This window comes from Pituophis catenifer, unplaced genomic scaffold, assembly GCF_029215685.1.
Source record: "Pituophis catenifer annectens isolate HBS135680 unplaced genomic scaffold, rPitCat1.0.hap2 SCAF_13, whole genome shotgun sequence".
Classification (NCBI taxonomy): domain Eukaryota; kingdom Metazoa; phylum Chordata; class Lepidosauria; order Squamata; family Colubridae; genus Pituophis; species Pituophis catenifer.
In genome coordinates, this window is record NW_027256893.1 from 1,652,354 (window position 1) to 1,703,253 (window position 50,900).

Consider the following 50,900-nt stretch of genomic DNA (forward strand, 5'->3'; position numbering starts at 1 on the left):
GGCCATTAGAACTATGTCACTGTCATATAAAAGAATATAAATAAATTTATCATGGATCTTTGGCATATGAGTGTCTGTAGCATACAGGAATCCTGGTAAATAATTGATATAGAAATTAAAAAGCATGGGGGCTAAAATACAACCCTGTCTGACACTGTTATGAGTGGGGATACTCTTCCTTAGAGAGCCATTTACACCTGTGCAGACTTTCAAACAGGTGTTTGGGCAGAGGGTCTTGACCAAAAATAAGAGTCCAGGTCCCATATTTAAATTGGCCAATTTCATCCACAGAATGTTTCTATTTATAGAATCAAAAGCCGCCCTGAGATCTAAAAATGCGGTAATGGAAAGAAATCTCTTAGTGGAGGAACATGCCGGATTCAGAGCAGAGCCACAATAGGAAATTGTCTCATTTTATACCACCTCATAACAACACAATTAACAAATGGCAAGAACCGGCTTCCTTCCGGGTTCATGTTCACAAGGATGTAACAGAGCACAGGGGATAATTTCCCTCCCTCTTCTGTGCCTCTCAGATACTTGAAGTCTGTCATTATATGCTCACTTGACCATCTCCTCTCCTCTGTCTGCCCCCAGCCTCCCTTCAGGCTGAAGAGATTTACTGTAACTCTCCTGGTTGACCTTCTGGGCCCTCTTTCCACTCCCTCAGAAGCCGCCTTCTACTGTGGCAACCAAAACTGCACTCTGTGTGTGTGTGTGTACAAATTGCAAAAATACTTTGCTGTCTCTGAGTGATCAAAGAGCAAGAACAAGAGTTACGGACCAAACTGGTGACCTCCATGTCAGAAACCAAATTGGGAGCCACGTGGGTACCACCCTCTCTCCAAGTTGGTTGAGAGCTGCATTTGTGCATCTGGTCAGCTTGGCCAAGGCCATTTGCAGCAGCAGCTCACGAGAGGCTAAAAGCACCCAAGCCTTCCAACCACCAAATGGGAAACTGAGGCTGGCTGCCCAAGACTAAGAGGCAGTGAGAAATTCCCTCGGCTCTTGGGCAGGCGAGAGGGAGCCCCCAGGCCTCGGGTTGGCACATCTGGCCACCAATCACAGAGCCTGCCCATTCCTGGCAGGAGGGAGAAAAAGCCGCCGCCCTGACAGGGTCTGTTGTACAAGAGACCAGGCCCAAATCCCCTAAACTGTGTGTGTGGGGGGGTTCTGCCTGTCCCGGGGGGGGTCTGGAAAAAGGCCGCCAGGATTGATGGGGCCACAACTCCCCATCACTTTTGGACTTCCCTAGGCAGCTGAGGAAAGCAAGGGACCCGAGTCAGGCTGGGATTGAGTGGAGTGGCCTGCCCCAGCTCTCCAGGTGGCCCCTGAAGGACTGCCAGACTGACCCCTCAGCTGGCTGGCCTAAGCTGTCCTCACCAGCCCCTTCGTGCCCAGGCTGGCTCAAAAGGCCTCCGACTGGTCCTCGGCTCACCTTCTGAGGAGAAGGAGCTTCATCTTGGGAAATGCAGCCAGCTCGAGGACATGCAGAAGAAAAGGTAGCTTACACAAAGCGTCAGCACAAATGACTTTTATTGACAGCCTGTGAATGATGACCATTTGCATGTTTATGTGTGTTACATGAATCAGTTCTTCCAGTCTCCCCAATCGGCAGACAAGCTGCCAGATTCAGTGCAGAGAAAATGCTTCTCCTCAACCTGGCTACTCTCCCTAATGCACCAAATACCAACTGCAGCAGATCGATTGGCAGCCCCCAGGAGAGGGAGGCAGGAAGCGGCTGTAGGAGGCAGCCGTTCTCCATAGGCCCTCAGCCTTTAACAGGAGGCTCCCAGTGGATGTTTGGCGGTACAAGGAAGGGAGAGAGGGAGTGGGGAAACAGCCGGGCCTGGCTTGTCAAGGTCACTGCAACCTGGCCTCCTCCCTAAAGGCCAGCTGTAGCCAGGCACGGAAGGAAGGCAAGGTGATGGTTTGTGTGCAGATGGACAGATGGGCAGAGGAATGCAACACAGCCCGAGCACGTCTGGGTGGGGAAAGCTGCAGCCCAGGTGGTGGCTCAGAAATTCTTTTGGCAGCTGCAGCCTCGCTGACCTCCTCCCACAAAGGTCTCATCTTTGGCAGGAAGCCTGTCAGGGGTCCCCCCCCCACGTAGAATCTGCTGGGTGGGCGGTTCCTTCCATCTGCCACTGCTCAGGGACCTTCTCCCCTCCCCCAAAGAGGGGTGGTCAGAGTTTCATTGCTTCAAGTGAATTTGGTGGCCATTCAAGTCCCTGAACACGGGTCGATGGCTAACAGATCCAGGAAAAGGATCCTTTTTCTCTCATCACCCTGTTCCTGGTTTGCTGGCTGCCCTCAGGATGAACCTAAAGACCCCTCCTCGTGGAGAGCTACATCCAGCACCTCCCAAGGGTACAAGTCAGACTTAAGGAGCCCGCAGTGGGCCTGGCCTGGGGGCAAATCAAGGAGCGACTCCAGAGAACCAAGGAGCAGGAAGACGGGGGGAAGGCTGGAAGGGGCGGTCACCCAACCAGACCTTGGCTGAAGCCTCTGTTCAGCCTGAGCCCCGTCTCTAGGGGGTTCAAGCAGAAGTAAATATCAGTAGGAATAGAAATATTATTACAGTAGAAAGAAATACTCCATGCTTAGCTTTGTAACCAAAGAGGCTCTGGAAAAAAAATGTACAAAAATAGATCAAGGTTTTCAGGATGTCAGCCCCTCCCTCCACCTTTGGCCGATCGGCCACTGATGACGGCCACTGCTGGCCAAGACCAGCTGCTGCAAATGGCACGAGGGGGTCTCCCTGCCTCCAGCAGATCCAAACATGTCTCTGGAACACATGCAGATCTACAGATCCCAAACAGTGAAGCCTGCCCCTGGATCCCCGTGGATGGAGGATCTCAGAGCAAGAGCTACAGGATTTATCTCCAACAGCAACTTAGGAAAAAACTACGCCTTGCCGGCCGCCTCTCTTCTCCTTACTTAACCAGGCCAACAATCCCTCCAGCCAGAAGCGGCTCAGCCTTCAGCATCGGCACTGGGCTGCAGCCCCACAGGTGGGCCCCTGAACCTTCCCTGCCACGGGTCAGAGTCTGTGCAAGCCCCAGGGTGCCCCCCAGCCAGACGGCCTGGTTCCCAGGAGGGTGCAGAAGGAGAGGAGCCTTTTCCTGGCCCTGCCCCACAGCAGCCCTCTGGCTTCAGACCCACTCCTGCAGGGACCGCTTGCAGTAGAGCAGCATGTGGGGCCGGCCCTTCCGCTGCAGCTGCACAATGACATAGACCAGGCCCAGGACGCAGAGCAGCAGAAACAGCAGCACCACCGCCATGACGACGCTCACCGTCAGCGGGTAATCATTGATGTGCACCACAATGTCCACGTCCCCACCCCCCTCTCCCCCCCTCTCCTTCTCCACCACAGATTCCTCCTCTTCCTCTGGGCCTGGGTGGGGGACTGCAGCGCCTTCCTCCGTTTCCTTGTCCTGCCGGGGCTGGAAGGGGGGTCTTCCCATGTCAGGCCAGCGATGGCCGGGATCTGGCTCCACAGCCACCTCCTCCTGGCAGCCCATGAAGTCCTGCAGGATGGACTTGGGGTAGCCAGGCTCCGTTTTCAGCCGCTCGTTGTCAAACTTCCAGTACAACCTGCCCTTATAGAAATATGTGTAGGCTGGAAGACAGCAGGAGGGCAATTGGTCAGGAAGGCCCCCAAGCCCCCACCCCCACTGCAGCTGCAAGGCTCTTGGGGCTCTGTGGGGTGCACTACTCTGCACAAACAATCCCCTGGACTGAATGTATTTCGCAAAGCATGGCTGTTCAGGTCCACCCCGCCTTCTGGAAAGGCTGTTCTACCAGCGGCTTCATCAGCGCCTTTGCCCTTGAGAGGAAAGGCAGCAGGAGGAGGGGGAGGGGGCAGAGGGACAAGGCAGGGAGGCAAGCAGTGGTGCCGGGTCTGGAGGCCTCCATTGGCTGTGTTCACCAAGGTGCAGCCAAGACAGAAGGACCACCGCTTGCATTGGGCCAACATGTGACACCTGACTGCTATCAAACCGAGTTACTTTTCTCTGGCTTAAGGGTTCTGGACATGGAGATGAGTGCAATTCGCTCACAGACCCTGGAACTGCAGGAGATCTGAAGGAGGTCAGGTGGCACAAACCAGCCCAAATGGATGATAGTTCTAATAAAGCTGAGCCTAATTTATGTAGGGCGGGCATGAAGCAAATGCTCGTTTTTTCAAGAACGAATTGATGTTGCACCAATTACCTCCAATTCTTTGGTAATGCCCCTCCCTTGCCCAGCCTCCCACTCTGGACAAGCTGCTCCCCCCGGCCCCGGTCTGGCCCAGGGTGACCTTCCCATCTGCAGTCATTTGCCTCCCCCTCCCCCTGCCATTTTCCAGGCCGGCTTGTTCTACTTACCAGCATCGGGGCTGAGGAAGGCACCCCGGGGGGCAGCAGGGACCCCCGCCCAAACGCTGACCTTCCTTGGGTAGCCATGGCCCACGGAGCTCCCATCCTCGTTAAAGCGCCAGTACCTGCAGAGGAAAGGGGCCACCATGAAGGGAAGCCCACTGAGGAAGAGGAGGCCACTGTGCCACCCATGACCCACCTGTCTCCTCGGAAGAAGAACGTGTGTCCCGTGGGCTCCCACCACACGGCAGCATCCACTCTGTCGTGAGGAAGGCCCAGCCCGTAGCTGCTCAGGGGCTGCGGGTAGCCAGGTTCTAGGTTTGCCTCTCGGAAGAGCCAGTACTGACCGCCTGAAGGAAGGACAGGCAGGGAAATCAGGCCAGCCCAAGAGAGGGCATCTGCCCACCCCCACCCCCAGGGAGGTTTCTGTGGGGGGGGGGGAGCCCCCGCAGCCTCTGCAATGCGAAAGAGAACCCCAACCTCTCTGATGGACGGGGTGATGGTGGCGGCTGAAATGCCTCCTGTGGCCCCGGCCACTTTGTGCTGATAAAGAGACAGTTTACATGCCTTGCTCTTCCTCCTTTTTTCCATGGCGTCCTTTCTTTCTTAATCAGTTCTATCCTACGTAAGTGCTTTACTTTAAGAATACGTGTCATCCACCAAGTCCCAGCAGCAGTTAGCAAAGGGAGTCTGTTGCCTTGTATTAGGATTTCAGGTTCATTCCAGCTGTCTGTCTGTCACGGAGGCTACGACTGGGAGAAGTTCCCAGGTTCTCTCTGGCCTGCCAGCTCCCAGGCACCACCTAGACATTGGGACTTTCACCTTGGTCAGGTGTGGCCTGGCAAGCTTTGCCTCCTCCAAAAGAGTTTAGCATGGACAGCCAGAAGGGCCACGATTGAGGACACAGCCAAAGCCACCTCCAGCTTGTGCTACTGAAGGCAGGAGGCCGTCTAGTGCCCATGAACAAGGCGGGGCCCCTGCGCTATCTGGCCCCCGAGGGACCGTCTGATCAACGGCCCAGAAAGGCGGCTCTGAAGCTGGAATTGGGAGAAGAAGCCTCTGCCCATTTTTCTGACCAGGCCCGGCCAAACCTCTGCTTTCCCCTCCTGCCCCCGGCTGCAGCTCCTCACCTTTAAAGAAGGCAAATCGTCCGTCCTGCCTCTCGTAGGCAGCATCGATGTTCCCAGGAAGCCCCCTCCAAAAGTACCCGATGGGCATGGGGTAGTTGTCCAGCACCCGATTATGCCGGACCCTCCAGAACCAGCGGCCCTGAAAAGAAGCAAGCAACCACTGACTTGAGAAGGACACAATTGTGCATCCGTTGGGCTTTCTCCAGAGGAGAAAGACGTCTTGAGATGGCATTAAGAGACAAGAATTCTTAAAATAAAAAACAACGGAGAATGTAACCCTGGAAGCAGCAAAGCCCAGCCCTCCTTCCACCTCCTGCTCAGCCCAAACACCGGCGAGGGGGCCACTTTCCCCCTACAGCAGTGCAATCCGAGCAGGGCTGCCCCTCCTCCAGAACCAACGGCTCCATCCACCCCCATCCTGGTGAGCAGACAAAGGGCCAAAGACTCCAGTCACTCAAAACGCAAAGCAGAAAACCTGCACTCTGCAAAAGGGCCACAGAAATCCCAGCGGAGCAATTTGTTTTCCTAATGTGGCAGAAATCCTTTCCAACCTTGCCAGAGAGGCAAAAAAAGTACGGGGGGCCCAGAGCTATGGTGACAAACCCCTCCCCAAGAGACACCGGACCAGGGATCCTCCTGACCAGTGGCTCTCGGCCAACGGGGTCCTCTGGATCGGGGCCTTTCTGCAGGGAAGAGAAGGGCCCCCACACAGCCTGTCTTCATCCCAGCGATCTCAAATCTTTTCCAGCTGAAGCAGTTCCAGAGAATTCATTACTAGCAGATGTGATGATGGCCACAGATTTGATTGGCCTTCAAAAAGAGCTGGGCAGGTTTTTGATTGGTCAAGAATTGATGGACTTGAATCTCAATGTCACTGCTGAATGAATGTCCACCAGAAGAGGCGAGAGGGGTTACGTCTTTTCCTTGCAGGTACCCAAGGAAACTGGTTGGTGACTGTGAGGGACAAAGGCTGGGCCTCAGGCCTGACCAGCCTTCTTCAGCTGGCATTTGAGATGGCATCATTTGGGGCCAGGAACCAGGCAAGCAAATACCGGCTCCTGTGTGAGCCTGTCTGTGCTCTTGAGAAAGGGCCAGAACTTGGCTCTGCAGTGCCGAGGGGGCAATCTGTTCGCTGAAGCCCAGGCAAGCCCTCCATTTCAGGACAAACTGCCCAGTTGGCAGAACTGCCAGGATTCCCCACCACAGAAGTCACACACCCCCCGAAACCTTCATGAGAAGCAAAGCAAAGAGGAGCACCTTGAAGACAAACATCTCTCCACGCAGAACAGTCACTGTGTCAAAGTCGCCATCGCAGATGTTGGGCTCAAGCTGGTCAGGGGGGCCGGGCTGGGGGGGGCGGTTTGGCTTGTCTGGGGGCTTCTGGTCTGGCTTTCGGGGTACCACAGTCGGCAGGGATTTGGTGGGCTGCTGCCCTGGCATCCCTGGGGGGGGAAGGAAAGACCAGCACACAGATCACCGGGGGTGGGAGAGGGAGGCTTCCTCTGGGCTTTTGCTTTTAAATGTTGGCCTCTTTACGGTTAAATGTTGGCCTCTTTACGGTTTATGCTATGCTGAGAATGGCTCTCAGTATTCATATATTACTTGGAGGTTAACAAGGACTGGTAGTTTTTAAAATGATTTACATTTATTTACACTCATAATTAATGAAACATTGAGAAATTTAACCAACCTCTATGATGTACTGTATATGAAGTGTATATACATGTTTGCCTGCTTTGTTTTCTTTTTTCCTTTCTTTCTCCTTTTCTTAGAAATGCTTAATAAAAAGTGCAACATAACAAACTTTGCCCTCCGAAGGCCACAGGCAGCCTGGCCACTGAATGCCTAAGCCAAGCTTGCAAAGTTTCCTTTAAAGATTGCTAATAATAGAAAAAAAAAAAATTCTAGGATTTGAATGTTTTTGAAAACCTGAGGCTGAAACGGGTAGTTGAGCCCAGCTGCTTAGGGTGTTCTGGAGGCTTAGAAGGAATGCCAGGAAGGCCTAATGTAGCCCAAGAGGCAAAGGTTGCCCACAAAGAGAAATAAACTTTTGTTTACAGTCAACTCACTCTTCTTCCAGCAGGAACGTACCCAAATTATGCCCAGGGAGGAGCGCTGCCAGTGGAACAAACCAGTGGCTGCCATGGGATGCCCTTTGGCTGTTTTCAAATATAGACCAAATCTCAAATGGAGCACTTATCCACCACCAAAAGTAAATGTTGTCGCCCTCTGACCTCTCATTTCCCCCTCCAACGGAAGAGAGTCTCTGTAGCTCATGGTTGAACTGTGGAGCCCTTGGTGCTCTCGGAGCTTGGCAGTTGCCTTGCAGGCGTTTTTATTTATTTATTTATTTTATTAGTTCGATTTATATGCCGCCCTTCTCCGGAGACTCAGGGCGGCTTACAATGCGTTAAGCAATAGCCTTCATCCTTTTGTATATACCTGCTTAGTAGGGCTTTTGCCCCCCCCCCCCCAGCGGTGTTCTTTTTTTATACAAAGTCAGCTTATTGCCCCCACAATCCGGGTCCTCATTTTACCTACCTCGAAAGGATGGAAGGCTGAGTCAACCTTGAGCCTGGTGAGATTTGAACTTGCAGTAATTGCAGGCAGCTGGTGCTACTTAACAGCACTTTAGTCTGCTGCGCCACCAAGGCTCTTATTTTACCCCTCACCAGGCCAGATGCCAGGCAGTTCTCGAGATAGAATGGTAAATATCATGAAGACGGTTGCAAAGATCATCATCTCCACTTGGTCACTGCTGATCAGGAGATGAAGAAGGAAATAGCGTCCCACTCATGTAGCATCTTTAGATACCTGCCATGCAGCTTTTAATATTTATCCTGCATCCCTCTTTTTTTTAAGCCTGAACCCACAGATACACCCAGAATATCACTCGGTTGCCACTTACCATACAGCTGCTGGATGCCCCGAAGGTCATCTTCTGGCAACCTGAAGTTGTCTGTGTCCATCCACTGGTAGAAGGGAGCCATGATGGCACTGGGGTTGCTGGAGTGCTCCAGGCCTAAGGAATGGCCCAGCTCATGGAGGGCCACCAGGAAGAGATTGTTCCCTGTAGGTAACAGCAAAGCCTGAAGGCCTCCAAATTCTGCACCCCACTGACCCACACCTGCCCAGTTACAGGGGGCCCTTTGCACTTGAAGAGGAACATCCAGGGCGAACAAAGAACACCTGGGCCTCCAGTCAGAGGCCACCTGGGCCAGCAGCTGGCTTCAGGGAAGGAAGAGGAGCCCGCTGGTATAGATGGAAGAGATACGTTGTCAAGCAAAGAAGAAAATAGAAACCCAGGACGCTTCACCAGCTGAATCTAGACAGGTGTTCTCTTAAGACTGAATAAGTGGGAATCACTTGGGAAGTGCCATCTGGTTGGGCAGGCTGAGGCCCACACAGGTTTCCTATTCCCCTTTCTTCCTCCCGTCAGCCCTTCCAAGGTAGTCCAGAGTAAGAAAGCAAGGCCATCCAGGATTCTTTTACTGTAAAGCCATAGAAATAGAATTCTGCATGTCTGCATGGGCTTCTCCCTTCCCTCACGGAAACTAAGGAGGGAGTTGTCTGACTACTCAACCTAGTTTCTTGGAATGGGCTCAACCCCCACCTATCCCCGTTGCCTTAGTGGTGGCTCCTCCTGTCCTTCAAGGGAGGCCCCCCTCTCTCCCTTCTAACTTTCTCCTTACCCAACATGTCCCTGTTGTCCAGTGTCCAGGGCTCATCCAAGTCAAAATGAGCATCTCCTCCCATTCCAGGACCAGGGAAATAGGCATGTGCCAGAAAGCCCCCCGTGCCGTCAAAGGGGGAACTGTCCCCGTGGAACCCAGAGGCAAAGAGCACCATGATGTCTGCCTCTGCTCTCCTCTTCTGTCTGATTTCATTGTAGGGGACCTCCTGGAAGATCAGCGGGGTCACTTGGTCCCACACATGGATAGCCTGGCGAATGGCATTGTAGGAATGGAAGAACCCCAGTTTCTCCGTATAGTTCTGGATGCTGCCAAAAAAGAACAGGGGGGTGGGTGGGAAACCCAGAGAAATCTTACTGCCTTTGGTTAGGAAGTCCTCCAGCGAGCCTCCCCTCCTGAAAATGCCCCTCCAACTCTCAGTTCCCCATGCTTCAGTAGCTGGGCTGCAAGCCCCCCCCCGCTCCCCAAGCTTTCTGAAAGGGAGATGCAAGAGAACAGCAGTCACAACTGCAGCTTCCAGCAAAGGTGAAGAGTAGTCCTGTGGCAGAAGAGCGGCTGAGGACAGTGCTGAGCTCCAGAGAAGGCAGAGAGCGGAGAGTGCCTTGAATCACCACTTTTTATCCACAGGCCTCACCTTTGCTGCTTGGTTTTTCCGCCACTGAACCTCAGTACAGGTCTAATACATCACAGCTGCCACCTCTCTGACCAGGGTATGGGGGCATCTGATGAGGTGGGCCATTTCCCACGAAGGCCACAAAATCTGCTCAGCATTTAGAGTCTTAAGAGAATCTATAGGAAGAATGTTTCTTCCAGGGACTCCAGACACCGCTGCTATTCCAAGCATCTGGAAAATCAGCAGGGACCAAACCTGTGACTGTACAATCAACATAATTCAGGTGCACCTCGGACAATTCAAATTCAAAAGGCAAGAATAAATCTGTAGGTGAAGGTAAGATTCCTAATCTTCAAAGACCTTCCTTTGTTCTCCTGGCAACAAAGAAATGTCCCTGCTGGTCTTGGAAATTTTCAAGCAATGACCCCAACCAAGAATTGGCCTTCTGAAGTGCATGTTTGGCTCCTCTCCTCATCTCTGCCTCCAGCCCTTCCCCTCCGTCTTTGTAACCCTCTTTGACAAAATCATCTGAGCCTTGCAACCATCAGATCCTGGCATGGAGCAAATGTATGTGAACCTCTTCTCACTCAGCATTTAAAGAGCTGCAACTGAGCGGTGGTCTACAGCAGCCCCTGCCTCCCAGTAGCTCCGCTTCAGGCCTCAACAGCTGGACATACCTGAAAGTCAGGTGCATCTGGTTCCACCTCCGTCCAGTCAGTGCGTATCGCTTCCGTCGCATGTTAGCTTTGACCTGAGCCCCAATTTTGTCAGGGACTCCACACCGGGGACGCTTCATCCACCTACAAGTTACAATAATCAGGGAAGAGAAGACAAGCAGCAAAAAGGCAAATCCGAAGATCTTCCTCGCTGGACTTTTAAGCCTGCTGACATTTCTAGAAAGTAACAGGAGAACTGAAAGAACACAGAACAAAACCATCCTGAGGTTCACCTTTGACCTCAGGCCTCCCTCATTACTCTGGGCCTGCCCTTGGTCGTAATGGTCATTATACAGCAGGTGGCAGCCCAGCCATTCCCCACTTCTGCACTCTCCTGGGATTTGCCAGAGAAGTTTGGGGGAGCCAGGATCTCACTAGTGCAAATACACTGACGATATCTCTTCGAATGGTGACGAAACGTTTGCAACCAAATTGCCAAGCTTGGAGCTCAAACCAACAGCCTAATCTTGTAATCTCTGCATGCCCAAAGTGCCCAGGAGGGGTTGCTCTCTCTGGGAAACGCCTTCCTTGCCAGAAAACTGCCTCGATTGCAAGCAGCCCTTGAAGGGAAATGTCCTCGTTCCATTCAGCTGGGAGAAGTCGAGGGAATAGAGCCCTGCTTGGCCTTCCATAGAATCATAGGACTGAAAGGGGCCTTGGGGTCTTCTAGTCCAACGAGAAAGAGAAGAAGGCCTCACACTCGGTGGTTGCCTCACAGAGGGACAAGGGCAGCCTGGCTGTCTGAACAGGGACAGGAAAAGAGTTTCAAATCCTGTAATCCTGCTTGTTCTTGGCTGGACCATCTTAACTTATGTCCTCTCTTCAGAAACTTTGATAGAGATGTCGCACATTTTATAATAATTTGCAAAGTTCAGAAAACACTGGACATCTGTCCTATTTCTAGATGGCTGCCATGAGAACACGGACTATACTTTTATAGCCCTTCTGTAGAGATCTGGTAACCCACAGTCCAACTCAGGAAAATCAACAGCAGTTTTCCCATCATAAAAAGTTCGTGTCTGCAAGGTTTCTCAAAGACGTTTGAGGCTTGTACAAAGATCAGATATCTGAAAAAAATGAGCATGTGCTCCAATTGTACCATTACACATTTGTCCAAAACATCAGAAAATATTTTGATAAATCTGCAACAAAACTGGAGACGTTAACCAAACCATACAGCATTACGAGCCCTGGTGGCACAGTGGTGAGAATGCAGTAGTGCAGCCTACTTCTGCTGACTGCCGGCTGACTGCAATTTGGCAGTTCGAGTCTCACCAGGCTCAAGGTTGATTCAGCCTTCTGTCCTTCTGAAGTTAGTAAAAGGAGGAGCCAGATTGTTGGGGGCAAGAGGCTGACTCTGTAAACCGCTTAGAGAGGACTATAAAGCACTGTGAAGCGGTATATAAGTCTAAGGGCTATTGCTATTGCTGTATATATTTGATAAATCTGATAGGCAATTGAATATTTGTGTTCCTCCTTTCATTTTGATCAAATTGTTAGCCCCCTTGAAGTCCAAATTTCTGACTATGCATGTCCTTTAAAGATGGTCTATTGGGTCTAAGATAACAGGTGATGGTCCCTAACAATCATGAGTTCAAAACCTTAAAATTATGAACAAGCCTCAAAAAAGAGTTACCTTAAAAAAATGCTGGTGAGGATAAAGGACGAATGACTCTTGTTTACAAATTGTCCCCTGGAATGTTATCTGAAGTGACTAGCATGAGCTTTTTAGCCAGAATCCAGGCTGCAGGCTTCAAGATGACGATGGTCCCATTGTATGTCAGATGAAGAGGCAACTCGTTGCTTCACATCCTCTAAAGCTTCTGCCAACTGTGTAATTTTCAAATAAGGAAGGGGACCAAGAGAGCTGAGTAATGGTGGGAGAAGGGTGAGCCCGTGAAGCTTACAAATGGTGCAGTGACATTTTTGGGACAGAAAAGCCACCTTCCTTCTCTTCCAACCAGCCATCTAGGCTGGTGCAGCTCTTCCCAATGTCTCACCAACTTGGCTGGCCAGGAAACTTCATCAGAGCCAAATCCTTCTGGCCACAACTGGGGCAAGGAAGTGAACATCTGCTAGGAATTCAAGAGTTGTCTGCCTACCTCGACTCAAGCTGCCAGGCAAGATCTGCTGGTGTGCCCCTGCCCGCTTTGATATCCCAGGAAGGAGCCTGGCTTCAGGGAGGGGCAAAGCTCTTTCTTCCTTTGACCTTTTACCGCAGGTACTTCTTTCCACCGGCATCTCCACCCCCCCCACTCCCCCCCCCACTCCCGGGAGATCCGGGCTCTCTGGCAAATCCCAGGAAAGGGCAGAAGCGGGGGCGGCCGGGCGGGGCTGGGAGAGCTGCTCTTGCTGCTGCGGGGCCACAAAGCAACCAGTGGGCAGCAGGTGCCCGGAGGGCCCCCCAGGGTCAAGGGGAGCGGGGGGGGGCGGCAGCGGAGCCCACGGGCTCTTCGGGGGAAACTCCGCGGGGAAGCGCAGAGCCCAGAAGCCGCCCTGCCTGCCGGCCTCCTTCCGCCTCTTGGACCCGCGCAAGCAGCCCGAGGCTCCGACGGCCGGACGGCCCTCCGCTTTTCGGCCGCTCCGACGGGAAGGCAGGAGCGCAGCGCCCCCTCCCCTCCCCTCCCCCGGCTGAGCCCGACTTCCAGCCGCCCTGAGGGCGCGGGGGGCTTCCGAGCGGGGCCTTCGGGCCACCTGTCGCTCCATCCCGGGAGGCTTTACGGATCGAGGGACGCGGCTTCCCCGTTTCCCCCCGCCGGGCCTTTCCGCGCTTCCGAAGCCCCCCCACCCCCACCCCCAGCCGGGGAAGGCGGCGCGGGGCCGGCACTCACGCTCGCGTCTCCTGGTCCAGCAGGCCGGTGACGGGGATGCCGTAGAAGGCCTGCATCTCGGCCAGGGCGGCCGCCAGGCTCCGGGCGGCGCGGAGGGTGGAGGGCTGCCGGGGGGCGGCGGGCAGGTAGCCGTAGGAGCGCAGCCAGGCCTGCAAGGCAGCGAGAGTTGCGCCCGGGGCCGCCCACGGCAGCGGCAGGTGCGGCGGGCACGAAAGCCGCTGGAACCGCCGCCCCCGCCCGCCCCGACCCGCACCCACCTCGGCCTCCGCCTCGCTCTGCACCGGCGCCGCCGAGCCCCGCGGGACCAGCAGCGGCGGCAGCAGCAGCAGCAGGAGCGGCAGCAACCGGGCCCCGCCGCCCATGCTGGTGCTGGCTGGCTGGCTGGCTGGCCCGTCCCCGCCGCGGCCTTCCCGCGGCCGCCCCCCCCCCGCCCCCTGAGCCGCAGCCGCCAAGCACCGCCCGCTGCGCCCCTGGCCGGGCCGGGCTCTCGGCGGGCGCGGACGGGGCTGCCGCCTACCGGCCAGCCGGGGCGCAGCGGGCCGGAGCACCGGAGGCCCGCATTGATCGAGGTCCGCCGATGAAGCGCCTCTGGGAGGGACCCGCGTCCGAGGGGGTCGGCCCTCCTTTTGCCCCGCCAGCGCCGCAGCCGGTCAAACTGCAACTTGAACCCCAACCCTCAGCTCTCCTGCGAACCGGTGGCGGCTTTGGCAGCCCAAATACGGGACCGGGAGGCACTTCAAGAGGTCCTACTTAATTCAGCCTCAATGCAAAAACAAAACCTCAAAATACAGCTGAAGAGGACGGGACCACAACCCTTCTAAGCGCATTTGACACCAATGTTTGCCTTTCCTCATCTCAGCCTCCTAGTTTGCCCCTCATCTTGGGAAAGCCACCAGGATTTGACCAGCCTGTGCAATATGGACAACACTGAACCAGCCACGGATGAGCTGCAGATGCCCTGTGTAAGTGAGGCAAAATGCCATCCACCGAATTGTGACTGCGGGCCGAAAAACCAACTATCCAAGATATAGTGACAGAGTACCAAAATAAAGCCTATAATGGAGACAAATGAAGCAAAAATTGCATTTGTAATAAAAACGTACGTTTCATTTTTTATATTTCATATTTTGTATTTGTGTCTCTTGTATTTTTATTAAACATGTGATGTGAATGTTCCATATGACAGACAGACAGACAGACAGACAATCTAGTCTTTATTCATTAGTTACAAGAGAAATAATGTATTGGGCATTGAAAAAATTCTGCCTTAACATTCACATTTTGTCCTGGCTTAGTACACTTTCTCTAACAAAATATATTACTTATTTCAATTTATTATAGCCGTCCACCCCACAGAATATAGGAAGCTTACAAACAGAAAATAAAGTCAAAAACATAACATTCCCTGGGCAGGCCCGACTAAACCAATCAAATAATCAACCCAACGGGGGTCCCACCAACACATCGGAGCTCTTGAGGGCATTTGGGAACCACAGGGAAGGCGGTCCCAGGGGGATGGGGTGAGCAGAAAAGGCACACTTCCCATAAAATGACATTTAATAGAAGGGGCCCAAAGCCCACCAGGACATTGGCAATAACTGCTGTATCCCCAAAAGGCAGGAGCTCACAGGAGCTGAAGTTGGCGCTACTGGAGGGATCCCAATTAGGGAGGGCCAATAGAAACTAAGCCAAAAGCTTGCAACATTTCAGTTCTGTGATCTGCCCCATCACATTTCTCAGCCAGTATTTTGATTTACTGCATTCACAAGTTTCTTTCTTGGATCATGAGAATGCGGGAAACGAATCTCAAAATTACCTAGATCACGCTCTTCAGGGGAACAAGGTGAGTCTTTTTCCACAGTCCTGCCCGGTTCCTCTCCAGAAAGCAGGGAAATAAGCATGGATCGCATTGAGTTTACCTTTTCCAGTTCTTGTGAGTTAGGGATATCTGAATGCCGTTCAAGGCCACTGCTGCACTTTTGATGGACAAATGAAAGGTTCAGTTTGGATTTTGGCCTAGAGGAATTCAGTATTTTGTCAGTATGTGCCTGGGAGAGCTCATCTAACTCCAATGCTCCATTACACATTTCTTACTTTATCCCGTTTATGATTTTTTTGCCACAATTCCAACGGAACAATCAAAGCAGGTTCTGAGCAGTCACTTATCCAGGAAGCTTTGATGAACCCTTTCAGCAAAGTGTCTGAAACCGACAATGAAGAAAATTGGCTCTCCTTTTCTTCATTTCACCTGTGGTCCACTCTCAAAATGACCAGACGCCATGCCCAAGGCATCCTCCGACAGCCTCTCGCCCCGAGATCAGCCTTCTACAAAACAAAATCCTGCAGCTTGGAGAAACATCTCACTGGCTCCCATACTTTGTGTTTCTCCAGCAGCTGAGAACTGGAGTGGAACAAAGTAGGAGCTGGCCTGGCAGAGGCCTGAGGGCATTAACTGCCATGGCTCTGAAATGTGCTGTTGGATGGTCTACTGCTGCCATGGGTAGTTGAGCTCCCAATGGACTTCATGGGAATCCGGTGGCACCCCTGACCATCTTTGGAAAAGGGTTGATGGTTTCTACTGCAAATTGGTTGTTATTGTTCCTGGGCTTCTCTATCTCAGAGGGAACGAGAAGACCTTATTGCCAGATTTGCAACGGACTTCAGTCCCAGGAATTCGCAGCAAGTGGGTTGACTCCTCAAAGTCATCCACAATCTCCTGCAACAACAGGGAAGCAAAGTAAGACAAGCCTGGCAGAATTCATCAGCATCAACTTTTGCCTCCAGCTTGGCTCAGTCCTTCGCTTATCCACTGGTCCCTAACCTCATTCCAAGTTGCTTAAAGCCTACACAGCTGGATCCCTGCAAATAATAATAATAATAATAATAATTTTATTTCTATACCGCCCTTCTCCCGAAGGACTCAGGGCGGTGTACAGCCTATTTAAAAACACAAAAAACACGACAACAATTAAAATTTAAAATCATTAAATAATTAGGCTCCAATTAAAATCCCAGAAATTTAAAATACCCCAATTTAAAACATTATGTTAATAGCCCTGCCTGGCGGAACAACAGGGTCTTCAGAGCGCAGCGAAACACCCGGAGGTCGGAAATCTTTCGTATTTCGGGGGGCAATTCATTCCACAGGGCTGGAGCTCCCACAGAGAAGGCCCTCCCCCTGGGTGTCGCCAGCCGACATAACTTGGCTGATGGCACCCGGAGGAGACCCTCTCTGTGGGAGCGAACTGGTCGGTGGGAGGCTATTGGTGGCAGAAGTCGGTCTCGAAGGTACCCGGGTCCTATGCCATGGAGCGCTTTAAAGGTGGTAACCAACACCTTGAATCGCACCCGGAAGACCACTGGGAGCCAGTGCAGCTCGCGCAGGAGGGGTGTCACATGGGCACAACGGGTTGCACCCATAACCACCCGCGCGGCCGCATTCTGGACCAGTTGGAGCCTCCGAGTGCTCTTCAAGGGGAGCCCCATGTAGAGAGCATTACAAATGCCAGGAGCCCCCTTCATATGTGCCTTCATCCTAATTGCCTGCTCAGTCTTCCACTGCTAAAATAATTGTAAGGGCCAGGCTCTTGTAAATTCCCTCTGGAGAGGAAAGGCTGTTTGACTTGGGCATATCTGCAAGTTGAAAAGGTGCGTCAAGAAATGCAGAGATTGTTTAAGCCAATCAGTGCATGTCTCATGCTATCTCTGGTCACGATCTTCCGCTCTTTCCCTCACAGCCAGCTGGGTCTTTACACTCACTCCAGGCTTCATCAAAAAAGAAAGGTGAGAAAACCGGATCTTCTAACCTGGCTGGTAAAGAACTGGATCCAACATGGATCCACCTTGAACATGTTTGAAGTTTGAACCAAGTCCATTTCAAAATTGGGACACAGAATGACCTGTATAGTGACCCAACTGTCTCTCTGCTAATGTCAGCCACACACAATCAGACCTACAAATGTAGGGTTCAAGCTGACTACTTTGTTGAACTCTGCCTATAATACAAGAATCTCCCTATACTGCTTGCCTTCTCTTGGGAACAAACAGGGTGCGTGCGTGCGTGTTTGTGTGTGTGTCAGCCCTAGTTCTCTTGTGGCTGTGCAATCACTCAAGGCTAATTCCCCACTTGATCCCTCCTCCTTGCCTGGCAGCAAGTTTCCCAAAAGCGAAAGGCTTCCAAGGCTGGTTACCTGCATTTCCCGAATACACTGGCCTCCGAGGGCTTCCGACATATTCCCCACACACCAGGCGAGGCTCAGGTGGAACGAGGGATCCTATGAGCAACAACCAGTGGTCAAGATCAGAGAAAGGTCCACCAGCATAGCCAAGCACAGCATAGCGCACTGACTGCCAACATTTCAATTAGAATAAACTGGAGCTATATTCTGCGTTGCAAGATGGTTCAGAGTTCATAAAAGAACAGAAGTAAAAGAATCAAATATTGGTAACTGAATACTGACTACCCTAAGCAGAGTGGAGGGAAACAAGAAGACTGAAGCTGTTGGAAGTGCATTTAAATAGCTGCTTAATTGATTATTCAACAGTTACCATTCAGCTTCCTCCAGAGACTCATTCTAAAGCAGTAACTTCTTATTTTCCCTGAGATGGCTACAAGCCTCACCTTGTAAAAAGGCATTAGGTTAAATTCCTCCATTACTTCATCCACTTCTGAAACCAACTCCAACATCTGAGAATGTCCTGAAGAGACTTCTAAGCCAACAAAGGTCCTGCAAGAAGATTTTTAGAGAGTAACTTGCAGCAGTTGTTCCACTGTCAACATCTCGCGTGGATAGCAACTCGGTTCCCAAACACAAGAGAAGAGTGCATGGAAACAGGGCACCTGCAGAAAACAGAAAGGCTTTCTTGGAGATGTGCATGGCTTTTGGGCGATGCCAAACTGACAGCACAAAAGGTTTTAAAGTTCAGGGGAAACAGAAGCATAAAAGCAAAGGACCACTTTCCGGTAAGAAGGCAACTGTATTGAAGAAGCACCACCTGCGTTAGCTGAGGAGGATTTAATGGAGGAAATCTGCTGAGCAGGGATGCCCTGGACCTTGGTGGGGGCTGAAAGGAAGGAAGGGGAGGAGCGGCCAAATTTGGGGGGCTGGTGAAATTGTAGGAATTCCAGTAGGAACAAGGAATTGCAGTCCTTGTTAGGAAACCTCCACCCCTACCTGCTGAAGGGGGGGAGGGGGGGATTCATGTAGAACATTTCCAAGAGAGCTCCTTTCCCTCTGCCAGTCTCCACAGTCCTTATGCCATGGAAGCCAATGCCCCTCCTCTTCAGGATAGAGGCACATCCATTCAAACACCCCCAATTTGGAATCGTAACAGGGGCAGACAAAACCCCTGAACAGAGACTATCCTGGAGTTGGAAAAGCCACATTGGACTTGCTGAGACCACACCTGCCCATCCTGTCCTCCTTCTCATATCCAGAAATATTTTGCTAATGCAACTGAAGCAATCTTCCCACACTAATGGCCAGGTCCTTTTATTTCTAGCCCACAAGGCTCTCCACATCTGAGGGGGGAGATCAACAATCCTTCACCCACCTGGTTTTGGTCTCATTGGTATAAACCTTCATTTGATCAGCTCTGAAGATGAATCTGAAAAACAGCAGAGATTCCAACTAAGCTGGAAACGAAAGGCAGAAACAAGACGAAGCTACCTCTCTGCTTCTCCGGGACTTTCTGATGACACTTCCAAGCTTCGATACCCAATTCAATTATGCCAATTTAATCATTGTGCTATTTTTCCCTCCTTCATTGCATGCTGAGATTTGGGGACACTTGCCTAATTTATTTACTAGTTCAATTTCTATGGACGCTCATCTCAATGACTCTGGCAGCTTACAATTCTGAAAATATATTACGATTAAAGATAAAAAATTTTTTTAAAACAATAAAAATAGGAAACCAGTGAAAAACATTGAAAGTATCTAATTCAACATACACAAAGGCAAGATACTTGGCCAATTAGCAATACAGCCAGGAAACGGGGCCCTTGTGACATTCAGCGCCCCAGACTTGAGAAATAGACAGGTTTTTAGGGCCTTACAAAGGGCTAACGGAGTTGGGGCCAGTCTGATCTCCAAAGTTCAGAGTTAATGATGGGAATGGAAGCTTGCAGCAACATGTTGAGGCCCACAGAGCCTCTCTGGGACGGCCAACAGCATTTTGGCAGCCAGTCTGCTACGCAGTAGAAGGCAACTCATTAATGCCAGCCATGGCCTCCCATGGCAGCCATCTTGCAAGGCCCCCAGTACACGTTATCAGAAATGTCCCTGACCCCAAAGACTGCCACTTCCATGTGTGGGAAGTGCAGTCAAGGACTCCTGAAGGGCAGGTGCTTCTCAGGCATCATGAACTGTCAGCTGGGGGAGGAGGGGACCGGAGCTCTACCATAGTCAGCAGCTCTGCAATTTTCTTGCCTTCTTGTCACATCTGGTGAAAATTAGTGCCATGGCTTTCTACTGCCTTGGGGCATGAAATACAACTCTTTGTAGATATAACATAATTAAAAAACAAGCAAACAAAAACCTTCCCCTCAGAAAGACCAACACAAGACACAGGAAAAAGCAGCAGTTTATGGCCCCTTTGCAACATCATTGTTTTGCTCTGTTGTTGTTAGGACTGTCTCAGTCTAGCAAGATAAGTCAAATGTTGAAACGCTATAGTATGGAGCTATGAAAGCCAGCTAAAACTCCTATGGCTCAGGATTTTCAACATAGAGAAATCCAAAGTCCTGGATTTAGCAAGGAGATCTATCAATCTCTAATAGGAAGTCTATCATATATCAGCAATTGGTCGAGACCTGATATTTCATATAGCGTAAACCAATTAGCAAGATATAATGCAGAGTCAACAGATCGGCATTGGCAAGCCGCAAAGCGGATAATGAGATATTTAAAAATGACAATGCATCATGCATTATATTTGGAAGCTAACCGTGATCTTATACTGAGCGCATATGCTGATGCCAGTTTTGCTACTGATTTGACCACCAGAAAATCTACATCATGTATTGTGATGTTAGGAAACTGTCTAATTGGATGGAAATCAATACAGCAGAAACACATTAGTCTATCCACTATGGAAGCAGAATTCTCATGTTTGTCACTAGTGTGTACCGATCTGATATATTATAAACAACTAATGATGGACGTCGGCTTGAAGGTAGATTATCCAATTATAATTATAATAACCAAGCTGCCATAAAAATGGCGACCAATTTGGCGGTTAAGACAAGGTCTAAGTATACTGACATTTGTTATTTAAATGTTCGTCAGAGTATTCAAAGCAATATGGTCCAACTGGAATATTGTATGTCCGAAAACAATATTGCCAATAATTTCACCAAAGTGCAGGGTGTAATTAAACATAAGATGTGCTGTGAAAACTATGGCTTGAGAATATGAACCAGTATATATTGACCTATCCAAAGGGGAGTATGTTAGGATACGGTGCTTGCCTAACAGGTTGGCCAGGCAATATATAAACTAACATTGGGCCTGGTGGCTCAACAGACTGATAGCAGCTGTCTGCAATTACTGTAAGTTCGAATCTCACCAGGCTCAAGGTTGACTCAGCCTTCCATCCTTTCTAAGGTAGGTTAAATTGAGGACCCAGTTTGTGGGGGCAATAAGCTGACTTTGTATAAAATATAGAAAAGTATGAAGGCTATTGCTTAACACATTATAAGCCGCCCTGAGTCTCCGGAGAAGGGCGGCATATATAAATCAAATTTAAAAAAAAAACAAAAAACATGATGAATATGTATTCTATGACTTTAAGAAGTACTGCTGAGTCATTGTAATGCTGAGTCATTGTATCCTGATTGGATAAGCTCTGTAGTAACTGTATTTAAGGAGAGCTTGAATGTAATCATTGTGGACATACCACCATCGTGACCTGTTATCAGTGTGAACTTGCTACTATTTATTATCTACTGCTGTTTTGTAATTTCTACTTGATCTCTTACATGGTCTAATGTGATCATGGTTTATTTATTCTGTTTTTAATAACTATTTATATTGTTCCTGTTTGATCCTTTTACTACAAACTGGTAAGAAGAATTTTGTATTTCTGGACTGATTATGATTGGCTAAGACTTGGATTGATTAAAGACTATGAGATTGTTTTTCACTACTAAGTAAAAACTTTGATAAATCCGTTTATATGTATTGTATTCATTATTGCTCTTAGCACCGTTTCCATGTGCTCTACGCTCTGCTGGTTGTTAACACAACAATATCTTTAACGGTTGTGACTTTAGAATAGAGGCTCTCCATCTCGGCAAGAGTAAGATATGTGGACTTGCAGCTGGGGAATTCTGGGAGTTGAAGTCCATGCAGTTTAAAACTTGAGAAATTTGAGAAACACTCTGCAGAAGAAAAATGCCACTGCTTGCAGCCACAACATGTGTCCCCCTCCTGTGGGATTTTATGTATGCTGTCTCCTACCCCACAGGCATTTATCAATACCTGATGGGCTTCTGTTTCTGCTTTGCCCATATCTGCTCATCTGCTCGTCAGAAGCCAGATAACCTCCCCAAAACAGCCTGTAAGTCCTATGCTATCAGTCACGACAGAAATTCACTGCCAGCATGGACTATGGGCCTCACCTGTGGCAGGAAGCCAAGCGTTCTTTGAGGGATTGGACAAAAGAGTTGATCCAGTGATGGCGCAACACTACACCTTGAGAGAGGCTGATGTGGAATTCTTCCTGTCCCGTCAGCAGAGGCACATAAGCACGCCCACAGATTAGAAGGAGCTGCAGTAAATCCAGAAAGTCCTCCCCAGCTTTGCCTGTGGAAAAAGCAGAACAGGCGCTCTTAAACTATATGACCCCTTTTTCTGGTCTCAAATAATATTACCACTCCACCCCAACTCCCTCCCCCAAGTCTACTATTTTACACAAGCATCTCAACAGCAGGAATCCCAAACAGTTCGCAAACAAGCAATTACAGGTTGTGCCCTAATAATGCCCAGTTAAGAACCACTGCCTTAAAAATGCTTTTTGCCTTGGCCAAGGATGCCAGAAAGGCCCAAGGTGTACTTAGAATCCCAGGGTTGGGAGGACCTTTGCAAGATGACCGCCATGGGAGGGCATGGCCAGTGTGATTGAGTTGACCATTTACCATGCAGCAGACTAACTGCCAGACCTCCCAATCCACTCTCTGCCAGGTCTAGGAATCCTCAGATCCCTCCCAGATAAATGGCTGTCCAGCCCTACAACTTCAGGAGCTAGGCTACTCCACTACTTAATAGGTTTTACTGTCAGGAAATTCTTATTTTCAGTTTAGACCACTCCCTAAAAGGTCCCACCAATTGGGTCCAGTTTCACCCTCAAGAACTGTGCAAAATATATCCACCCCTGTCCATTGGAAGGTTGAAAGGGCTCTTCTCTTCTTTGGGCTCAAGAGCCCCGTCCCTTCAATTGCTCTCTGTAGGATCTCACTATATGGGGGGCTTTTCTCTGCCTGCTTTCCAGTCCCTTGGCATCCCTTCTGCCTTGGGGTGGTCAGAATCCCAGACAACGGTATTGAAAGTTCCTGAGAGATCACGGAGCAAGGATGGCTGCACTAGCCCTATCCTGCTCTCACCAGAGATCATCCACAATCAATGCTGTTTCTGTCCCATAACCAAGCCTGACTGGAAGCGGTCCAGACCCCCAGAAGCTGCCAAGCAGCCACTTTTTCTAACAGTTTCCCTAAAAAGGGAAGGTGGGAAATGGGACAACAGTGTCCAGGCAATTGGGATCAAGCAATGGTTTTTTGAGGAAGGGGACAACCAGGGACTCCTTAAAAGGCCCTCTTGCAGTGAGGAATTGCTCACTGCCTGAACCTACCAATCACCATCCTGGAGGCTTTCACCAATCAGCAGGGACGAGGATCTAATTGACAGATGGCTGCAATGTCCATGCTGAGGACCCTGTTCACTTCCTTGGTCAAACAGAATCGAACTGTCCCCAGATAAGTGAGCAAGACCTTTCACCAGGCATCCCACATGGACCTGCACCACACTCCAACTGGGAACCAATCTTTGTGCATTGAGTGTTCAACAAGTTCCTCTGGACAGCCATCCCCCCACCCCCACGCCCACCCTCCAATTCCCTCTGGAACTCATTTGAGTCCATCAATTGGCAGGATAGTCCACTCAAATGGTCTCCCTGTAGACAGGGATGGCATAACAGAATCTCAAGGACACCAGGTTGTGATCTGACTATGATGGGGTGGGGGGGGGGAATAATGTTAAATCCTCCACCAGTTCCTTCAATTTTGCAATGCATTTCTCCAATCAACAAAGTACTTATGGAAAAGAATGCACCAAACCGGGTACATTAAAAAAAACACACACACACATTGTCATTTTTTTTCCAGAAACCCAAAATTCTTTCATTGCTTTAGAAATGTTAGAAAAATTAGCTCTCTGGGCAGGTCAGAAGCAGAGAAAGCCTTGCTCCAGTGTTCCACTCTGCTCAAGACAGCCATAAAGATTCCCAAGGCCAGGGCCAGTCCTCCACTCCTCTTCCAGAGAAGGGGGAAACATCAAGAGAGACTTACATGGCATGTACACATGGGTTGCCCAGTTGCCTCGTTCATGAGGAAATGTCCGCAGGCGGCCTTCATGTTTACTGCAGTCATCCACCACCCTTTCCTTCTCTTCCTGATCCTTGAACATCCTCCGCACGCTGTCTGGCAAGGGGAGGGAGGGCACTGCAGCTCTGCAAAATGGATGGAGAGAGTTGGCAGCCGAAGCATTTTCTGCTCAAAGATCAGAAGACAAGCAGCCTTGGAACAGACTCTATCCCTGTCCAACAGCACCAGCACCACTTGTCCAGTTAGGGTAAGTGGAAAGGGTGGGGTTTTCCAGTTAGGGCAGGGCAAAGAGGTATTCTGGGACTAGGCCACAGAGGGAGGGACTCTCCCCACTGATATCAAGTGAAAAGATAGGCAAAACAGGTCAGAACTCTGGGCATGGAATATTGCAGCTTGTCTAATGAGAAATTTCTCCACCTTAAGGAAAAGGTGACTTGAGGGCTAGGCGTGTTTCACGGGGCTAAGAGAGCAGAACTGCCTTTTCCAGAACATACCAGTCTGGTATGAAATATGATATGATATTCAATAAATATTGAAATATGTTGGTTTTACTTATTGTGTTTATGGAGTTTATTGCACCAACCAAGTTGGTTTGAGTCAACAGGCGAGTCCAACGCATGCTGTGCTCTGCCACTTTCCGCCCCAGGAGGAAGAAGCCCCCCCCTCCCCCCGATACCAGATGCTGCCTCTGTGCTGCAACCCCAGGAGGCCTCGGAGCGCGGAAAGTCCTTGGGCTCTTCCTCCTCCTGGCACATTGCGACGTCGTTGCGGCTTCAGAGCCTCCGGGGGCTTCGGGCACTATTAGCGCGGCCCAGCCCGAGTCTGAGCAGGAGACCAGCGCGGCAGAGAGAGGCCCGGCCGCCCCTCTGCCCACAGCAGCCACCCCGGGAAGAGGCGACCCGCTGCCGCTGGAGCCTGGGCTGGCCGGCTCTGCCAAGGCAGCCGGGACGAACGCCGCGCAGGCGCAGCCGGCCCAGCCTCCGCTCCGGGGAAAGAGCTGCCGCCCTCGGGAGGGAGGGAGAGCGGAGGCGCCCAAGGCCTCACCGGCACCGCCTCAAGCTCACCTGCTGCCCGGAGGGGAGAAACCGCGGCCGCCCGCCGGGCCAGACCGGGCGTCCCCGCTGCTCTTTTCCCGGGCGGCGGCGGCGGCGGCCTCGCTCTCGTCCTCCGAGCCGGAGCTGCTGTAGTCCACCAACGCCGCCTTCATGGCCGGAAGAGGAAACCGAGAGGTCACGCCTGCGCAGAAATGACATTCCCCCCCATGAGGGTTTACGGCCTATAAAGTCGTCTCCGCAGGCCCGCTTCCGGTGGACCACTTCCGGTGAACGGAGCGCTGAGTGGCCACCTCCGTCTCGGGCGCTCCGGCTCCCTCACCAACCGGAGCGGGGGAGCGGGGGACGGAGGGCGGGCGGGCGGGCCAGGGCAAGCGGAGGCCTTTCTCTCCTTCCTGCGTAGGAGCCGGCGCCTGGCTCGTCTCCTCGCGGGGTGGCTTCGATGGCCTCGAGGGTTCCCCACCTGCTTCCCGGAGACCCAGGGGCGCCTTTATGGGGGAGGGGTCGGCAGAGCAGCGGGTGGGACGAGGGAATCTCCCTGGACGCCTCTCCTGCAAGCTCAGGCTGGCCGAGCTTCTCCGGGCATCGTGGATTTGCCCAGAACTAGAGACTGGCATTGAAGGAAAAGGAGTTATCCCAAGAGGGCGGAATTAAAAACGGAAGGCTAGGGAGATGACTCTGTAGTCGTCATAATAAAAGTTTCTTTCAACATGTAAAAAACAAGAATAAAGTCAAGGAAATGATTGGTTCACTAATAGAAGAGGGGAAGGAGATGACAAGCAACAGGGAGAAAGAGTTGCTTAATTCATTTTTTGCATTTGTCTTCATGCAAAAGGGAAAAATAGCCCAATGTACAAAAACAGTACTATAAAATATAGATATTAGGAATAAAACTCAAAATAGACAAAAAAATGGCAAGGGAACCCCTATACACTCTGTGAGAAGCCCCCCCCTAAAGGAATTAAATATTTGGGGGAACATTAAAAGAGGCAGAATATTATATTCCCCCAAAGGAAATAGAGAAAAGGCAGAAAGCACCCCCCAACAAGCCTCCAGCAAATGCCTGAAATCTTTAGAGATGGATATTTTGTGCCCATTAAGAAATCAGGGCCAATCTATTCATAAAGAAAACATCTTCAACTCCAGGTGATGGGATTAAGGACAGGACATGACCTTTAGGACATAATAGACCACTAATAAAATAATAAAAACAGACAAAGCAAATCTCAAAATTATAAAATACTGTAAACTATAAAAAATCCTTGCACTCATCAAGCTAATTTGTCAGCTGTCCCAGAAATGCAGGCTGTGGTTGGTTCTGCTCATCAATAAACAGTCCTCCTTTCCAATCAGCCTCCCATTTTATTTCCAGTGCCTTTCTCCCAGCTTGGAACCAGGCTTGATTTTTCTTCCAACAACTCTAAACGAGTTCAGATCACTAGGACCAGATGGATTACATCCCAGGGTTTTGAAGGAGGTGGCAGACATGAGCTCAGAACCACTGAACCATATTTTTCAAAGATCCTAGAGCACTGGAACTACCAGAGGGCTGGAAAAGAGCTGGTGTGGTTCCCATCTTCAAAAAAGAAAAAAATGGATCCGAGAAACCACAGACCAATCAGTCTGACATCAATATTTGGGAAGAGCCTGAAAAAGATATTCAAGCAACAGATCTGCAAACAACTAGAAGCAAGCCAAGTTATAATCAGAAGCCAACATGGGTCAAAAACAGATCATGCCAGACAGTGGTGGGTTCTAATCTGTTTTACCACCGGTTCGCATCGCGCATGCACTTTGCGCGCAATTGCGGCCAGATTTCACCGCTGGATAAAGCCCTGGGTTAAGTTTTTGTCGATGAAGGCACGTAACTCATTTAACTCCCTAGGGGTCATCAAGTAGAGTTTCGGTTTTGGTAGCTTGGCCCTGGGAACGATCTCAATAGCACAGTCCGGGGGGAGGGAAGCTCATCTGACCCCTTTTCACTAAACACATCCTTCAGGTCTCAATATTCTCTGAGGATGACCGGAAGGGGTTTCCCTTGCATTGCTGCTCCCATTTCCTGGCATAAGGCCTGCCTGATCAACTGCTCTCTCTATGTGGGGGCTTGTCCCCTGGAGGGAATTTCAATAGCCCCCTTCTCCAGTCCACACATGGGTTCCATTTTTTCAACCAGCCCAGCCCCAGTATGAAGGGTTTTTCCATCCCCAGGGCTACTATGAAGCTCAAAGCCTCTGAATGCCCCCCCCCCCATCTGGACTCCTAGGGATTTGGTGGCGAAAATGGCAGGAATGTCCCCTGTGACTGAGCTGGCAAAAAGGGATTAGTCCTTTTAGCTTTCACAGGCTTATTGTCAACTTCTCTACCGGGGCTGGGCTCACTAAGCATCTGGTACAGGCTTTTGGGGATGCCTTCTGTCCAGTCCCCAGGAGGTGTATATATATATACACTATATATATATATACTATATGGGCATGGTAACAGGCATGATCAGGCCACTTACCAAGGGGTCATTGGAGTTGACCCTCCGGTGCGGTCGGCGTTCCCTCCTCTCGTTTAAATGAGGGGATAGACTTCTCAACCTTCAAGCTCTTCAGTGCCATCTCCACGTAGGGTTGCTGTCTTATGGGTTTTCCTCCTGGCGTTTGGTCCCCTTTCTTGGCCGGGTGGTTAGCTTGGCATTCTGCTGCTCGGTGGCCCTATTTCCCACATTTGAAGCAGGTGGTGGAGTGCATTGGCTGGACTTGGGCTTTGGCAGTCTCTCTCTCTTCCTCTCTGGAGGTGACCTCTTCCACACTTTGCTGCCGTGGTATTTCTTTCGGGCTTTGGTTGATCTCTACTTCTTCAGCCCGCATGCACCAGTGATGGAGACAAGCTGGGGCCCCTCTCGCGGCGCAAGTGGTGTACAGATCATCATTTAGCGATCTTTGAAACAGCTCACCAGCTCACCAGTATGCCTTCTGGCCAGGCTAAGTCTCGAAACTACTACCGGCCAGTGCTCCGCAGTTTTTCTGCGGTCTCAGGCTTTGCAATCAGCTAGGGGTCTTCGAATCGCCATCTTAGAGCTGTCATAAATCAGTTGAAATTTCTCAACTTGGGCATTTGCATTGTGGAGGGTCACCATCCAACTGGCTGTGGCCCCTTCTACCGCCAGCATGACAATTGGCTCAGTGGTGGGTTTCACTTACCTTTGCTACCGGTTCGCTTGCGCAGAAGCTTCTGTGCATGCGCAGAGCATATTTGATGACGTCCGGGTGGGTGGGCAGAGCCTTCCGCTGCCGCTGCTACCGGTTTGCCCGAACTGGGGTGAGCCAGTAACAACTGACCACTGAATTGGCTCCTTTAGTAGGGATTTCATTGCCATACTCTTCAATGTAGATGAGAACGTGGGCCAGGATAAATCCCAGTTGTTGAGGGTCTCCATTAAACTTCACCCCAAGGGGGGGCTTCTTTTGGGAGCTGTGCCACCCCCCACTCTCGGGACATTCTCTTCCCCTGTGCCCCTCAGGTGTCCTCACCACCGCTGCTGCCCCTGCCAGTGTTTCAACTACCACCGTGGTGTCCAAATATGAGGCTTTCCCATCCCCATCCTCTGATTGGCCACTTCGGCCATCATCTTCCGACATTTGAGCCAAAGCCTCTTGCGCTTTTAAGATTCTGGAAGGCATCCATCATATACCGCATGGCTTGCTTCATGAGGAGGTCAGCATGGTCAGGCTCATCTCCTTCCTCCTCCTCCAGCACCTCCAGCTCCTCTTTCCATCCTTGCCAGCGACTACCTCGGATAAGGGAGGATGTCCTCCCTTCCCAGTTGTCCTTCTTTTCAACGCTTATGGATCACCTGGGCTTAGATGAGTCCCCCAGGCTCAAAGTTTCCCCCATTCATCGAGCAGAGTTCGCTCCTGGGTAAGCCTTAGCAGAGGCTTCACCCCAGCATTCAGCTTCCTCCTGGTCGCTGCCTTTAGCAGACATCATTTGCACGGTCCCCTCAGTAGGGCAGATGCCTCTCCGGGTTGACCATTTTGCAGACTCCGCCTAATGTAAGGCCCTGCCTCAGTTATCTTCTCAGGTACGCATGACTCTTGAAACAGATGGTATTTCAAAAGGAGCTTTTATTGAGAGAAGTGATTGCAGAGAAGTCAGGTGGAGTCTGAAGATTCCCACACAAAGCATTAAGCTAATTTCCCCTGTTCAACCCCCACCCAGAGCCCCATGTCCACCAGTAGCCAATACGATGCCGCAAAGGTGTTATGAGAATTCCAAGATGGGATAGTGATAACAGGTCATCCTCGGGACATCGCAGCCTTGAGTAACAGGCTGGAACCAGCTGAGAGGGAATCCATCCTGAAGGTCCGGTCCCCCTCTTTAATTCCCATGCAGTTACAGCTAAAGCCAAAACATTGAAAGCAATCAGCCCCAAGAAGCCTCCCCCCTCTCTTTTGGAATGGCTGCGTTCCGGCAGGGACCTGACAGTTCGTCTGTATTCTGTGGTCCTCACTTAATGACTGATCATTTAACAATTGTTCAACCCCACCCTACCCTGTTTCTTTTTTTAAAAAAAAAACTTTTTTTAAAAGGAAATGCCCATTCTGAAGAGTAGATTTGTTTAAGAACCATTCCTTTTGCTTAATGACTTTGGTGATTTGCTTTAAGTCATGTGGTAACCTCTTAATAACCACAGTGACTTACAATGGAAATTCTGGGCTCAACTGTGGTCATTAAGTGAGGATCATCTGAAAAGCTGGTTCTCATAGAACGCAGGACAAAATATGGTGGGCTTATTGTCAGATGTAAATGCCTTATTCTCTAATGTGTAAATAGTATATGAACGGGGTATCAGGGGTTAATTTATTCTTCACTTCTTAATGTATTCATAATTCACCACTCCCATATCTAGCTCCACCCATTGTATATATAAGGAGCTGTATGCATCCATTTTCCTTGCTTCTATCTGTGAATATTCAGTGAATATAGAATGCCTAATGTAAATAAAAGGAGAAATATTTAAACCTTTAACTCTTACTAAATTTATTGAGTCTGATCCTGAAAATATTGCAACAATCTGGTAGCAGAGGATGGTTAATTGACTCAATAAAAATTTAAAAATGTCTAAGAGAGATAGGCCCAACACCAGGGCATATAGCAAAGAAATGGAAACGGACCAAGAAATAATCGACGAATCCACAAACGCGATTTCGAGAGAATCCGAAGAATATACCACTGAAGACGAAGAAATAATAGATGAAAATGATGATCGGGAGGAAATAGAAATAGAAAACAACGAACTCAGGTCAGAGATATTAAAACTATTAAAGAGTCAGAAGAATGATGAAAGCCTCATCGCGAACCTCCAAGACATGCTGAAGAACAGCGGAGCAGCGAGAGAGAAGCACATCACTAATGAAAAACCAAAAGACCCAAAAATAGTGAGTGATATGACTGCAGAAAAAAATACTGTGAAGAAGAAAAACGGTGATCCCGCGCGAAATTTTGAATGGCAGCCATCTTGGTTTCAACAGACCTCCAGGGTGAGCGAAGCAGAGCCAATCAGAAAACTCAATTCAAAATTTCTGGCGCGAAAAACATTATCAGACAACGAAAACGAAAAAGAAGATTCAAACACCTCAGAAGAATCAGAATCGGAAAGTGAAGGTGATTCAACAAATAATCAGATAAAATCAGCAATGAAAACGCTTTTTGCTGCATTTGGGCCAAAACTAAAAATTACCAAAAAGTTAACTAAGAAGCGAGCGAGCAAGCCAGTGCCTCAAGACCTAACCGCTCCCATCCTGACTACAAGAGCGCCGACGCCCGAACCCAGAGAGCCCTGCCAATACCGCCCCACGCCACAGACCGAAGCAAGCACCAACGCTCTCAAAAGAAGAGGAAGAGCAGCCACCATCGTCAGGACTCCCAAGATCGAGCCAGAGACCGATTCGTCTGAGGAGGAGCAGAACGAGCGAGCCGCAACGACGAGAACCTCTCACGACGACTCCAGGGACGAAATGGACAACGCGCATGCGCAAGACTACGCAGACGGTCCGGGAAGACATGAATTGCTGAGAAGACCATGCAGGCTCGTTGCGAGCATCCCCACGCCGTTTTGTAACTTTCAGCATTTACGAGACCACGGACTACCTCAGGTTGTAAGTAATGGACCTAATAATGTCGGAAATTTACCCAGTGACTTCCCAAAGCTAAGGATAGATGGCATTAATTTACAAGAATGGTATCAGCAGCTCCAGGTTGTCTTTATGAAAGAAAACTTACTGTTTTTTATCACTAGTCCCCCAAAAAGACCTTGGACTCTAAAATTAGACTGTTTACATCATAGAGCATTTTTCTTATTAATTTCTAGTGTATCTCCTGCAATGTATCACAGCATTAAGCAAAATCTGACTGTTTCAGAAATTATTCAATGCATGTTCAATTTGTTTCACAGTGACAGTGTAGCTACTACCACAAGGATGTCTAAAGATTTCTTTTCATCTAGGATAAAACCAGGGGTTTCCATAAGTGAGCACTTAATATCTTTAAACAAAATAAGAGCTGAACTGCATTTAAGGGGGGAGGTGATTTCAGACCAAACAATGAAAAGTGTTATCATCAACTCACTTGACCCATCATGGGATAATTATATGTCACACTTAGACACAATCAATCTAGGATACTTATCCATAGAAAGTCTATCCAATAAGTTAATAGCAGAAGACAATTCAAGAAGGAATCGTTCTAACAATCACATAGAACACAAACCATATAGAAAAGTAGCTTTTCAAGAAAAATATAATGAGACTTTTAGATGTCACAACTGCGGATCCAGGGAACACAATAGAAGAGATTGCCCCAAAATTTCAAAAGAAAGATATAGGTCAGAATATAGAAACAAATACAATTATAGACAGTCTTCCATGGATAGACATAGATATAGAAGCCCACCAAATTACAAAGAGAATAGAGGGGGCAGAGATAATTCAAAGGATAGAAAATCTGGTTCACTGAATGGGTTAAATAAACAAAACAACATTAACATACAGCAGAATGAGAACAATAATTGGCTTATTGATTCTGGAGCAACTAATCACACCACTAATAACAAAAATATATTATCTTCATTTGTAGAAGATAAATTTGTAATAAAGGTAGCTAACCAAGAAAAGGTTCAAGTATTAGGTAGAGGGAATGTAACCTTACCTGGCCTAGGAAAAATAGAGGGGGTATTACTAATACCTGAAATACCTCATAACATACTAAGTGCCATAAAACTAAGCAGGGATTCTGATATTAACATTGTTTTTTCTAAAGGAAAAGCGACTTTGGAGAAAAATAAAATAGACATAGGCACTGTGATGATTAAAGGAGGCCTACCTTATCTAATAACAAAGGAAAAATGGTTACACAACATTGATTCAAATATGGAAGATTGTATTGAAGTAGATGATGAAAACATTAGCAACAGTGACAATGATGAATGTAAAATATCTCATGATCACAAAGATGCACATAATGAAAAAAAACCAAAAATAGGCAAGCCAATTCATGATGAGTGTGCTCACATCTTACATAGGAAGTTAGGACATGCCAGTTTTCCTGTAGTACAAAAAATGACTGAACACGCAGAAGGTGTTAAAATAAAAAATTGTGAAAACTATTTGGAATGCTCAGTATATAAATCTACAAAACTAAAAACTAGCCCCAGGCCAAGAAAATCTACTAGGTCAACCAACAAAATTTTTGATTTAGTACACATGGACTTAGTTGGTCCACTAACTCCATCAATCACTTATAGAAAACGTTACTTCTTGACCATAGTGGACGATTATAGTCGCTATGGATTTGTTTATACATTAAAACACAAAGATGAAACCTTTCAGAAATTTAAAGAATTTTATAAACGCATAGAAACACAACACAATATCAAAATAAAACAAATCATGACAGATAGGGGATGTGAATTCATGTCTAAAGAATTCTCCCAATGGTTGAAGGACAAAGGAATGTTACATTACACATCTAGTCCATTTTCTGCGTTTCAGAACGGAATTGCAGAGAGGAAGAACTCAACATTACAAACCATGATTAGATGCACATTGGAAGATGCTGGCTTAAGCAAACAATTCTGGTCAGAAGCCCTACATTATTCCAATTACACACAAAATAGAACTTGGTCCAGCATTGTAAATAAGACACCATACGAAGTAATGTACAATAGGAAACCAAAATTGGCACACATGCACATATTTGGAGTCACTGCAGACGTACACATACCTAAGCAATTAAGAAGAAAGGGAGAAAACGTGTCCAGAAGACTCAGATTTATGGGATACGAGACAGGCATTAAAGGGTACAGATTCATTGATAATAATAACAAATTTATAGTTTCCAGAACAGCTGTGTTCCATGAGCAGGCCAACTGGTCTAAAATACATCTTAATGAAATATTTCCAAGTAACAACAAAGATACAAAATCTCAAGAGAAAGGGACTATAGAAAAGCAAAACATCAACAAACATAGAAACAAAACCAAAACATGGACAAATAGCCAACACAAAATAAAGACAGATACACTAACAAAAAAGGAAGCAAGATATTTGCATGATAATAATAGTAAACCTGAAAAAACAATTAGAAACACCAGAAATCAGATGCCAAATAAATACAAAGATTACATAATGCATATGGATGGTGAGTCAACTACACCTAATACATATGAGGAAGTGTTAAAACTTCCTCGTAAAGAAAAAGAAAAATGGGAATTAGCAATGAAAAAAGAGATGGAACGTTTACAAGGATTAAATGTATTTACACCTGCAATTGCACCAAAAGATAAAACAATTATTGGTACTAGGTGAATATATAAAATTAAAAACTTAGAGGGAGGCAATACCCTATACAAAGCTAGACTAGTTGCACAAGGTTATGCACAGAAATATCCGGAGGACTATACTGACACATATTCACCCACAGTAAGAACTGAGAGTGTCAAAACAGCTCTAGTAGTAGCATCAGCACTCAATCTCGATGTATTCCAATATGACATACAGACTGCGTATCTACACGCAAAACTAGATAAGGAAATATATGTAAGAGCACCTCACAGTCAATACACAAACAAGAATGAGACTTGGTTGTTAAACAAGAGTTTATACGGGTTAAAACAATCTGGTAAACGATGGTATGATTGTTTAGTAAAAGTACTTAAAACTATGGACTTCAATGCTACCACCGCTGATAACTGTTTCTTTGTCAAAAAGGGTGATGATTACATAGAGTTTGTATTGATCTATGTGGATGACATTTTATACATAGGAAAACATAAAGAGAGAAGAGAAACCTTTGTAACTAAGCTAAATGAACATTTCTCATTGAAATCTTTAGGTAAAGTAAATAAGTATCTTGGTGTTCAAATTAATAAGACTAAAAGAGGATTCAAACTTACTCAGAGAGATAAGATCATAGAGCTCTTAAACAAATGCAATCTAAGTGATGCCAAACCTTGTGATACTCCTATGCAGACTGACTTTCTAAGAAATGCTGATGAATCATCCCCTGAATTCAAAGATTACACGTTTTATAGATCAGTCATAGGTTCATTTCTTTATATCTCCAATTGGACAAGACCTGATATCGCTTTACCCCTCAATTTATTATCCAGACATGTCAGCAAGCCAACAATATACCACTGGGAAGCTGTTAAAAGAATATTAAGATATCTGAAAAATACATTAGACTTTTGTTTAATGTTAGAACCTAACAATAATAGAGAACCAAAGCTCACATGTTACGCAGATGCGGATTGGGCTGGAGACACCTCATGTAGAAAAAGTACATCTGGTTATATATTCCTCTTAAATGACTGTCCAGTTTACTGGTACACTGGTAAACAAGAATTAGTGGCCACTTCAACGACAGAAGCAGAATATGTTTGTTTATCTAAAGCTGCGAATAACCTTGTATGGTTTAATGATTTAATTTCAGATGTTTGGAAAAAACCTGCTTTACCTTTTGTTATGCATGAAGACAATAAAGCAGCTATTGAAATATCTAGATCTGACGCCATTGGACAAAGGTCCAGACACATAGATATAAAATTTAACCATGTGAGACAATTATCTCAGGATGGATTTATTAAAGCAGTGCATTGTGAAACTTCAGAACAATTAGCTGACATATTGACAAAGCCTTTACCTTCTAAGCAGCATAAATACTTGACTTCTAAGTTATATGTTTTGTACTGTCCTGAATCTGAATGTAATTGGTGTAGCATAACGAATCGGCATTTAGAGGGGGATTTGTCAGATGTAAATGCCTTATTCTCTAATGTGTAAATAGTATATGAACGGGGTATCAGGGGTTAATTTATTCTTCACTTCTTAATGTATTCATAATTCACCACTCCCATATCTAGCTCCACCCATTGTATATATAAGGAGCTGTATGCACCCATTTTCCTTGCTTCTATCTGTGAATATTCAGTGAATATAGAATACCTAATGTAAATAAAAGGAGAAATATTTAAACCTTTAACTCTTACTAAATTTATTGAGTCTGATCCTGAAAATATTGCAACACTTATATTACAAGAAGGTAGTATCTGTTGTAGGTGAGGAAATACTTCCTAGCAATGAGATCAATTCAGCAATGGGTGAGATTGCCTCTCTGCAAATCTGATTGGCTGAAGGGCCCAGATGGCACCCTCTAGGAGTGGAGAAGCGGTTGGACAAAATTACAGGTTGTTACCACCTCTATGGCAAGGGTCTCACCAGTCACATTAGACCCCACAGGCAACCAACATGCAGGGCCATAATGCTTTAGTTTTAATCTAGCAGGTTTCATGAGCCCAGGCATTGGGCTTTATAAATCAGAGCTCAAGGCTTAGTACCCTGTAAAAGCCCCGTTAACGGAGCATTATTCAGATTATAACTTAGTTTGATGCATGAAGTCTAGATCTCCCCGTGTTCACTTTAAACTCCCAGAAACTTTGGGGAAAATAAATGAGTGTGTGGTTGTCAGGATTGCCCACTGGACTGTGCTCTTCAACCTTTATTATAAAGGTTGTACATGAGGGGACAAAAATCCCAGGTGACACAAAATTGGGGGGAGGGGGTTGCTAACCCCTCAGATTGGCCTATAAAAGGGTATTGATGTTTATTGGTTCTCACTTAATAAGGTGTCGTTCAAAAATGCACATTTGCACTTGGGCGAGACAACAACAGAAGCCTAGGCCCAAGGCTGGGCTTGGGGAGCAAGGGCCGCCTGGGTGCTGCCGCTACCCAAAGAGCCAGGCAATCCTGGCTAGTCCTGGCAGAAGCGCCGCGGCTTCCAAGAGAAGCCATTTGGCGGCCAGCTCCGCCTGTGGTGCCCAGCGCTCCTCCGCCCCTTTCCTTGGGACCCCGCCGCAGGGCAGCGGGAGGGTCCGCACGCGGCTGCCGCCAAGGCCGCAGGGAGGCCTTCCTTGCCAAGCGGCGCCCGCGGAGAGGCAGAGCGGGCGGACCCACCACCAGGGGCGCTCTTCCGCCCGCCCGCCCGCCCGCCCGCCGCAGTTTCCCCTCGCGTCCGACGCGGCTGCCCCTGCGGTCCGGCAGAGGGCAGCGCCGATTCCGCGGCTCTTCTCCGACGCCGCCCCTTCCTCCGGGCGCCTCCTCGACCGCCGGTGCCCCCCGCCTCTTCGCCCGCCCAGCCAGCCGGCCGGCCTCGCCCACCCATCCGCTACGCGAGCCCGGGGATCGTGGCGGCGCGCCGGGCCCAGGTAGGCAGGAGGGCGGCGCCGGGGGGCTTCGGGCGAGCCAGGCCGCTGCGGGGCGGAGCGAGAGGGCGCCGCGCTCTGTCTGCCGGGCCCGGGAAGCCCGCAGGCCTCTCCCGCCCGGCAGTCGGCGCCCTCGGCCTCCGGGGCTTCCGGCCGCCGCCCCACCGCTGCTCTCGGTCGCCCGCGGGGCTTCCCCAGAGGAGCCGGGAGCGCCGGGCGGCAGAGGAAGCGCGGCCCGGGAGCCCCGAGGGCGGCCTTGCGGGTCGCGGCGCGGAATGGAAGCCGGAGGGCCTGGCAGCCACGAGCCCTGGGCGGCTCCTCCGATCGGGCCCGTCTCCGTGCAGGGTTAAGGGTGCCGCTGCGCCTCCCCTCCAGCCCCCCCCCCCCCCGAAGGCAGAGCCGGCGGAGGAAAGGCGGCCCGAAGGCCTTCCCGTCCCCGCCTGTGGAGGAGCGGAAAGAGGCGGCCGCTCTGCGGAGCCGGGGGACGAGCGGCACTTTCGGGCCGAGGATCCGGGTCGGGTTTGTGCCGCCCCCGAAGAGCATCCCGGTCGGAACAAGCGCCAGGCTAGGCTGGCTGCACGTCTGCTGCTTGGCGGCCTTTGCGGGGACTTGGGGGTTTGTGCCCATCTTCGGCAGGACTTGCCTGGGGGACCCTCTGACTCTGCAGCCGGGCGGCCTGAGTGGAGAGAAGCCTCAGGATCAAGGAAGGGCAGCCCTTCTGTTCCCGAGTGCGGACTGCGGGTGGGGGATCCCCGAGAGCAGCTGTGGAGTGGAAAGCTGAGAAAGCCATGGGAACATTCTTAGGCAATCTGTCCCTTCCTTTGAAAGAAAGGGGACTGATCCTAAGGCTCCTTTGAGTTTTCTTCTGTTTCCATCAGTGGTCCTTGCAATGAGTATTTTTCTGATTGTAATGTAGCCCACCAGCAACTGAGCAGACTGTTCTTTCCAGGCTGGTGATCACAGATCCTAACTTCCGATCTTCCTAACTTCAAATAAAGAGCTTCCAGGCCTGCAGTAATAGGCACCGTGATTTCAGAATTCAGAAATTCTGTTTCAGAATTGAGTGAACTCCAGATAGCGGTGAAGAAAGCAAGATATTTCAATTCAGGGACTCTGGTGGGGGAGACAGATCTTGAACTATGGCCCTGGTTAGCAAAATTCTCTTGCTGATTCTGATCCTCAGTTTTCAATGCTGTGTTTCATGTGAAGGAACCTTGTTTTGGAGCTCTTGTACCCTGATCCCAACCTGAAATCCGCTTCTGCTGGAAAGGCAGTTGCAGGTGATTCTTACTAGCCTATTCTCTTTCTTTGCAGGTTCCTTCAGAGGCTTTCTGGAAGAAGGACAAGGGGCTGGGACCACAAGGTGACCACCGGGATGTCTGGCCTGCTTTGGTCTGATGTGTCTCAAAGGTAGCTGGCCCCTCCTCCGAGGATTCGCACGACCACTCTAGTGATCGTTCTCTAGGAATAGGTTTCCTTGATTGCTCTGCCTCAGTTATTGTGGAACCCCCCTCTTTTTCTCCCCAGCATGTCAGAAACCTGGTCACAGCAGCCGCCACCCCCCCAGCAGCCCCCGCATCACGGGGCCACGGCCACCCTTCCAGAGCACCCCATTCCGCCCAGTGCAGTGACCGAGAACCCTTTGGGCTGTGCCGTCTATGGTATCCTCCTGCAGCCGGAGCCCAGCGGGTTGCAGCACCCACCCATCTCTGCCAGCGGCGGTGGGGAGGCCTCTCCCAAATGTGGGGTTTGTGGGCACGACCTGTCTCACCTCTCCAACCCCCAGGAGCATCAATGCCTACAAGGTGGCCACGATCGTTCCTTCCAGTGCACTCAGTGCCTGAAGATTTTTCATCAGGCCACAGACCTCCTGGAGCACCAGTGCCTGCAGGTGGAACAGAAGCCCTTTGTCTGTGGCGTCTGCAAGATGGGCTTCTCCCTGCTCACCTCGCTGGCCCAACACCACAGTGTCCATAATGGCAACACGGCCGTCAAGTGCTCCATCTGTGAAAAGACCTACAAGGCAGCCGCAGCGGCAGTGGCAGCTCCCGAGGAACCTGCCCCACCTCAGCAGCCAGCGGCCCTGAACCGGCCCCCCGTGGAGAAGCCGTACAGCTGCTCCATCTGCCAGAAGCCCTTCAAGCACCTCTCGGAGCTGTCACGACATGAGCGGGTGCACACTGGGGAGAAGCCCTACAAATGCAGCCTGTGCGACAAGAGCTTCAGCCAGTCCTCGCACCTGGTGCACCACAAGCGTACCCACAGTGCTGAACGGCCCTACAAATGCACCGTGTGTGAGAAGGCCTTTAAGCACCGCTCCCACTTGGTGCGCCACATGTACGCCCACTCGGGCGAGGCCCACCTCTTCCGCTGCAATGTCTGCGAGTTGCACTTCAAAGAGTCCTCAGAGCTGCTGCAGCACCCCTGCACGCCCAGCGGTGAGCGGCCCTTCCGCTGTGCGGCTTGCCACAAGGCCTTCCGGCGGCCCTCGGACCTCCGGCAGCACGAGCGCACCCACAGCACGGAGCGTCCCTTTCAGTGCGACCTTTGCCAGATGAGCTTCAAGCAACAGTATGCGCTCATGCGTCACCGCCGCACTCACAAGGCTGTGGTCCCTGCCCCGTCTTCAGAGCAGGAAGCCGCCCCGCTGCCTTTCAAGTGCTCCCTGTGTGAGAAAGGCTTTGTGCAGCCAGCCCACCTGCTCTACCACCAACACGTCCACGGCATCGAGAACCTCTTCAAGTGCAACGCCTGCCAGAAAGGCTTCAGCCAGTCCTCTGAGTTGCTGCGCCACCGCTGTGTGCAGAGTGCCGAGCGGCCTTTCAAATGCACGGCCTGCAGCAAGGCCTACAAGCGTGCCTCCGCCTTGCAGAAGCACCAGCTGGCTTCCCACTGTGCCGAGAAGCCCCTCCGCTGCACCCTGTGTGAACGGCGCTTCTTCTCCTCCTCAGAGTTTGTGCAGCACCGTTGTGATCCTGCCCGCGAACGGCCCCTGAAGTGCCCGGACTGCCAGAAACGCTTCAAGTATGCCTCCGACCTGCAGCGCCACCGGCGTGTCCACACGGGAGAAAAGCCGTACAAGTGCCCCTCTTGCGAGAAGGCCTTCAAACAGAGGGAGCACCTGAACAAGCACCACGGGGTCCACACCCGAGAGCAGCACTACAAGTGCATGTGGTGTGGCGAGCGCTTCCTGGACCTGGGCTTGCTGCAGGAGCACAGCGCACAGCACACCTCCACAGAAGGCACTTACACGGTGGCTCCCTGCCTGCCCTGAGCAGCTCCTCTGCCAAGCACAGCTCCAGGGCCCTTCTGCAGCTGGTCCCTGCCTGCCAGAAGAGAGCCCTTCGATGGGCAAACCTGACAGAGTAAACTCAACCACAGGAGCGAAGGGGCCGTGCCATGCCAAGGCTGTGTCTAGCTTTGGAAAGACTGGGTCGTCAAGCCTGCCAAGCTCTGGCCTCTCCCTGCCGTGATTCCACTGTTTGCGAAGCGAAGGGCTGTCTCTGGAGTGAAGCCTCTGCTGTTTGTGAACGATGGAGCCGGACTTTGAGAGCGGCTGAGAAGAAGGGCTCGGGAGGCTGAAATGCCTCCTCTTACTCATTGCCATGGTTTCTCCATGCAGGTGCTTCAGCCGGCAGCCCTTAGGTGGTTGTTTTGGCTTCAGTAGTGTACAACCATCAGGACTGAATTTCCTCCACTCCAGCCATTGGAAATGCAGCAGGAAGGGCATGGAGAAAAACTCGATTTATCTATTTAAACGTATTATAAAGCTAGAGCAGACACCCCCCCCCTCCCGCCGCCTCCTTCTACCCCTTCCTTGTGTTATAAATAGATAGGCTTCTCTGTGTAACCTCTGAGAAATGTTCACATGCAAGACATGCAACTGAAGACCTTGGACAGAAAACATTAAAACTGCACTGATCTGTCCTGGAATTGTATCTTTTGGAACCCAAAAACCCAAGGGCAAAAAGGGTGCACTTGCTAGTCAGATAAACCAGATTTGAGATAGTTGAGCTTCTGCACATGCCACGCACCGGTGTGCGTGGAGCAGGTGTGTGTGTGTGTGTGCGCATATACATGTGTACAAGGCATGTAGAACCACTTACTGCATTAAATTAGAAGATCGCTGCAAACCGGCCGTGGGGTCAGTATAAAAAAAGCAAGTGATGCTATCTTTTTTTGGCGGTGGGGGAGAAGAGGGGGCTCTCTATCCCAGATCCCTTTGGGTGGATCATATTTGAAGGAGGAGCAGAATATAACCCGTTTGGGGTGGGGGAACTGAGCTGCTGACTTCTCCTTGTGGATCCTGGACCTTTTCATGGCAACCCAGCAGCGCAGAGGTAGCTTTTAGGGAATTTTCCTTTTGGGAAGTGCTTTTTTTAAAAGTCGTGATTAACTACCATGTAGCTCAGCTGGATGTCAGTTTTACAGTCTTCCAAAAGTGCTCACAGTGGAGTCTCCAATAATTTGAATTCATCAGTCTTGGAAAGGTGGGTCTTTCTTTGTGGGGGGGGGCGGGGGAGTTGGGGGGAAGGCTCCAGCCTCATTTGAAAGGCTTTGCCCAGAGCCCGCTAGGCAGGATATTGTGAGATGGAAGCAGGCCCCTCCCTTTCCAGAGAGCCAAGAAGACCTTCCCTTGGGCGGCTTTTCTTTCCGTCTTCTTCGTAGGTTTCCTTTCTGCAGGCTCCATTGTTTCTGTCCCTCCTCCCCCAAACTCTTCCTCTTCTGCCTATTTTCCACCTCTCCTGCTGAAGCCCATTTTGTCTGCTGCACCTCTCTTCTTGCTTGAGCTTTTTCTTGAGCTCAATTTTGAATCTTCTTGGGGACACCTGGATCCCCGTGTGAGAGTCAGGCCCAGGTCATCCAGGCTGATTTGGCCAAGGACAGTTCCTGGCCCCTCGTTCTTTGCTGCCTTTGCCCCCTGGACCGGAGAGGCTCATGTCTGATATAAAGCAGGGCTGATCTTTCAAGGGAAATGGCCGTCAGCTTGTGAGCCCTGCAGGCTGGAGGGTTAGTTTGGTCCCAGCAGATGGAATCCTCCTTTCTGGCAAGAGCATTCCATTTGGGGGAGGAAGCTGTATTTTCACTCCTAGCGTTCAGAAAGCAACAGGCAGTCTGGGTCTCAGTGAAGCAGCTGAAGTGGGAGCTGGAAATCCCAAGCAAAAAGGCCCATGGAGTTCTCTTCTTCGGAGATAGAGTTCCTGAGGAGACTTGCCTGCATGGACAGGCAAAATCAAGCATGGAGCCCAATCCAAGCCCAATCCACTGGGTTCCCTCTTGCAGGATGTCCTCTGGCACTTCAAGCAAGACTTCAGCGTTACGAGCCCCTGGTGATTCTGCTTAAATCCTTGCTTGGGACCTCTTAGTGTGCAGTGAAATACATATATATATATATGCACAGGAGTAGACCAGAATACATCAAGACTTGCATACCTATACCTACGAAAACACGTGTGTGTGTGTGTGCACACTGAGGTCTGAACCAAGGATTTAAGCAGAGGAACAACCAGGGGCTCCTAACGCTGAAGTGGTGTACAGCGAACCACAGAACATCCAATGAAAATTATCCCAAAATTACATGTTACAGAATGGAGTTTTGATGGGAAACAATCCACAGCCTTCCACTCAACAGAATTTAAGGCTGACCTCCGTCATGTGCCTAGCAAACGGGTTTTTGTGGTCAGCCAAATGCCCTTGGCTTGGCCTTCCATCTGGGGCACAGAGACAGGTTCTCCCCTGTTGTTGCCCTCCAGTGCAGAATCCCAGCACCATTTATGGAGGAGAAAGGGCGACATTCCTGCAGCTTCAGGGGAAGAGTTTGTACCCTGTCCTTTGCCAGGGGACTGTGACTGTGGCTGGGAGGGGCATTTTCCTTTTGAGAACACAGGAATCACCAAGAAAGAGATTTCTCAGTTCAACTCCTTACTATAAACATGGAGGTAACAAATCATCCCATAAAAATGAATTTTGCTTGCTTAGATTTATTTTCCATGGCTGCCCATCTCAAGTGAGTGAATGATGAACAAAATTTAAATCAATTAAAAGTAGTTTCAACCAAGAATATAAAAATTAAAACATGAGGTGTTAAACACTGCCGAATGACAGGCTCCTTTGTACAACTGGGTTCCATGTCCAGATACAAAACAAAAGTTCTTGGTGCTTTGCTTTTCTATTGTTAAAATATTCCTTGCTGGGTTCTAGACAGAATTTGGAAGGGAAATACATTTGTACTGTATCCAGAGCAGATTTCCCAATATATTCAATTTAAAAAAAATACTCTTTTGCCAAGAGCTCAGGACTCCCTCATTCAATTTATCTGTAGCAACATCCTTTAGGTCAGGTGTGAGAAACTGAATTTGCCCAAGATTGTATGCATAGGCTAGGCTGGGCTCCTGTGGACAAGTTCAGTGCAAATGTTAAGCACCAGAATGGGGAATAGGATGGGCAAAATGCCAGCACTTTTGAAAGCAGCATCTCAAGAACACCATACATTTAATAACACAGTTGTTGCAGAGCAAGGAGGCTTCTGTCAACAAGAAAGGTCTCTTTTTCTGGATTTTAATTCTATTGATCCCTTAAAGAGTTCAGGCAGCACATCTGTTTCTCCCCCCACCCTTTTTTCATTTTCACAGTTGGGGGGTAAGAATGTGTCTCACATGGGAGGGGGCTTGTCCCATACTGATGCCAAGACCAACATTTGGTTGCTTGCAGAAGGCACCTATGCCGTTAATGCAGACACAGAGGCATGTTGTTCCGGCAGTACCCGAAATGGTGCTTGTTCTAGGCCAGATAGAGGCAGTATGTCTATCAATACAATTCCTAGGTTGGATTATGCATAGCAGCCTCAGGTGGATATTTGTGCAATCAAGAAACAAACCAGGAATAGAATATCAAAAATCTGGTAGACCCCCGTTACCTTAGATGACACACTTAAAACAATTTGAAATACAAAGTCAGTGCCTGAAACGCTACTCTTCTGCAGGAAGCCATCTAACCATTAGTGGCTCTCCCCAGGATCTGCCTTGCCCCAGGGATGTGGGCACAACAATTGCCCCATTATTGAATGTCAGCTGCTGACTCCTAATGGGTTGTTGGAAGCCCAGTCAACCCAAGGACTCTTGAATGGTAATACTGCCGGGGTGGACAGTCGAGATTACACCAACTTTCCTACAACAATGGACGCATTCAAGGGTGGACCAATTTCTGCCAGAATTCTAACAAGACACATCGGAGAAATCGGGCAGGCTGTGTGGGGATACTGAGACAAGAGCCTCAAGTGCAGAGGGAGGTGGGGGCTGACTGGTGAGGCCAACAGCACCTTCATATCCAGGTTGTTGGTTAAAACTGTCACGTGGGGCTTTGAGAGCAGCTGGTATTGGCACAGCCGGGAGGAGCCAAAAGAGCTGCTGCTTTGGAGAAAACAGCTTTGTTTAGGGCACCTGCAGGACAGAGGAAATGCCCGGATGAGGCAAAGGGCTTCATACCATCCTTTGAGCCTTGCTGAAAGTTTTGGTTCAGGGGTGGAGTTGCTCTGCCCTGGCTTGTTCTGGTTCTCAAATGTAAGAGTGATGTTGCCCTCCAGATATGGCACTGCCAGCTCTACCAACATGGTCAGCAGCCACAGATACCAACTGCAAAAATACTCATGCTGGGAATTACTCTCCAGAGGCGGCTCATTGCAAAACAGACTAAACTGGGTTATGTGGAAACCGACATTCATTTGCACCTGCTGCTTGCCCTGGAATGTGGATACCTGACCATCTGGCAAGGACATGGATGCTTGGTGTCCTCCGCCTGCCTTTCCTTGCTCCCCTCCAGAGATGGGGTTCTCTCCTTCAGTTGGTACAAGCCATGCCAAGCAGGAGGGCTATCCAGGGGTGAAATCCAGCAGGTTCTGGAGAACTGGCAGTGGAAATTTTTAGCAGTTTGGAGAACTGGCAAATACCACCTCTGGCTGGCCCCAGAGTAGGGTGGGTATGGGGATTTTGCAGTATCCTTCCCCTGCAACACCCACCAAGCCAGGCCCACAGAACTGGTAGTAAAAAAAATGGGGATTTCACCACTGGGGCTATCCTTTTGATCAGCCAAGGCTTGGGTGGCACTGCCCTGAGCCTTGATATTTAGGGCCATTTCCTTTTGGGCTGGGGGAGAGCCTGGCTCCTCCCCACCCCGTGCTGTCCCTTCTCGGATCTTTTATGACTATGGGGTGGGGCACTAACAACTGAAGACTTCCCCCTTCTTCCCACAGGCCAAGAAAGGTAGCCAGGAGAGTGGTGAGTGGGGGAAAGAGTGTTGGTGCGAAGGAATGTATGTCTGACTCTGACCTGGGGACAGGAAGGAAAAAATTGGTCACTTGTGAGAAAGAAACTCAAACTAACCCTATCTTGGCTTAGCTTACTGTAAGATGGGGCAGGGAGAAACTTGGGCAGGCTTCCTAGGCAGATGTGCCTGGGACTCCCGCCACGTTTCTTGATCTTGCCCCCCTCCACTTCTGGGATGGGCAGAAGCCCTGATATGCTTCAGTCGGTCAGCGTCTCTTTCCATCAATTTCCGTTGGCTCCTGGGCTGGAAAGTAGCAGGTACCTTCAAAAGCAAAAAACTGGTGAATCTATTGGGAAAGTACCTGGAACAACCCGTTTTGCACCTATCTAGAAATGGATGGTTAGAACTGTAGTTTATCGGTCTTTAGTTGCAGATGGACTCAAGGTTCACCACTTCTGAGTACAGGCAGTTCTTGACTTACGACCCAATTGGGACCAGAATCTCTGTTGCTAAGTGAGGTGACTGTTAAATGAGTTGCACCCAATTTAACCTTTTTTGCTAGCATTGCTAAGTGAAACATTGCAGTTGTTAAGTGGATCATGAGGTTATTAAGTGAATTCCGCTTTTGACCTGGCTTGTCAAAAGCCAGTTGGGAGGGTCACAGATAGTCATCACATAACCCAGAATGCTACAGTCATCATAAATACATGCTAGTTGCCAAGTGTCTGGATTTTGATCACGTGGCCGTGGGGAGGCTGCAATGGTTGTAAGTGCAAGGACCAGTCATGAGCAACTATTTTCAGTGCCGTCATATCTTTGAACAGTCACTAAACGAATGCTTGTAAGATAAGGACCACCTGTAAACTGTTGAGGGTCTTGCTTGGATGCAGCCAATGGCCTCACCATTCTCACTGGGTCTGCATCTGCTGAGCAGGTTCCCATTCTTGGGTCACTCTGGAGAGCCGTCTTTGGGCCTTGGATGCGCAAACACACACACAGCTGGTTTGGCTTTGGGGCAGAAAAGCCAAACCAGCTGAGCTCCAGATGAGAACAAGGACTTCTCGGTCCCCAATTTTCCATGAGGTGAAAGAAAGATGCCGGCCTTTATAGGTTGGTCAGATCCTAGCTTGTTTCAGGAGGTGCTTTGATTCTGGGGATGCTTCTGGGGGGGCAGGGGAGCCTGGAGAAACTACCCGGAGGCCTTTCCTCTTTGTCTGCCTCCTTGAAACTTAAAGCACAAGGCCGAAAACATGATTTGCCTGCCTGGGAGATGCCTTCCTCGGCCACGTCTCCTCTTGAGGCAGCTAGTAGCTTTTATTGTTTCTGGATGTTCAAAAGCTGGGCAAAGGCTCATCCCAGGCCTCAGGCCTCCTCATGGACCGGCTCCTTAGCGCCAGGGCTCCAGATAGTGAGAGCGGCTGAAAGGAAGAAGGACACATGTTTGCTCCACGTCTGCTAGGGCTCCTTGAGGATCTTCCCCATGGATCCCTCTCCAGGCTGGAGACGGCATTGGTTACTCTGGGATCACTGCAGAAGAGATTTGCCCGAGTCCGAGAGAGGAATGACTGGGGAGCAGGAGCTTCTCCATGTGGGAACCATCGATTCTGAGATTCTCCCCGGCAGCCAGCCGCCTGGGAATGGCCTGGAAGATGAGATTTCTCCACAGCAGCCTAGCCTGCAACCCTGACATTTCTTGGACCCTCTTGCCGTCAGACGTTGTGGGTGCTCCATCACTGGAGGTTTTAAGAAGAGACTGGACAGTCACTTGTCTGAAATGGAATAGGGTCTCCTGCTTGAGCAGGGGGTTGGATTAGAAGACCTCCAAGGTCTCTTCCAGCCTGCTGGACCTTCTACTCTAGCATCTTCAAAAGAGCCGTTTGCAAAATTGCTACCTCATCCCACATAGTGTGATCCTATCTGGTTTCACATTGCAAATAGTTTTGCCCTCAGCTAACAAAATTCTTGCATCTCTCCAGCCACCTCCCTCCTCTAAGAGCCAATTCCACCTGGGGCTGCGAAGAGAGCAGAGGCCTCACCCCCCCATGCTACTTTTGGTTCCCCTGAAGAGTCAGGTACCTGTGGGCAGTTCCAAAGCTCCTGTAGGTGTTCCTGTAGCCAAAGAACAGAACATCACGTGAGTTGCTGGGAAGTCACAAGGGGGGGCAGGGTGATGAGCCCCAGGCAAGGGGCAGTGCAGGGGCGATACCTACACTGTGTTGTAAGGAAGAGGCTTTGGTCCGTATCGATCCAGGCTGGGATTCTGATTGAGGCAATACTGGCATGAAAAAAACGGAAGAAGATGCCTTATGTTAAAACTAAGGACGTCCATGCTTCTCCACCCTCCCCCTTTCTGTGAAGCCCCCACGTCTTCCTGCTGTCAGGCAGGGGCCCAGGCCCCCCTTGCACTTGCTCTTCATCTGCTGCAAGGGGGGGGCAGTTGTAGGGCTCTCCTGTGTGTGGGGGTCTTGCAGGGCAGCTGAGCAGGCGAGTTTGGCCATCAGCCTCAGGTTAGGACTTGGGCCACTCCCTTGTCAAACAACAGGGAGCCTTTTCAGCTGTGAGATCCTGGGGTTTCTCTGAGATTCTGGACACGCTGGAGCACCTGGACGTTGCAACAGACTCAGAAGGAATTTAACCATCATTGACGTGGTTTTGATTTCGCTTAGGACATGGTGCAAATTGTGCTGAGAACCAAGGACCCAGCTGTTCTTGGGCAGGTGTGTGTCTGTGTTTTCATTAAAAAATAACAACCCTTTTGTTTGCCTCCAAAGTCTGCCAAGTTGTGGTCTTGGCAATTCTTTGGCTAAAAAAGCTCTTTCCTGGCCAACAAAACAAACTGAGACTAGAGGAAATAATTGCACTGCTATCACCACCGTTCTTAAGGAGTTGAGGATCCAATAGTTGGATTGAAAACCAGAACTCCTTTTTCCAGAGTTCCCCCAAACCACCTTGTGATAACGCCTTAATTGCAATCAAGTTGGATTCTCCTGGCAGAGGTGCCCTCTGCTCTTTAAAAAGGGTCTTTTGAGCACCTCCCCCCAACAAGACTGCCTTCTTGCTTACCCTCCAGGTTTGAGTGACGTCTGGTTTTAAGTATCTGACGGCATAACAGCTGAAGCCAAGAACTGAGAAAGATGAAAAGAGGACAGGAGAGGAGTGGAAAAAAGAAAGGAAAGGAAAAAGACTAATATAAGGAGAATATTGTAGGTCAGGGTTGAAATGAGGAGTCCCTGCTACTCTCTGAGCTTGGTCGTTTTCTTGCAGACATTTCAAACTAACATCTGACTCAGGCAAGTAGCCGGAAAGGCCCCACTTGGTGGGGGAACCTGGGCTCAGCCTCTCTCTGCCAGGTGCCTGGCTTGGACAGCTGCTAGGGGCCCCTCCGCACCCAGCCACCCTTGCCCTGCCGCTCCTGAAGGAGAAGAGTTGGAGAGAAGCAGTGGGGGGGGGGCAAAGGGCCCCTTTGAGGCCGGTTCTTCCATCTGCCCCCAAAGGCGGCGTCCCCCCTTGAGCCCCCAGAGGGGCGGGGGCGAGCCTGCCCGGGAAAGAGCGTCGGACGGCCCTTGGCGCCCCGGAGCCCAGCGCGGACTGACCGCGGCGGAAGGTCCCGGGAAGCTCAGCCGAGCCTACCTTTGCCGCGGGGGCTGGGCAGCGCCAACTCGCCGGCGGCGGAGACGAAGCGGGACCAGTCCTGCATGGCGCGCGTGTAGCTGGGCCACTCCTCCTGGTTGGTGCTGGGCGGCAGCGGCGCCAGCTTCCCCGCGCGGTAACGGCCGGCCAGCGACTGGCGCAGCTCCGACATGCCCTGGCGAGAGGGGGGAAGCGGGGCGGCTGCAGCGGCGCTCGCGGGGGCCCCCTCCGTCCCTCCGCCGGCGCGGGGCTCCCCCCGGCAGGTGGCGGCCTCGGGCTGGTCGGCTGCCCTGGGAAAAGCGCGCAGGGCGCAACCCGCTCCGGCTGCCGCCGGGAGGGCCGAAGCGATCCCGAGCGGCCGGCCAGGCGGAGGGATGAAAACCGAAGCGCCAGGCGGGGAGCGGCGTTCCCCAGAACTCCTCGCGGGGGCGTCGGATCCCCCGGGCCCGTCGGTCGCTCGACTGAACTGCCGGCCGGGACCCCCGACCCGCCGGGCAGTGACTCACCAGGGAAGGGACGGGCCTGCTGGGCACTCCGGCCACGGTGAAGGTCGCCCTTTGGAAATCCCCTGCAGAACACACGGAGCAGAGACGTGGCGGGTTCGGGCGCTGGGAAGCACTACAGACCACCGGCTGCGTCCCAGGAGGGGCCCTTTTCGGCCTGGCAGATTTAGAGAAGAAATCCCCCCCCAAAAAAAACCACAGAGGAGGGGGACACAAACTAAACTTTTAAGATTTGCCCCTCCCCCCTTAGAAGCAGGTCACATCAGAACGTTTGGGGAGCCGTCCAGTTGATGTGCTGGAGCAAGAGCCCAAGTTCTGCCTGGGCTCTTGGAATGCCCGGCCCCGTTGCTAGGGTTCCGGTTGCATTGCACAACGAGGAGGAACTAAGGGGGCTGCATTCCTGCCCTGGCTCTGCTCCCAGACAGTTCAGCCGGGCTGCTACCTTTGGAGCAGGTGGTGCTGGTCCTGGAGTGCTGGTCAGTGAGCCTGTTGGCCACGGTGTCCATGTCCATGCGCCTCAGCGTTGGCAGGCAGGGGTGGTAGAGGTGCTCTTTCACTCCAGCTAACATGGTCTTCTTGGGCTCCAGTGGAATGAGAACTGCGGGTGCTGCATAGATGGGGCTGGCATCTGGGGGCCAGGGGATCAAGTCCAGAGTTTGGGCCATTGCTGCAAAAGAGCCAGCCAAAAGAGCTCTTTTGGCCAGCCCAAAAAAGAGGAGAGAAGAGTTACGTTTCCGATGTCCGTCAGGCCATTCCTTCTCCACTTGACTGCCACATCGCTTAGGAAGACCAAGGAACATTATCCTTGCCGAAGCAGCCCCATTCTCTGGAACCTCAGCCAGGCCCAGTGACCCACTCCACTTCCCCAGCTTCCCTGACAGAGCTGGGAATGTTGTTCCTCCAGGGAAGGCAGGATGCTGTCCCCGTAGCAGCTCTCATCAGCCTGGCAGGGCGCCAGTCCTCACTCCCTGCAACTTCAGTGATTGGCAGGCTGTGGAAGACTGTTTCCTGCTGTGAACACACTGAGCTCTAGCTGGCAATTCTCAGTTGGCTGCTCTGACCTCTCCCTCCTTATATCAGTGTAATAGCGCTGGGAGAAAGAGGAGGAGGAGGAGGAGCAGCTACTGCTGCACTGGGGAAAAGGTTACAAGGAGTAGTAATTTGTTTTTTTGCACCCTGGGGAGGTTTTGTGCAGGTATATCAAGTGGTAATCAAGGTTGCCTGCACCATTTAGCTGGTCCATGACCTGGAATAGTTGGTGTGGGTTGGGAATATGCAGTAGACACTACTCTGCTTTTAGTCACTGCATCCGGTCCTAATCAGTTTAAGCTGATGTCAGTTCTAATATCCATCACCAAATTGATATTGAAGTTGCGTGGGAAGATCCACATTCTCCCAACGTCACAGAAGAGTTCTAAAGGACCTTCTGCCTGTGAAGATAGGCAGATGGCTGAGGACAGAATGCCCTCTGCTCCTGTAGCACGTAACACAGGGCCAGGACCATCATGTGACTCGGGAGACCAGGGGTTCACTGCAGCTCCAGCCACCAAGACTTAATAGTAATAGCATTACTGTTACTCCGGCCACCAAGACATGCTGGAACTCCCATGGCTGTTGGCTTCGTTAGCTGAGAATCACTCTCATGCCTGGGGAGTATCAGGTGAAAAAGCTACTAGTGCTCAAGGTGCCTTCAGAGATAATGCTAAGCCATGATTTAAGATAGCCACATAAACCAAGACAAGAGCCTCAGCTTCTCTTTCCCCTCCC

The 50,900-nt window shown here is 50.1% G+C and overlaps 4 protein-coding genes across 13 annotated transcripts; 1 reads left to right on the plus strand and 3 right to left on the minus strand.

Moving 5' to 3' along the window:
• Positions 1 to 1,530: 1,530 nt before the first annotated feature.
• On the minus strand, positions 1,531 to 13,721 carry MMP15 (matrix metallopeptidase 15). Of its 2 annotated transcripts, XM_070953144.1 has the most exons (10): positions 13,601 to 13,721; positions 13,344 to 13,492; positions 10,474 to 10,596; positions 9,184 to 9,491; positions 8,400 to 8,561; positions 6,749 to 6,933; positions 5,492 to 5,630; positions 4,561 to 4,711; positions 4,371 to 4,486; positions 1,531 to 3,622 (listed from the first exon to the last, which is right to left on the minus strand). In XM_070953144.1, the coding sequence occupies exons 1-10, from the start codon at positions 13,703 to 13,705 to the stop codon at positions 3,156 to 3,158; spliced, it is 1,905 nt and encodes a 634-aa protein (XP_070809245.1). In that variant the 5' UTR covers positions 13,706 to 13,721; the 3' UTR covers positions 1,531 to 3,155. The 2 variants fall into 2 exon arrangements, with proteins under 2 accessions (XP_070809245.1, XP_070809247.1); XM_070953146.1 differs by lacking the exons at positions 13,344 to 13,492; positions 13,601 to 13,721 and adding an exon at positions 12,149 to 12,737.
• On the minus strand, positions 10,564 to 25,157 carry USB1 (U6 snRNA biogenesis phosphodiesterase 1). Of its 7 annotated transcripts, none has more exons than XM_070953153.1 (7): positions 25,008 to 25,157; positions 23,908 to 24,068; positions 21,967 to 22,150; positions 18,897 to 18,950; positions 17,965 to 18,070; positions 17,534 to 17,617; positions 10,564 to 10,596 (listed from the first exon to the last, which is right to left on the minus strand). In XM_070953153.1, exons 1-7 carry the CDS (start codon positions 25,148 to 25,150, stop codon positions 10,564 to 10,566), a joined length of 765 nt encoding a protein of 254 aa, XP_070809254.1. In that variant the 5' UTR covers positions 25,151 to 25,157. The 7 variants fall into 7 exon arrangements, with proteins under 7 accessions (XP_070809254.1, XP_070809251.1, XP_070809249.1 ...); XM_070953150.1 differs by lacking the exon at positions 10,564 to 10,596 and adding an exon at positions 14,541 to 15,359; XM_070953148.1 differs by lacking the exon at positions 10,564 to 10,596 and adding an exon at positions 14,541 to 15,668.
• An 11,447-nt stretch (positions 25,158 to 36,604) lies between these two features.
• Positions 36,605 to 40,871, plus strand: ZNF319 (zinc finger protein 319). Of its 3 annotated transcripts, none has more exons than XM_070952695.1 (3): positions 36,605 to 36,741; positions 38,053 to 38,148; positions 38,266 to 40,871. In XM_070952695.1, the coding sequence occupies exons 2-3, from the start codon at positions 38,114 to 38,116 to the stop codon at positions 40,010 to 40,012; spliced, it is 1,782 nt and encodes a 593-aa protein (XP_070808796.1). In that variant the 5' UTR covers positions 36,605 to 36,741; positions 38,053 to 38,113; the 3' UTR covers positions 40,013 to 40,871. The 3 variants fall into 3 exon arrangements, with proteins under 3 accessions (XP_070808796.1, XP_070808798.1, XP_070808797.1); XM_070952697.1 differs by lacking the exon at positions 36,605 to 36,741 and adding an exon at positions 36,941 to 37,083; XM_070952696.1 differs by lacking the exon at positions 36,605 to 36,741 and adding an exon at positions 37,254 to 37,886.
• Positions 40,872 to 46,265: 5,394 nt separating this feature from the next.
• Positions 46,266 to 49,798, minus strand: SPMIP8 (sperm microtubule inner protein 8). Its single transcript, XM_070952982.1, has 7 exons — positions 49,576 to 49,798; positions 49,137 to 49,198; positions 48,631 to 48,805; positions 48,064 to 48,125; positions 47,211 to 47,275; positions 47,077 to 47,109; positions 46,266 to 46,418 (listed from the first exon to the last, which is right to left on the minus strand). Exons 1-7 carry the CDS (start codon positions 49,796 to 49,798, stop codon positions 46,388 to 46,390), a joined length of 651 nt encoding a protein of 216 aa, XP_070809083.1. The 3' UTR covers positions 46,266 to 46,387.
• Between the last annotated feature and the right edge of the window lie 1,102 nt (positions 49,799 to 50,900).

What these genes read in the sequence shown, in the direction of transcription:
- MMP15 (XM_070953144.1), bottom strand. Translation starts at nt 13,705, where the DNA reads ATGGGCGGCGGGGCCCGGTTGCTGCCGCTCCTGCTGCTGCTGCTGCCG. An exon ending in GGACAACAGGGACATGTTGG is followed by an intron (nt 8,562 to 9,183) that starts GTAAGGAGAAAG and finishes TGTTACCTACAG; the next exon opens with GGAACAATCTCTTCCTGGTG. An exon ending in TTCTTCTTCCGAGGAGACAG is followed by an intron (nt 4,487 to 4,560) that starts GTGGGTCATGGG and finishes TTTCCTCTGCAG; the next exon opens with GTACTGGCGCTTTAACGAGG.
- USB1 (XM_070953147.1), bottom strand. Translation starts at nt 25,150, where the DNA reads ATGAAGGCGGCGTTGGTGGACTACAGCAGCTCCGGCTCGGAGGACGAG. An exon ending in AACCCATGTGTACATGCCAT is followed by an intron (nt 22,151 to 23,907) that starts GTAAGTCTCTCT and finishes CTTTTTCCACAG; the next exon opens with GCAAAGCTGGGGAGGACTTT. An exon ending in ACCTAATGCCTTTTTACAAG is followed by an intron (nt 17,618 to 17,964) that starts GTGAGGCTTGTA and finishes TGTTGCTCATAG; the next exon opens with GATCCCTCGTTCCACCTGAG.
- ZNF319 (XM_070952695.1), top strand. Translation starts at nt 38,114, where the DNA reads ATGTCTGGCCTGCTTTGGTCTGATGTGTCTCAAAG. An exon ending in TGGTCTGATGTGTCTCAAAG is followed by an intron (nt 38,149 to 38,265) that starts GTAGCTGGCCCC and finishes TTTTCTCCCCAG; the next exon opens with CATGTCAGAAACCTGGTCAC.
- SPMIP8 (XM_070952982.1), bottom strand. Translation starts at nt 49,798, where the DNA reads ATGGCCCAAACTCTGGACTTGATCCCCTGGCCCCCAGATGCCAGCCCC. An exon ending in GCCCAGCCCCCGCGGCAAAG is followed by an intron (nt 48,126 to 48,630) that starts GTAGGCTCGGCT and finishes CATCTTTCTCAG; the next exon opens with TTCTTGGCTTCAGCTGTTAT. An exon ending in ACGTCACTCAAACCTGGAGG is followed by an intron (nt 47,276 to 48,063) that starts GTAAGCAAGAAG and finishes TTTTCATGCCAG; the next exon opens with TATTGCCTCAATCAGAATCC.